This window comes from Brachyistius frenatus, unplaced genomic scaffold, assembly GCF_029030835.1.
Source record: "Brachyistius frenatus isolate BFR_SWC_R1_liver_20210118 unplaced genomic scaffold, ASM2903083v1 Contig_7, whole genome shotgun sequence".
Lineage (NCBI taxonomy): Eukaryota > Metazoa > Chordata > Actinopteri > Embiotocidae > Brachyistius > Brachyistius frenatus.
This window is the reverse complement of record NW_027210606.1, coordinates 2,799,441-2,860,388: the sequence shown is the minus strand read 5'-3', so window position 1 is coordinate 2,860,388 and position 60,948 is coordinate 2,799,441. Positions and strand designations below refer to the sequence as shown.

The 60,948-nt window shown below is 40.5% G+C and overlaps 1 protein-coding gene across 1 annotated transcript; it reads left to right on the top strand.

Moving 5' to 3' along the window:
* Positions 1-5,458: 5,458 nt before the first annotated feature.
* Positions 5,459-43,546, top strand: LOC138615784 (vasorin-like). Its single transcript, XM_069689607.1, has 2 exons — positions 5,459-5,698; positions 38,876-43,546. The coding sequence occupies exon 2, from the start codon at positions 38,897-38,899 to the stop codon at positions 41,021-41,023; it is 2,127 nt and encodes a 708-aa protein (XP_069545708.1). The 5' UTR covers positions 5,459-5,698; positions 38,876-38,896; the 3' UTR covers positions 41,024-43,546.
* Positions 43,547-60,948: the final 17,402 nt, after the last annotated feature.

Here is a 60,948-nt window from a genome sequence, read left to right as displayed (position 1 = left end):
TTTTGCTGTCAAAGTCCTGTGTTTTGTAGGCAGTGCCCACTTCCCCATGAGATAGCCAGTTTAAGTCCTTCTATGGACTTTATCTCTCTTTGTTCTTTGTCACACGACCTCCTCCTTCAACCCTGGTCCAACATGCGTGTAATAGACACTTTGATGTGATATCAGACTGCCACCCAGTCTGCATGTGGCATATTTTGAGTGCTACTAGCATTCATTAAGATACTAACTCACAATAATTTTGCATGCAAAAAAACCATTTCCTTACTGCCATCCTCTTTACTTCTATAGCTCAGCCAGTGACACGTCGAGTCGTCCAGACTGCACACAAGAAACAGGAATGCTCATTTGTTATAAGGGTTTCTGGATCCCTGTAAAAATGACAATGAACACTGAACCCGAAGATGGATAAATTCCCTTTCATTTCAATTGTCAATCCTGAAATCTGAAAATACTGTACATGGAATAAAGATCAGTACAAAATGAGTACTTGTAAAATATACCCATTGCTTTTAAATGTCTTGAAATACAGCTTAGGCAATATTACTGGAGAGCTGCCCTCCATACTGCGCACGTGCGCACACACACACACACACACACACACACACACACACACACACACACACACACACACACACACACACACACACACACACACACACACACACACACACACACACCTCTCGGCCCCTCTCTGGCCTGGTACATGTGTTTCTGCACGTGTGTGTGTGTGTGTGTGTGTGTGTGTGTGTGTGTGTGTGTGTGTGTGTGTGTGTGTGTGTGTGTGTGTGTGTGTGTGTCTGTGATAGGGTACAGGTGGCAATTTCATCATCAGCAAAGAAAAGTTCTATTAATATACCCGAGTCTGGGCCAGAGCACGCGCACACACACACACACACACACACACACACACACACACACACACACACACACACACACACACACACACACACACACACACACACACACACACACACACACACACACACACACACACACACACACACACACACACACACACACACACACAGGAAAGGTGACACATTGATATGGAGAAAGAAAAAGCACAGTGAGGAAGACAAAAAAAATGAGTATCATGAAAATAAAAACCGTTGAAATTCCCACAAAATCAGGAAGAGGCAGTCTCAAAGAGCAGTTACAAGAAACGGGAATACAAAAAAAAGTATGGACGCTGGTCTTTCTTTAGTGTTCCTGGCTCAGGACCAAACCCAGTCTCACTGCCTCCCATGGGGAGAGTAACTCCAGGCCTGAATTCCTTCGTGTTATTTCATGTTTTCCTCTTTGCCGCAACAATTGTTCCCTGAGACACAGTCTGTGCACCAGCCCTCATTAAAGGAACTTTACCAATGTAGGCAATGTTGTAAAACACACTGTACGGGCAGCTATGTGTAGCACACAACCACGTGCAGACTGGCTCTTATACACACACATCAACACACATACAGGCATGCTGCCTACTGTACAGTATGCAACACACACATTAACACTCCCTCTGCTTCATCTGCCTCGTCTTCCTGTCTTATTTACATTCCTCTAAAGCTACAAGTTGAGGAGTTTGGGAGTTGGGGAGGGACTGAAGGACAAAAGCGAGGGTCTTACATGGACAGAAGTCATTTCCGCTGTGTTGGGGAGGTCTGTGAAGGGTCAAGCCTTCCACAGCCCCAGCTGTGTGAATCACATAAACACTGAAACACTCCCACTTTGTACCCGACTACAGCCCTCCTCCGGTGCTCACACAGCAGGAGCCACACTTAGCCTATTACACACCACTTTGTACTGCACTATTACACTGTTTGGGGATAGAAATGTTGTTGTGTGTCTTGTATGTCCATTAACAGTTCAGTTGGACCCTTTATGGATGTAGGAAACATCACAGCACAACCTCACCCAGCTACGAAATGTCTAACCAGCCACGAAGAATATTACAAACACTTCAGATAACCATTCATGTTTCTGTGAATTTGATCCCGGAATACTTTTCTTACAACCTGTTTTACACAGCCAACGAGTGACAGAGAACTACAAATCCATATCTTTTGTGATTTATTTATTCCTTTTGCTTAAACGTTACAATAAGGGTGTTCGTTTTGGCGAATCAATTTCTTCCCATGAGAAAATCCCACTTTAGTGTTTTATTGTAAAACAGCAGATCAAACATAGCTGTGAAGGATCTGAGCTGCTGTGTTTGCTTTCTCGCACTCCTGTCAAAATCTGTTCCTCTTTCTCAGCCTTGCAAGTACACACACACACACACACACACACACACACACACACACACACACACACACACACACACACACACACACACACACACACACACACACACACACACACACACACACACACACACACACACACACACACACACACACACACACACACACACACCTAATACAAAGCAGCTCTTCAATGGGATTGATCCCGCTGTTGAGCTGACCTTGATGAGAGTTGAGGCCACGTACAGTAAATGAAGACTGAAACTGAGGTGATCAGATACAAACATGCCTGTTGTTTTTAAAAATGTATACTTCCTGGTTTTGTTAGTGTGCCACCAGATTTCCCTCAAAGTTCAATGTTAGTTATTGCAAACCTGCTGTTCACCGCACTGTATCACGAAAATAAAAGTCAAAATCACAAAGATACTATTAGCATGTCTTTGGCAAACTGTGAGCACACTCGTTGGGTTTTTGTGGCGTGTGACTCAGAGTTGGAAACAGGATTTCATCTGGACGGTGCTCATGCATGTCCTGGCTTGTCTGACTGACCGTCTCATTTTAGACTCCGGCAGATCACAGACAGCGTGTTTATGTGTGTATGCATCTGTGTTGTAGGATGGTGCTGCTGCACATATACTGTATGTACCATGTATGTATTTAAATGCTGTAATTAAACGTGTGTTTGGTTTTTCATCTGATTTTTAACATCTGTCTAGCCGTGTTTTGTGTGTGAGTGACACTCGTAGATATCCTTCACAGTCAGTGATGCTGTTAAACTAATTTTGCCATGCAGGTGGAGGGCCTGTGAAAATGACGGGAGGTTTCGGGTTTCAGTGTGTTCCTGTACACGCAGCACAGCCCCACACTTGAATTTAGTGTCGCCGTCCACAGCTCATTTACAGCTGAGGTGACGGGCGGAAGTATTTGGTTAGTGGCGCACCTTGCAGCAACTTTCCCAAGACTTTGTATAAATACACATGCTTAAAATGGAAATGCAAACCTGGAGACCGAAGTGTAAATAAAAAGAAATGTGACAGGTGGGTGAACTTTGGTGAAATGGTCGGCGCTGAAACGTTCAAAAGAGAAAAGCACGTGAAAAACGAGAAGGATTTGTGTTGCACTTTCCTCCGTTATCATTACTGATGCTCATTATCTGTGGGATGTATATTTTGTGGATTTGAATGATTTTAGAGCTGCTAACAATGAGTCAGCAGTTTCACTGTTTGAAGCTTCTGAGTTCACTTCAACAGGGAACATTGACTCTGCATGGAGATTGAACCCGTGGCCCTATAGGCCCCCGGCATTAACATCCATCCAGGGTGATCGGATCACAAGTGGTCAGCTAAAAGTACAGGTGTGAACTCACCCAGGACGCGTATAGAGCCGTAGATCACATTAGGAGGTGGTCAATGGTCACATTCTTCTAGCAGTGTGAATGCAAATGCATCCTGGGCCACACTGAAGGACCACCTACTCAACTGACGTCCTCCGAATAAGCAACAGACACCGATAGAAAAAAAATATCCTGTGAAATTCTGCCATGCACAGCTGAACTGCACAGAAAGCACGAGAGATTCAGTTGCAAATTGGTGGCAATAAAACAGGTGTTTAGTGATTAAAAACTCAGGCTGCATGTGATGATTTTTTTCCTCAAAGCCTCCTCTAGGTCTAGTTTTTTTCTTTTAGTTTACCTTGTCTGTAATTTCTGACACATCAAACCCTCAGCTGTGGAAGAGTCACTTCCCCCTCGCACAGTTCATATATCCACCGCAGTGCAGACCCCAACCCTCTCAAACCTGCTGTAACAATTAAGTAATCTGTCCCACGCATACATGATCGGGTCCCATCTGATGGTTCAGGTTGTGAATTACAAACTCACTGAACAGTGTTTGCACATTTACAAACGTGAGCTATGTCATAAATTTGTAATAGACTGCTCATTCAAATGACACAGCAAGCAAGCGAGGTCTCCTTTCGTTAAATGCCTGTTGCTTCATCTCCTCTCTCCTCACGTTTCTGCACATGTTCACAGGTTTTTTTGCACGTCGAGAAAGAGAGAAAGTGAGATTAGATCACAAGTGGTCACTCATGATAATGCCAGATGTGAACTGACGTACTTAGAGCTGTTTACTTGTGACTGGATCACCCAGGACGCATGTTAACGGCAGGTAGTAACAGGGCCGGCACTTTATTAGAACACTGAGGCGGGGATCAATTCAGATGAACAGTTATGGCAGCCTATCATTGTCTTTCCAACAGTTTACTTTGTTGCTGACAGGTGCAGGATTCATACCAATGTTCGTTTACCATAGAATCATTTAGGATCACACAGAACAAGTGAGCACATTTAACCAGTTGCAAAAAAAAAGCATGTATGGGTTCACTGTTAACAGTTAAGAGCTTGTGGACAGACAAATCACACTCGCTGCAGTAGAAACTAACCCAACAGTCTAAACATGACAACTATGTGTTATTTGTTGTAAATGTCCTTTTGTGTTCATTCTAGTTAAGAATGAAGTAAAATCAAGCCTAGTGCTGGCTCTCATATATCAACATCCGTCTCCTTGTATGAACTCTCGTGTTATAAGGTCATTTCCTGTAGTTGATTAGGAATTACACTCTCAGTCCGCCGTTTGCATGGAGGGGGAAAGAGATTTATCACTGGAGTTTGAATGGTAAGTGTTCTCACCCAATACAACTGCTCTGATCAATGCTTTCATATTACAAGAGATAGAGAGAAGAGTAGAAAACCAGAAACCCAACTCCAAATACTGCCAGTTGGAAGGACCGGCAACTGAACATTTGCCATATCATCTATCATAAAATAATATAGGCTAGATAATAATAATAATAAGAACAACAACAATAATGATAATAATGATAATAATAATAATAATAATAATAATAATAATAATAATAATAACAACAACAATAATAATAATAATAATAATAATAATAATGATGCATCAGTGCAGCTTTAAGTTGATTAGCTGCTACTGGAGTTTTAGGGAACAGCTCCAAAAATGCAGATGTTTACACAGAAATGCTTCAGACATCTCTGAAGTGGACCATCTTTCCCGCTGTGGATATTTTTTGCAGGTGCAGCCTGTCTCGGGGACGCGTACGGCCGCGCGCTCCACTGTACCTCCCACTTCCCCCAGATCGTTTAAGTACTCGCCTCCTCCACTTCAATGAGCGCTATTGTTGAAGAAGTCTGTGCGCCCCTGAACGCCGGCGGACCTGTGTCTCCAAGCGGAGCGCTGCGGTGATACACCTTTCCGTTCAAACTCTGTGTGGACGGTAACTGCTGCCTTGCAGGGAAAAAGTTGTTTTTTGTTTTGGTTTTTTTTAAAAACTTTTTTGCAGAGGTTTTGCATCGAGAGACACGCCGAGAAAGTGGATACAAGTTTTGGGTAGAAGCTGCGCGAGTGCATTCCCGCGGACTTTGGATTAATTTTGCCAAGGTAAGCTTCTCGTGCGCTTTTATTTAAATTTCTAAACTTTCAGTGTGGGTTTTTGTGCACACTGAGCCGCACATTAACCCCTTCTATTCATCAGTTGAAATTTAGTTTGACAACCTTTTCCATTAGAGAAACCCTGCTCATGCATGAACTCTATTGGATGCCGTGATACCGATTAGAAGTCCGGAGTTAATCAGTTCTTGTGTACATTTTGACGCTCTTTTAATCGATCCAGCCTCGGTGCCTTTACTCAGCCTGCCTAACATGTGAAAGCCTCCCCTGTGGCCACTGACTTTGTCAGCGTATCCTTACATTCCTCGCCCGGCGCACGGGTCAGTATCTCGGGTCAGGATCTGCCGGCCAGACGCGCGCAGGGAGACGCACGAACAGGGGGAGACACTGAGAGGAGTGTTTCCCTGCGGAGATATGTGGAAACAGGATCAGCTGTTATCTTTGTCGTTTGTTTCAGAGCGTGTTCGTGTCGGATTAGAGGTCGTTATCTGCCCCACCGCGGTTTCTCTCTCACCTCCGGCTGTTTGTTTTTGCCTCAGATGGGAGACTTTAATCGGTGTGATTGGTCGCTGATCCCCAGAGACAAATCGAACTCTCCCCATCGGGACGTACAGCCGGTCTGCCAGTCTAGAGCGACGACCTTATGGTGTTCTGCTGTGATGCTACCCGGGAGAGTGTTTGTACTGTTAATGTAGTGCAATGTGTGAATATGTGCACGTTTTAGTAGCAGTATGCAGTTGTTTACCATACATTGGTTGTGGTTAGTCCATCTTGCTGATTTATAGTTGATTATTCTCATCATACTAGTAACACTAAGAACAACGCAGATTCCAGTGTCTCAGTTGTAAGATTGTGTTTTTTGGGGGGTGGTTCATGTCACTGCATTTTAAATCCTTTTGGGTTTTGGATCGATTATCTGACAAAACAAGCAAGTTGAAGGAATTATTTTTGGTTGTGGCAACATGGATGGACCTTTCTCTCTATTCAGTGATGGAGTGTAACTAAGTACATTTGATCAAGTATTGTGGTTTAGTGCAGTTTTAAGGTTTTAATACTTTACCATGTTATGTAACTTTAAACATGTACTACACTAAATCTGCACTTCGTGGTAATAAGGTGGTTAAATATGTGAGGAAGGGTGTGTTCTTCAGTACAGAGCTGCTGGGATCGATCGATTAGTTTGTGGACAATTTGAATGAAGTCAAATGTCATAACATGTAGGTCATGAATCAAGAAAAATGGCCAAACAGTAGCTGCTTCCGGCTCTTCAGATGTGATATATTCTTGCTTTTGATTGTTGTATATTGTAAATTAACGACTTTTTATTTTGGATTGTTGGTAACACAAAACAAATTATTTTGAAGATGTCACTTTGGGTTTTTAAAAATTCTGATATGCACTTGAGCTATTTTGTAATATTTGCATGAATAAAGAGTTAATCTGAATGATTATCAAGAGAATGATAACTGATGACAATAATTATAGTTTGCACCTCTAGTTGGGATATTTGCACGTGCATGTGTTATCCTTATTAGGAAGTAGAACCCTTAATAAAGACAGGACAGCAGTGAAATCCGGTTATAGTATTATAAGAAAACCAATTCATCTGTAACTCACCTAACTTTTGAAAAAGATGAAAAATCTTTGCCTGGACTCATTATTAAATCTGCACTTCATGGTATACTGGTAAAGCATTCATGTAACATGAATGTCTGTGATGCATGACTGAGTTGTTCATCAAATAAATCTAGACAACGATATCCTCTCTTTACTTCATACTGCTGCTTGCAGCCTTCGCTGTCTGCTCTTTGAGGAGTCTGAGGCAGTAAAACAAACCCAGGGTGGAGTATGAGTATGGGAAAAGCAAAGAAAGGTGGAGACAGAGGGATGGACTGACGAGCATACAGGAGAGAGGGAGAGAAAAGCAAACATTCCTGACTCGGTGTCTCAGCAATTTAATTAAAGGTTTTTGCGAGATGCTGCAGCGAGCACCTCGAGGTGAAGGCTTAACCCCAACAACCAGCACACCCCCCCCCCATCTCCCCCCCCATCCCCGTTTCAAGCTTGGACTAATCCCAAGGGTCAGCTAATAAGTGTTTGGGTCATGCCACCATGACAACTAAATAGGGGGGAACCCAGAGGAAAGCTCCCCAATCAGGGAGTTAATAACCCCATGAAGGAAGTTAAAAGGTACAAGGTGAAGAGGATGGTCATGGATTGGATAATGTGTGTGTGTGTGTGTGTGTGTGTGTGTGTGTGTGTGTGTGTGTGTGTGTGTGTGTGTGTGTGTGTGTGTAGATCAGATTTCAGTTGTTATGAGCCACACCAACTAAAAGCCCCTCCTCTTATGGTGCTTAAGTGTGCCCTGTGGTGCTCTGATGTTACACACCCACCCACCCATACACACCCACCAGTACACACCCACCCACCCATACACACCCACCAGTACACACCCACCCACCCATACACACACACACACACACACACACACACACACACACACACACACACACACACACACACACACACACACACACACACACACCTCTCTCTCAGGTCAGATTTCGGTCACTGTACCACTTGGGTAGATTTTTTTTTTTTATAGGGGAATAACATCAGTGACACAACTGGCCGTTCTTATTTTCTAAAACTTGTAAGCCGACTTCCTCAAGCATGTTGCTGTATATATTTATTCTATTTTTGAGTCCTTACACACTGCCTGCAAAGTTTTCCTTGGCTCTTGGGGACAAAAACGTGTCCTCCTGCTGTTGCCGTCTCGACCGTTTTTGCTGTTTCTGTCATTCCTTTCCTGTTCTGTGCGTTCGATGTGTTTGACATGTGCAAAAGTGACATTTTTACCACTGCAGAGAGGATTGTTTTCAGCCTCACCCTTCTGCTCACTTGCTCTGGGTTCTCTTCGAGCTGTTTTCCATCTTGGTTTTATGCTGCTGGCCCAATATTTTCTCTAAATTTCTCTTTTCATGTGGAACAGAATGTCACACTTAGGGCCTGATTTACTAAACATTTGTGTGTAAAATCACCTGCAAACTCCACAACACCTGCAAAAAAATGTCCAAGCTGATCTACTAATGACGTGCAGTGAGGATTGCGTCTTCCAAATGTGCAATTTAACACATTTTGCGTGTTTGCCTGCATGCATATGTAATATTGGGCGTTTCTACTTGAACATGCAAAATACTGAGAGGGGAAATGCAAATAGAATAGAATATTTACTAAACCTCAAGGTAGAAATAGGAGAATTGATTGCGTGTTTATTTTAGTAGGACTGAAAGGAACGTATTAATCAGGTGCGCAAATCTGGAGAGACAACTGCTCTTATTGTGGTGAGAAGGAGACGCAGAGAAACCAAAGTATACGTAGAGAACGAGGTTTTACACCCATTAAACATTTTGGAGATTACAGAGGGAAAAATTAGTCAGACATATCGTCTGACATGACATGATGACATGAGTTATTGAATGAACTGAATGGAACAACAAGGAGGAGCCATACAATACCAGCAATTAAAAAACTTCTAACGACTCAGCATTGTCCTGCCTCTGGGTCGTTCCAGCGTATCGCTGCTTGGATATCCTGCCCAGTCCTGTTATTCAAGGTGAGCTGTCACAGGTCCTGAATGTGTCCCGCAGAATCCACAGGAAGCTTCATCAGGTTCACGAGCACTCGCGAGACACTGAATGAAACTAATTCACCTGCTCATCACAGAAACATCTGGACCTGCTGATCGGTGTTTGTTAGAGGATCTCATCCACCGTCCCTCCTCTTTTATATGCCGATGTTTTATTATTAAGCCATTTTTTCACCTTTATGTTTTCCCACAATATTGACTTTCTTGCTAATAATCTTCTATGTATTGTTTTGTTCTTGTTATATTAATATGTCTTAATTTCAGTGAGATCAGATTTCCTTTTCCTTTTGCGGTCGCTCTGTTTTCCATTGCTGGAATCACTTTAACACACATAAACCCCTCATTTAAATACAGCGATTTGCACCTGATTTCAATAACGCAATTACTGTTAGTAAATCACCCGCAAAACGGGTGCAAAACAAAATTGATAATTTTAGAAGGAGCACGTAGATTAGTACCCGTTATTTGAGATCTTAGTAATTCAGGCCCTTAGTCTCACTCGAATCCTTGTGATAACCAGCACCATAACCAGATAGAATATATTCTGCAAAGCTCTGGATTCATTTCAGTGGCAACATTTTTTCAATGTACAGTAACAACTTTTTAAAGTGACACGTGTCTTCTATATCTGCACGTATGCAAGTACGGTTAAGGTTGGTTTAGAAAATATTTTGGTTACGGTTTAAAAAAAACCTCCTCCAGACACAACACTCCTGCTTGAAATTTAGCGAAGGTGCATTTCTTCCTGGATTGGCATTAGGTGGGGAAACTTTACCACTATAAGTATTCTCTTTCATTGACCTTCCTTCTTTTTTTTTTTTTTTTTTTTTTTTTTTACCTTCCACGTATGTTTCCCTCCAAATATTGTCCAAATCTTTATTTAATTCCCCCCCAAAATAGCCCCCACCCCGAAATCTTTTTTTTTTTTTTTTTTTTTTAAATAGAAAGCATGTAACAGTGGATAGCAGCGATGTTTCAGTGTTGTTTTTAAACAATTGGAAATTACAAGAAGAATATGTAAAAGCAGGTCCAGTAATGACAATTTGATTGACATGCCTGTGGTCCAGTCACGTTTCTGCAGTAGTTGGGCGGCACGTGGTATCGTCGGGTTTCCAATCAAACCGATCTGAACTAGCAATATGACGATGGTCAAAATCCGAACTCGAGGCCTCATAACAACCGTTCACAAACCAACGGGTGACATCACTGTTGGTTGCCGCTTGATTGCAACCAACTAAACACTCCTCACCTCACCCTCCCTTTCCAAGCGTGTCAGCTGCTTTTCTGCTCATTTGGGAACGTTTAAGGAAGCGGGGATTGTGCAGATGGAGCGAATGTCCAGCATCGAGCCTTTGACTGTCGATAAATCATTCTGCTCTTGTTGGTCACGACGCTGCTCAGAGTTTCTCCCAGTTGATTTGACAAATGCATTTTTCCAAACTATTCAGTGCTGTGAATCAAAACCGTAGAAAGTGTCGAGAGGTACAACTAAGATCACTTTGAATATTGAATCATTTATTAATGGATGCCTATCACAAAGTAGTATATTTGATTTGTTTGTTTACAGTCCACAACAAACAGACAGTACACGTGCAACTGTACAAAACAGAGAAAAGCTGAAAATACCCATATTGGACAATTCGTATTAGAGGTGGATGTGTCAGTTACATAGTATGGCCTGCTGATTACTCCATGAGTTCAAAGATACTGATTGTCCCGGAAATGTATGAAACCCTGTAGTTTAAGTTACTTGCAGTAGGCTCTCCTCTTTATTGCCGTCTGACACGTTTACATCCAAATCTTGCTAAAAGCAAATTTTAACATGGACCTGCTGAATATACTCTTGTTTAAATGATGGCAGTTAAGATATGGCTAAATTTGGTTTCTGTTTTCAGCGACATAAAAAGGCTCACATTACATCTTTACAAGCTTCCTTGACACCAGAGGAATTCTAGACTCAAACAAGCAAACAACAGGCTGAGACTTAACATTCACCAGAGGGGAACCTCTACTTTCCTGGAGCCCCAGCCCTGCCTGCTGCACCCCCTGGGGATGGTTTAGGGGTTGTTACTCCTTTACTAACCCATGAAGCGTGTGTCTAAGTACCATCCCCCCTCCTCCTTGTCCTCACCGTGTGCTATATAAACACGGCGGTTCAGTGGGAAGGTAAAGAGCGTGACACATATAGGCTCCTCATAACATTCCTCTGCGGTACCAGGAGACACCGGGAGAGAAGGATGCCTCCAACGGCTGATCTGTGGTCAGATTACCTGCGGAAAATGTGAAATCTGCCTCTCCCTCAGTTCACGTTACTTAAACAGTCGGTCCAGGAAATCTTGCGATCGTAAAAATGAACACAGATTCAAACAATCTCCGCAGTCATTTGCGGTAGCTTGCAATTTTTCTGAAATTCACGCCATTTCGCCGCAAAAAATGTCGTCAACAGAATCTGTGCTGAAAGTATTACGGCAAAAAGGAACTCTTTTCAGACAAACTCGCTTTATTAACACAAATAACTCCTCATTTACAATCAGCACGGTTCTCCTCCTCTCCTCTCAGCATCAAAACAAACTCTCTGCAACGCAGGAAACCGGAACAAGCGGAAATAAAGTGATAAGGGTTTGTGGGAAATGTGGTTTGCAATGCTGCGTCACTTTTAGGATTTTCTTTTTTTTTTTTTAGCCCTGTGGTTCTCTTAAGTTAAAAAAAGATTAGACTAAACTAAACTAAAATATGTCTGTGATGTGCAGCATGATTAGTATCACAGGAACTGATGATATATTATTGTTTATCATAATGCTTAAAACATTTTTTTTTCTAATTCCCACAATTTGACCACACAAAACTCACTTAAAAACTCCAAACATTGCAATTTTTGAGAAAATCTGTCACAAAATCAAGCATTTTTTATCACAACAAACACAAAAAACTGCTTAATGAAGTGTCAAAGGACAAAAATCTAGATATTAAACAATTTCCCCTTGAAATTTGCCCTTTAATAAAACAGCAAATCTTGTGTTTCTAGAGACATGAAAAAATATTTTGCCCTACTTCTAATCAACTGGCCAAGTATGAAGCGTATTTTCGTTGCTGTGTGACAGCTAAGAGACTCTGCGGTATATAAAGGAAGGCTTTCATATTCAAACTGGGTACCTAATCTGTCTGATGTCTTTAAGATAACACCTCGCTTCCCCCATCCCTCAGCCACACCCCTACCTGAGGGCGAGTGTGTGTTTGCATGGGGGGGGGGGGGGTGGTAGTGTAGTGGTAGATGAGGGAGACCCCACCTTCCAGCCTCCCTTTTTCTGAGCCCCAATCCTTTTCTTCCCCCTGAGGGCACATAGTAGTCTGGCCGTACACACATCTACCCTTTCATCCCCATTCAACAGCCGTCAGTCCCTTGCACACACACACACACACACACACACACGCACGCACGCACACACACACACACACACACACACACACACACACACACACACACACACACACACACACACACACACACACACACACACACACACACACACACACTCAGGTTGCAAGTAGACAGTGGCCTGGGGCCAACAGGGCCTCACAAAGCACTTCAACGGGCTGAGGTCTGGACCTGTGATATTCTGAACAACTCCGAGGCACAACAGGTGAGGAGAGATGGCGTTTGGCAAATGGGAGGGAACTGGCAGTGTTGGTTACCATGGACGCGTGCACAGAAGTAGATGCTTGTGTGTAACACGCTGTATGTGTCAGGACGTGTGAAAGATTATTGAGCCACGGTGGCCTCAGGCCTCAGGCGAAATGTGTTTTAGACCTCTGTGTGTCTGCACTCAGGTGCACATGTGGTTTCATGTGTCCTTTTAGTCTGATTATTGTGCAGCTGCAAGTCTGTTTGCCTGTTTGCACCATTAATGATTTTTCTTTACTTTACTTTTTCTTTACTTTTACTTTTTCTTTACTTTTTAACTACCTTCGGCATTTACATTAAAAAAAAATATATATATATATTTTTTTTAGTGAATATAATGCAGGTAAATGACCAATGAGGTCAAAGCTGTAATTATGAATTTGACATCCAGGTCAGACAAACTGCTAATTTAATTGCATTAAATGACAGTTTGATGATACTTGAACATGCTGCTACTGTAAGAACTGCTTCACATAGAAATGTAGTATCTAAAAGCTGTCAAAACAACAGTAATATGTCACTTAGACTATGAAAAGCAAATATATTCTATACCTAGACGTCTTGACATCTGTTGACCTTCAAATCAATCAGTACTTTGTTGCAGTATTAACTACAATATGATAGGAATATGTGATTTCATGTATTTTTGGCAGAGAAGGTATGATTGGTTTACCAATGACTTTGAGAAAAAAAAAAGAACAGATTTAAAAGATGAAAGTAATTATAGAAAACTGGGGAATTAAGCCCAGCTACTATAACCAGCATCCCAAGAATAATGTAATGCTGAGAAGATAATGGGTGTATTTGAAGAGTGTTGGTCAGAGATGGCTCTCCTGGTTCTACAGCCTCATTTGTCTTTCACAATTTGACTGATACTACACTGATGAGTAGATGTTATCATCACACATCTGTCCAACAAGTCCTCCAACCCATATTACCATATACGTCGTTTGTTCCGACCCTCAATTACGACCGACAGGAGTGTTTCCTAAATCAGTGCCCTGGTTAGGTTTAGACACAAAAAAACACTTTGTTTATGGTTAGGCAACAGTGTTGGTTTAGGTTAATATGATGACCTGAACCATGTTGTGTGTTAAAGTTACTACTTCCTTAAAGTTATGCAATTTATGCCGTCATGGCATCAGTAAAAGTGGCTTTAAAAAGCTGTCCTGACTTGTGGTTGGAGACGTGAAAGTTTCCCTTCACGGAGTCTGCTGGTTGTACAGAATCCTCCAACTTACCCTCCTCAAGTAAAAACTCACAGTATCTACAGTAGACATTACCTGAAGAGGTCACTTAGATTTAAAAAGTAATTCTGAGTCGTAATAAACTCGGGCACAAAAGACCTATAGGGTCGGGTTTTCAGGAGAACAGTCTCCATCTGTCCCAAATATATGGGCTTGTAAGGCCCAGGAGGCTGTTATCACCCATTTATTTCATTAATCCAATGTTCAGACTGGGAAAACTGTACTTCCCAGTAGGCCAGAAGGTTTATCCTTTCCTCTGGTGGCTGAAGTGATTATGATGCAAAGGAGAAAGTCAGGTGACGTAGGGAGGAGCCAGGGGTGGATGGACGGATCAAACGCACGGCTTTCATGCAGGAGATCGCTGTTCCTGTTGTGTATGAAAATCAAACCAACGTTGACTTTCTTCAAGATAAGTTAACGTAGATATTCAACTTGAAATAAGTGACATAAGTTGTGCATACTTTGTGTGACCTAACCCATTGTATTTTTCTAAACGTAACCAAACTGTGACTATTTAACTTGTGTTTACTTTTGATACCATTACAATGCAGGACTGTTAAGCCTGTCACTAGTACTGTCCAAGTGTTATATGTTGTTGATAACGGCCTTCTGAACTACTGGTTGCTTTATTAGACCCTTGCTACCCCATATATTTCAGACAGGGTCTAACAGGGTGAGACTTTGATCGGTAGTTTGTTAAAAATGTAGCACGTTTTATGGTGTGACTGGGTCTTAATGAAAAATGCTTTTTTTCAGTGCTTGATATAAGAACGGGCTCCAGTCAAAAGTTTTACTGTCGAGGATTCAGACAACATACTGTGATATGAGTAGACTAGAGTAGAAGTCAAAGGGAATAAAGGCAGATACAAATATTGAAATGAAAAACACCAGGAAGCTGTGTCTGCAAAGAGAGTATCATCATAAACAGATAAAATGGCCATTCATGTGTGCTAATTAGAGGATTTCTCTCTTTCAAATGTCAGAGGACAAAATTAAACTTAATTACACATTGCAGAGTGTTATATTACCCACTTAATGAGTCAACATGTAATTGAACTCTGAGAGGTAAAAGAAGTAGTGCAACAGTACAAGTATATCAACAAAAGATACTATACAGTCAGCTGAATCACAGCCATGACTGCAGGTTTGACACAAAATTAAGGGGGTCAGCGTTTGTGCACAACAGGACCAGTCACCTCTCTATTGAACAACAGCCTCAAGCGGATTTGAAACAAGTTCCAAAGTTGTTTGTGTGTCTGCTCAGTCTTGTCATATACACCCAAATATGTCGTAACACTGTCTAATATATAACTGACATGGTCCTCAATACAGTCTATTGTGTACAGCTGTTTGGTAGATCAGTGTCATGCATACTAACCAAGCCACACTAATATACTCACAATTATTCAACTTCTAGACTACACAGATTTTAACCAGGAATACAGATATACAACAGGGATCAAAAAGTTCAGACAGTTTCTGTTGCACATTAATGGAGCGCTGCTTGATCAACATCAGCACCTGTGTTACACAGGTTTTTGTGACCAGTGGTCAGTGTGCGTTTGTGATTCCACCATGAGCAGAGAGTGCACATCAAATTTTGTGTCAAACACGGAAAATCGGCCACAGAAATTCTTGAAATGCTTCAGAAAATCTACAGCAAAGAAGCAGTGAGCCCAGCGAGGTGCGTCAGGTCAGGAGCTCTAACAGGTGGGTTTTCTTTGATATTGGTGCGGTTCTGCATCGTAAATTTGTCCCCCAGAGTCAGACTGTCAACACCGAGTTCTACTGTGACGTTCTGAGGAAAAACACTTGGTGCAAATAAACTAAACTGCGGCGCCATGGCACTTGGGTTCTCCAACACGACAAAGCGCCCGCTCACAGCGTGCGAGTTTCTCGCCTGCAGCAACACAAACTAATCACCGGATTTGTTCCTGTGCGACTACATTTTGCTCTCAAAAACTTGACACATAATTTGTTGTGCGCTCTGTGCTCAAGTTTCATGTCCATGGTGAAATTGCCAGTGGTCACAAAAACACAGGTAACCCAGGTACTGATGTCGATCAAGCGACATAACTTGGAGTACTTACTCACGAACGTTATTGCTTCCCCGCTGCTCCATGCACATCACTGTGCCACGTTCCACTGTACACGAGCACACATTCATGTCTTGCATAAGCAGTTTTTCCTCTCCAACTCTCACACACACACATTCACACACGTATGCACACACAATCGTGTAGTCCTCCTTGGGGGCCTCGCTGCAGCTGGCAGGGGATTAAGAGGTCAGGAAGTCAAAGGGTGAACTAGTCAACCTGCAGATCGGGAAGAGAAACTGACAAAGCAGAAGAAAGAGAGCTGCACAGAGACTGTTGAATCAGCCTCAACATCACAATCCTGATGATCTAAATAAGAAGAAATCGACCCTACTGGACAAGCACCACACGGTCGGTGTACAACATTCTAGTTCACCATGTTTCCATTTGGCCAGAAGCCCACCGTCTGATGATGCTCGGACCACCAAAGAAAGACAAACAGATTAAACCAGCAAGACAGGACTTGTGCAAGATTTTCAACTGTTGCTTGCTTATTTATTGTAACGAGAGCAGGTTCTGCTTTCAATAGACTCAAAATTACAGATCTGCCAAGGTCTGTGGCCTTTTGAAAGCAGAGGTGTCTTGAGATTAGCTTGAGATAACTAACCTTTTTTTTAAATTTATTTTTATCAGATAATGATGAAAATGCAGCTCTGATGAACTTGTCATGGTGTCTGCTGGGATAAACAATGAGCAATAAATCATCAAAAGATCAAAGGGACAGAGTAAATTATCCGTATAATACAAAAGTATCAAAATAAAACTACTGTGAATGTGAATGTTTCTGCAAATTAAACAGTTTGTCTCATGCTGTAATAAAAAGGAAAACAAAACATGGTGTATTTGATTGTGAGTGACACTGCAGTTTGTTTTGTTGTTAAACAGGAATTCAAATATGAAAATGGGCAGAAAGCTGAGAGTATTTATACCAAGCAAACATTGTTCCCAAAAAAACCTTCTTTCAGCTTTGACACAATAAAGTTGTTGCTTTGAGTCAACGAGGTGTTGATTGTTCCTCTTCATTCTCACATGGCGTGTTAGCAGTGTGAAGAATTCCAGTCAACAAAATCTGATATTTTTATGATTAAAACAAACAACTTTTTAATGTGTTCCTGTCCCCAGCAGACGACTGAATTTTTGGGTTAAAAGTGCAAAAGATAGTTACTAACTGACAAATTGTGAAAGTTTTTCTGGTGAAAAATGGTCATCAAACTTTATTTGAAACGATTCCCTCCGGCTGTCTTAGTGTCTGAGTGCCGTCTCATCCGACCCAGATGAATCATTGGCATTTGACTCGGCACTTTACACATCGTTGTCCCGCTGAACCCAGCGTAACAAACTGTGGCTGTGGGCGAGCCTGTGGTATTTTTAATTTGGACATCTTGTTCACATATGAGAACCAAATGCCACTTCAAAGAGATGGAAAGGGGATCAAAAGTTGGGCTGCAGCAGCTTCAATGCACCCTGGCAGAAAGAGGAGCGATTGTACAAGTGTGTGTGTGTGTGTGTGTGTGTGTGTGTGTGTGTGTGTGTGTGTGTGTGTGTGTGTGTGTGTGTGTGTGTGTGTGTGTGTGTGTGTGTGTGTAGAAAGGCAGCAAACACAGACAGCATGCATAAAAGTCAATAATCAAGCAAAGGAAAATCAAGAAAGAAGGTTGGATTTATTAAGTTTCAGGTTTCACTAACTAAAAGTTGACCTAAGACACCTGCTAGGCTCTCTTTTAAAGTTCTAGAGAGAAGACAGCGTGTATTTATTTGTGTCTGTCATAATGTACCGGTACATTAGCTGTGGCTAAAGCAAGACACTCCATAAACACAGACAGACCGATGCAAGTCCAAAACAAGCAGTCAGCAGGTCAGCCGACTGCTGAAACGTTACTCCTACGTATCTCCGACGAGGCCAAGACACACCAGACCGCTCTCACTACAACACATGGGACGTATTAGACAAATTGATGTAGAATGGACTGATGGAGCGATTTCACAGGCAGAGTAAACTCACTATATCTGTGTTGAGTCTTGATTGGGTTGTTAGTCGGGTCAGAGACTTCTGGCCTTCACTATTGAACTATTTTCAATGGAAATCAGCCAATTCGATACAACGTGGTGTTAGATTGTATCAGTGGCAGGGACGCTCCGCCTGTTATTGATTGTTACATTGTAGGAGGGTTAAGGTTGTGGTTATGGAGAGCTGACCCGTCCAGCTGATCCAATCTACCACCAACAGTTGCCAAAGCCTGTTCGACCAATGTTAGATCACTTTAGATGCAAATTTGCATATCCCTAATTTCACAACATAGCTACAATAAACATAAATACAATATATTTTTTTAAGATGTTTATGATTATGAAAAAGTCAAGCTAAAATTGCTAGTCTCAAACTAGCTTTATGATTAGCAAAAAATGTTTGCTCTGTCTGCAGTACGGACCTGCCTGAAAGTTTCACTGAGAAATATTTGTGACTCGATAAGACAGATGAGTTCTGTGCAAAAAAACACAAAGTCGTTTTTCTTTTAGTTCTTAAAGGGATCTAAGTTACCAGCTCTTGTGAGATCGCTGTTAAGTTTGCAACACTGCAGAAGGCTGGGATTCAAATGTTAAAGTGATTGAAGTGATCGGTGTATGAAAGTATGTGACTTCATGTTTTTCCTACTGAACTCCTCCCACCTCAAATCAGTGGCTCTTCTCACTGATACAGAGACAAAGCTATTTTTTTTTTCAATACAAAAATTGTCACGTAAAACAACTGAAACTATTCTAACATTGACCAAAAATGTTCATATCGGACGCCTTCACTCCTTTAAATTGAGTTTAGTCTGTCAGCTGGAAATGATAACACATCAGGATTGGCATGCTGGCCAGCTGAGTAAGCAAACAACAGTGCGCATGAAGTAAAAACTGCAAGTTGACTCAGAAATATTGAAACAAACACAGTATTTTTATCATTGGCAGCTTGAAGAACAGCTGAATCTATAGAGGCTAGTTCTTTGTTCCAACCGCACGCACACACACTGGTTTCAGTAACTCCATGTTCTTATTAAACAATCAGAAAAGCAACATTTCCATATGCAGTGCTGAGTGGAAACCACATGAACTCAGGCCACAACAACTTGAGCCGACACTGAGATTTACTTTGGATGTTATCTCCGGGTCTAAAAACCAATACCAGTGCAATATCACTTAGAGCCACTAGGGGCTGGCTTAAGAAAACCTAGTTCCCTCAGACTACAATTCAAAAAGAGTCAAGTTCTGATTAAACACAAAGTCCATACATTTTTTCCACAAGTCATTCTGGTGTCATTATTTTTAATTCACTCCCTCTGATCATTGTTCTGGCGGTTGTTCGGAAAATAATCCCATCATTAATTAGATATTAGTCCATAAAGAGAGATATGTTCGGGGGTGTTTTCAATCACATCCACTCCTCATTCCTACCCAGCTTGTGCAAATATGTCACTTTTGGCTCCAAAAAACTAAGATGGCGATGTCCAAAATGCCAGACAGTTCACAAACAAGTCGTTGGGTTTCAGTCTGGTTGCAGCCAAAAAATACATAAAATTAGCTTGTACTACAACAAATATGAGCTCTTTTGCATTATAAAATGAAGTGTAACATTAGCCAAACTAAAAATGAACAGTTTCATTAATCTCATTTACACAGCAGGGATATTAACCCACATTTTGTAACTAAAATTAGCCAACGTAAGCTGGCGACAGACAATGTGTCAGACTCAAGTCTTCAGAAACACAAACCAACGGGTGACGTCACGGTGGGTTGTCACTACAATTGAATTTATGTAATCTTGATTTAAAATAAGACAAGTTGGACCAAACATTTGCTAAATGTATCCAGTGAACTTGAACTCATTTTGTAATCGCAGCAGTGAGATGAAAGGATTTCTAGGAAGACAGTTCAGGTATGAAGCGATGGGGTTGGGCTCCTTTTGCTCAAATGAGATACAGTGTCTTTACTCATTACTGTGTTATAAAACAAAATTCAGGTTTTGAGGTATGATTGAAGTTCTCTTCTGAGGTTGGGCTTTGACTAATCTATGAGAAAAACAAGTTTGTGCCTCAAGGAAAGCGTGTTTAATTAATACACACATCTTCATTTCTCCACATGCAGGTATGCATACGGTTATGGGTGCTAACTCACAGCTGCCCAAGCTAATGTGAGGAAAATCAGCCAAACCTGCGCATGCACAGAAACTCACCCCGTGTTTGGTTGTCCTGTTTGTTGTTGAGCGGAGCCTCAGTTCGTCCCTCGACTAGTTACAACACTCACATATCTTCCCATGAAAATTTAAAAGACAGATACTATCTACAAAGGAATCTAAAACAAGCATGCATCGCTTTCACTGCCCCATTTCAACTTCTATGAAACTGATTTCAGATACTTCAAAGGTTCAAACTGTTTATGTAAGGTTTATAAAACTATTTGGCAACATTTTGGTGGCTATTATAAATGTCTGACCCCCGCTGCAATCCGTTTCTTTGTAGTTTAACGAACATTCATAAGTAAAAATAACTAGCACATTTACCATAAGCAACCAAGTCATTTTATATTCTGAACAGGGAAGTGTTATTTATGCTATAAGTGTCAAATCAAATCAGTTCACTTGTGGCTTCTGTGGGAGTGTGTGTGTGTTGGAATGCATGTCTGTATTCACATTTTTCTCCCCATTCCCTCTCCAAACATCCCCACAAGCCTCGAGGCGTTTTTCTTTTCTTTTCAGAGTCGTGTGTCAGCGCCTGGTCTGCAGTGGAGCGTGTCGTCGCCCCTTCCTTCACATTTCCCCTCCTCGGATTCCAGTTCCACCACACAGTTTGCAGCGAGACTCGCGATTTAACTGCCAACATGTGGACTGACATGTTTGTGATCAAAAAGAAGCATTCGATCAGGCTTTTAAAACTTAAGTTCTGAAGTGCATGGACGTTTTGACATCTTGTTCGGCATCCTCCAATAGCTCCAATGTTGCCTGCTATTTCACAGCAATGTCATGTGACTGGCTGCAGTGTTCATAGTTTTAGCTTGGACTAACGACTTTACAGTATATTGACTGTTTCTTTACTTGAACTTTTGGATTTTGTGATCCAAATGTCCAGTTAAATACTACCAAGTCTGTTTCTGTCCTGTTGGTGTTCCACGCACAAAACACTCCAGTCTTGGTTTGGCTAAACTATGTGACTACAAGAAATGCTCTTTGAACAGTTGCTTTATCAGAAATACAAACTGCATCCAAAACATTTTTTCATAAATAAGGAGGAATGTCCGATTCAAGTTTTGTGCCGCCGACCTCTGAGTCATTTAATATTTTTTATTTGCCAATAGCGAGTCCGATTCCAATACTTGAGTTTTCCTCCATAATCCAGGTGCACAGTGCACACTTCAAGTTCATAAAAACTATGACATTCAAACCAATACATGCTTGAAAACTGAATACATCTATAATGCATTAAGCAAAAAAAAAAAAATCCTCTGAGCCTTCCTTTTTTTTTTTTTTTAAACTAAATACGTAAACAACAACATTTTTTAAATTTTGTTTTATCACAATTCCATGTAGTGCAGCGCTGGTTTAAAGTTTTTGTATTATTATTTTTTTTACTAATTAACCATGTATGTACTTTTTAAGTAGCTCTTATCATTTCCACTTATTACTACATCTAGTCAGAACATACAGATGATGAACGTTACTTTCACAATTCTACTTTGAGGTGGTTAAATAGCGTAACTTTAACATTCACAACAAATACAAATCTCAATTCCATTTTATCACAGTTACCTTTGTGAACTGAGTGTATTTCATTGTGTTTACTTCTTAGGTGCTTTAGCACATTAGTAGTATTTAACGCAGCTCTGTTACTAACGCCTTGCAAACTGCTTGCATTGTAGACATTACAAGTGGCAGCTCACGGTAGCAGCCCAACCCGCGTGTGGAGAAATGGGTGATGTGTGCATTAATGAAACACTCTTTCCTTCAGGCACAAACTTATTTTTCTCATATATCAGTTCACAGACATGTCAGAGCACACTTCTGCCTCCTGCCACAAACTGTACTCTCTGTTTATGACACTAGTGTGACAGTTGACATAAAAACAAAGGATTGGGGCTGAACATAGCTTACGATAGCCGATACTATTTAGTTAAAAATGCTTTGATCAGCCCAGATCCAGATCTTTGAGATCGTCTCTGGACATCAAATAATTCAGCCAAACAAACTCTTAATGTTTAACAAGAATAGTTTTCCACCCAGCGGTTGCTCCTTCGTACTGCCTTCCAAAAATGACATGCTCATAAAAAGTGACTATCTTGTTTTGCGCATCTGCTTCACACTAACAGCCTCTTTGCACTTTGTATCGTTCGCAGCTGAACATTCATCCCATTCCATCTAAAAAAGAAAACAAACAGAAGGAGCAAGAAATAGTGCTAACATGACCTTTGACCTCAGAGGGCAACTTGAGTAGTTTTTCCTGCCATGTGACAGTTACAGAGTAACAGTGAATTATGGCGATTGGGAGTTTGAAGATGGCTTCTTTTTTTTCAAGTAGAGGGTTTGTGAGTTTAATATCAGTCACTGCTGATAGTGGAGAGAGTGCAAACAGAGTGAGAGAGCCTGGTCTCTGGTGTGATTAATGGTCTGTTGGGGAGATAAGCACTGATGTATGTATGTGTGTTTCTGTGTGATGTCATCAGTGGTCTGAAATCAGTATTCGGTTAAATATCAGCTGTGGTCTCGGAACGAATTCGGAGCTTTAGGAATTCTTTGTCAGTAACGATTTGCTATTGTGAAAGAGTTTTCTTCACCAAAGTAGAAAGTGCTGCACAAACTTTTCATGACTGCAGTGTGAAACCTTTTTTCTTTCTTTTTTGTTCTGGCAACACGCTCAGCTGATACAGGACAAACTTTGTCCAAAGTAAAATTAGTTCCATGTCTCCCCTCTTGAAGACACAAAGGGTTTCTCAGCAGCGTCGACCTCCCAGGACACATTTTACGTGTCTGTAGCTGCTTTCCCACTGTGAAAATAATGACAGGGAATAGGTCTGGTCTTTTAAATTTGACGGAGCAGACGGCCCGACGTGGCTCTGAACGGCACCACAGAGAGTTCAAAATCCGCTTTTTTTTTTTCTTCTTGTTCCTGCGTAAAATGCAGCCTTTGTTTCTGGGTCATGAACCAGACAAGGTCAGTGGCTTTAACCGAGCCAAACAAACACACAGTACACACAGTTCAGTTTGCACTAATTGATTCCCCTTTCAGCAGTGACAAGAATGAGTGTGTGTGCATGTGTGTGTGTGTGTGTGTGTGTTTACTTTAAAGGATCTGTCAGGGCTTAAAGTAAATAGATAAGTGACAAAGTAAACACCCATCCCACGCACATGCCAAAACAACATCCTTCTTCAGGGATTCAGTTGGACACAAACATTTACTATTTGTGCCTCATTTCAGGGAATTGTTCTGTTTTCCCTGTTTTCAGAGGCTGAACTCATTTCCCAATTATAATTCAATTACAATTGTGTGTGTGTGTGTGTGTGTGTGTGTGTGTGTGTGTGTGTGTGTGTGTGTGTGTGTGTGTGTGTGTGTGTGTGTGTGTGTGTGTGTGTGTGTGTCCCTACTGGCAGGTCCTATAGAAGTCTCTCAGCAGTAAATCCGTCCACACTCCCTGACCTAACACTGGGTTAATGAGGTGATCCAGCTGCAGGGGACGGTTGGCAGAGGTCTTTGGGCCTGCTCAGTTTGTGTGTGTGTGTGTGTGTGTGTGTGTTTGTGTGTGTGTGCGTGTGCGTGTAAGGCATTAAGTCGGTGTAGGAAATGCAGCCTTCATTAAAGTGTAAAGTCATGTTTGCATGGGACAGATCTGATCTGGAGATGTGTGATTGTGAATAACAACGCTGCTTGTTGCTGATTTTTCCGGTGCGAGTCTGCCGTGCTCACAAATGTCCAGCGCAAATTACTTAGTAGGTTTTGGTGAAGGCTGAAGTCGCATGATAATACCAGGCTCTGCTAACAGCGCTGCAGCATGCAGTTTGTAGCTGTGGTGAAGTCTGAAATAACTTCAGAGCGCATTTATAGACACATTTAATGTTCTGCTTTGCTCTGCAGGAAAATTATAAACTGTGATACAAATTCACAGTGAACACATTTGTATTGAGGTGAGCTAAAAACATCCACAAAGCATGCATATCATCATAACCTTTAACTGCAGATACACATATTTATCCAAAGTGTGACAACAACAACAACAAAAGGCAGCCACAGCAGCTGAGTATGACAGTTCAGGAAGTCATTCAGTAAATGAAATCTGGTACCTGATCTGATATGTACTGTATGTGTATTGTCACATCAAAATGTGGAATAGATACGTTGTTCCGTAGCACAAAATGTGTTAGTTTCACAATAGCAGCTCAGACATCGTAAGATGCCTACATTTTTCTTGGTGTACTATTTTCTATTGACGCGCGTCCAGGTCACGTGACTGTCCAACAAAGCCTGATGGCGTCTCAGACAAATGCACAAGCTGCATTAGGTTTAGGAACCGAACCTAATGGTTTGGGTTCAAATAAGTGCGTTAATAATGTAAGTAACATAACGTACGCAAGTTACGTTACATTACGTACGTTATTGAAATTAAGAGCATTAGATAAGTTTACTCATTGCTTTCTACCATTAGCGATAAATCAGAGGGGTTGGGGGATCAAAGAGAGAATAAATGATCCATATAATACAAAGTATCCAAATAAAACTACTGTGGAAGTGAGTGTGGAGTGAAAGAAGGCAGATAAAGTGTGTATTTTATTGTGAGTAGCGTTACAGTTTGGATTGTTAAACAGGAATTCAGATATTAAACTGAGCGGAAAGCTGAGAGTAATTACAACAAGTAAACATTGTAAATTTCTGTCAGCTTTAAAGCTGATTATTCAATGTTCCCTCGGCTTTTTTTGTAAAGGGAAGACATCTGGTCCAAAAAAATTGACCTCACTTAAATTCTTGTTGCTTATTGAGTTCAGATTTCCTCCCTGTTACATGACTTCCCTCTTTGACAACCAAATCTCAAACATAGAAGGTTTCACAATTTTCATTTTGAAACTAAAAACAAAAAGAAAAAAGAATCGCTCAGAACCGGGCCTGCTGTTCGTTAAAGAACAGATAAGCTGTGATAGTGCTGTATCTGTCTAGACTTGTACAAACCTGGAGGGGAAGCGTGTACCACCGCCACTCATCCCCCACAGTCCAGCCCAACCTGTACCCTGCCACAGGCCAGAGTCTGGTGACTGACAGCTGGGCTTAACAAGCACGAAGAGGCCCCTGTTGGGTAAGAGTCCCACAGGTGATCATCAGTCACTAATCAGGCCTGGAGGAGGAGGAATGGATGGTGGCAGGAAATTAAAGGATAAAGAACAGTGACGAGGGAAGTGTATCTGACATTAAATCTGAGAATGATGGAAAGCTGTGGCTAGAAAAGAAAGTGCAGGGAAGGTTATTGCATTGAAAACAGTGCCAATTAAAACCTCAGTGAACCATCGCTGCTACATTTATTGCTGCTGTGGCTTCTGTCAGTGTCTCAGCTCGAGAGGAGATGCCGTTCCCAGATGTGAACAGTTCATTAAGATAAGCGACAAGTGATGGCAGGCCAAGAACTGACAGATCTGAGGCGGTTGAATGAGAGACTAATAATAGTCTTCACTGCTTCCAGGTGACAAGCCAGTGTATCAAAAAATCAACCCAAGCTAACGCGGAGGAGTAGTTTAATATATACTTAGAATTTGAGAATAACAATTAAGAAATGGGTACAACTTGTAGGGCGAAGTAGCCTTAGGTTATATGCCTGACTGTGTACTAACTGCAACAATTTCAGAAAATAAATGGATCTGTATTTTGCTGTGAGGACTTTGAAATGTACACACCACCTTAAAGCATATGGAGGATTTGTAACTTCCCTGGGAGAGTTTAACAAATTTGTACAATCAATAAGGAGAATACGAAGTGAAAAAAAAAAAAAAAGACATTCGATGTGTTTGACAGGGTTGTGTCTGTTGCCGGTTGCGTGCTGGCACACCTGTGTGAGGCCGACTGCAGGTGACATGCTAATTCACAACTGTTGACAGACAGGACAGGCTGGGAGCCACTGAAGCGTGAAGACGCATACGCACAAATGCCGACGCGCAGCCTTCACATTCATGACTGTGTTGCTGCTGTAGTTGTGGAGCCTTAACGCTGGCATTTGTACTTGTATTACCTCGGTGGAAAAACCAGTGTCACCAAAAGTCATCCTGAATGGAGGGATGTGGCCAACTGTACCACAAAAAAACACCAGCAGTTGGTTAATTCCTCTCGTTGGGGAAACAGAAGTTTGTCTGTGGTTCAATTCTCTGTGTTTACATACTTTGATCTATCTGTTAAATATTGACTGAATTTCATTTGGACAAAATCATTTCCTGGTTTGAGTGTGTGCTGACATGATCCTTTAATATACATTCATAGTACAAAACATGAAAACCAATGTGCCACCACCACATTTTGTTATGCTTCAAAAAACTGTCCTTTGGATTTTAATTTTGCAGATATATAGTCTCTTTAAAAATACCTTACAGAAAGTCTTCTTCCTTCTCGGAAGAAGGTCGATTAAACATTAATGTGCATGAAGCAGAGTGAAGCCATAAACTAACTGCAAGTATTCCAAATCACAATGTTACAAAAAAAGCACATGAAATGCGATCTTTGCAATGTGGATCCAAACCACATTTGGAGTTTTGAAATGCGATTCCAATCGGATTTCTAAAAATGCGTCTCAGTCCAGACGCTCTGCTGGTTCAGACGGACTTCTTGCGTCACTCGCTACGTGACACGCAGTGACGTTATTTTAAGAAAGACAGAGTAAGCAGAATCTATGCTACCACTAGCAGAACAAGAACAACAGTCTGTGGACAGAAGCTAAAATAAACTGTCTGCCGTCACTTCTGTTCCTGCAGCTTCTGTGTTGGAAAGCCGCCTCACCGGCGTATAGCTGCGAGTACATCGTTACCACAGCAACTCATGCAGATGGGTCTGGAGACACCAAATCAGATCTACTTACTTGCAAATAATTGTGTGTACAGTCTGTCCTTAAGATCTGATTTGAGATTCAAAATCCAACTTGCCTGCAGTCTGAACATTGCCTTTGACATTTGCAGGGTTCAACATTCATTCTATATGAATCTGTTCTCGTTCTGTCTGTTCTGAATCTCGAGAAATTAAGGATTTTACCATTTGCAGCTGTTGGTTAAACAGTTTGAGGAGCGGTCAAAGTGTCCAAACCACAATAAGGATTCAGCTTTGAGAACAAATTCCCCCTTAACAAACCAACAACTAACACCAGCACCAAAAGTTGACAGTTGTATACATTTGTATAACTATGATTGAACGGTGTGAGTCAGCTGGAAGGCAAACAGCTGAGGAGTGAACCCCTGAAGGTGTAGCATGAATGAAGCAGCTCATTGAAGCTGGACTCTGCCTGTGCTTCATTTGTGTACAACAAAAACTACATCTTATAGGTACTGTGATTAGGTCTGTCAAAGGTATTACATAATCACCTGTTTGCAATTATTTAAGCTGACCACAATACTTTTGTGTAACTGTAAGAATTGTTTTCTATCATTTGTAAAAAAAAAATAAAAAATGAAAAAAACAATACTGGATAAAACCAAAAGATTCTAGTTCCTTTACTATTCCCATGATGTTTTCCACTGTTCAATGTTTGACTGGTGCTCTTATAATGACTTCATCTATTTGCGTTTCCTTCATCAGCTCTGATTTAGTGGCAAATGAGTAGAAAATTAGCGCCACCAAATGTTTATCTCGAGGCGTTTATTTTCTAATATTTGAGCAACTGCATTTCAATGAGCATCTATTGACATAATGGCTTTAACAACAAAGACAAACAACCCTGTACTGCAGTGAGCACATTTTAATTTAAAAGATAAAAAAAGAAGAACCCAATAACTTGAAAGAAGCAATTCATTGGATGTGCACCAAAACGTAGCAGTCAAAGGTGCAATTTATATGTTCCAAGGTTCAATACCAATAAATGTCTCTCCTTCTTCATGAGGTGTATATTAAACTATGATGAGGCTTATAAGTATCCTTTACCTTACCTTTCTGTAATGGAACTGAGACTATGTAGTAATTTAACACAACAAACACCATGTTTGCTTGAACTTTCAGCTTCACCTCGTAAACACAATCTTCCCGTACAACATTGCCGAGGGCCGTGTCTCATTTCGGTGTGCCAGCCACCAGCGCCCAAACAGCAAAATGGAATGCAGCAATTATCAGTGATGGTAGTTACATAAATCAAATGGCTTAGAGTGTAATCAAAATATTTCAGCTTTAAAAATGCAAAAACGTCTGATTGTTAACAACAAATCGCCCAAAGAGTTTAATACCTTGACCCTAAAACTAGGCCTCATAACAATCAAACAGTACTTTAAAGAAGCGAAGACAAGCCAAAATATCTTCACTTTCTGTATGCAAGAGTGTACAAATACAAATACACAATTAGCACACCTAGATGCCACTGTGCATTTTCATCATAGCAGCAGAAGCATAGCAGGCATCTCTGCCATACCTGAGTGCGACATGAACGCACCGGGGCATTGCTGGCACCGATACAGAGGCCAAAACACTAAGCTGGAGAGGTCACTGTCAGATGATGATGGATTAGAATCCAGTTTGTTTGACGACATGACGTATAATTATCTCTGCACCAACACCAAAGCCAATGGGGAGTAGCCAGGTTCATTGTCATTGTGTTCTAGCATGCTAACAGTCATACTGCTTTTATCAGTAGAGTCTCTGTAGACTCTTTTTTTTTTTTTTTTTTTAACAGCATACCATGAGTCACCTGTTGTAACCTTGAAGCAGACACTGGATCCCTGTCCTTACCCTGACCTTTGACCTCTGACCTCCACATGGAGGTTAAAGATCTAAAATACTTCTACTGTAGACAAAGGGTTGTCCGTTCATAACTCTCAGCGGGTTTACAGCTACTCCAGTTGACGCACCAAGAGCAGAGAGAGAGCGGGATAGAGTAACAGAAGTCGACTGAAACAGTTGGAAAAGAGGCAGAGGGTAAGGAGGGCTGGTGGAAAGAAAAAAACAGCGGGTAAGAAAATACCTGATGCAGATCAGATCAGTATCAGACAGCTGATGAAAGCTTGAAGAAGGAGGGTTACTGAAGTCTCAAATAAGAGGAGGAGCTGTCACACATGGTGTTATTAATTTGTTCCAGATTTGACTAGTCATGGTCCACTTATGTGTTTGGGTGTGTGAGTGCACAGTTGTGAGAATATATTTTGGCAAAATCAATTTCAATATTAAAAACATATTAAGGCACAGAGATGAGAAAGAGATGAGGTCAAGCATGCAGCTGGAGTGAGACAGAGACAGAAGGGGAAACTGTCATTTTTAGTCTCATACTTAGCATGTGTTTGCTATTTCATTTCACACAGTCCATTGTTTTTAGCGTGACATATTTATACTCTGCTTTTGCGAGTCAGGAGGCGACTGGGCTTTGTCCGCTTCACTGCAGACATGCGGTTGGCTCACCGTCATGCAGAGTGAAGACCACTCCAGGCCCCGAGCTTCTCGTATCTTTATGTTGTTTTATTACGAGAATTTCACGTGATTTTTGTTTTAGTTTTAGCTGTTTTTAATTTTCGAGGACAGTATCTTTGACTGTCTGAGTCACATTATGTTATGTCATTTGTAGGTAGGCACTGCGTAAATTTAGTCACATGACTTAATCCTCAACGATTAATCCACCACAACAAAAGTACTTTGTAAACAAATGTGATTCACTCAGTTATTTAACTGAGATCATCCTCCGATCACTTGCATGTAAACACATATTCCAATGGTGTTTTGTAATGTACATTGTCAAATTCTAAACAATAATAAAGCTGGGAGGTAAAACTTTTGTTGGCATTGTTTGAACTCAGTCGGTTGTGTCACCACTTTGGTCTGGTCTGAAATATCGTTAACAACTATTAAATAGATTCCAGTGAATTTTTTTTACACATGGAAATATTGAATGCTTGTCTCTTCAGTGGTCAACTGATTTTTGATAATGGAGTCACCAATAGGACAAGTTCTCACTTGTCCTATTTCACAAGTTGTAATCCGTCAACATTTACGTGACGGATCAACAGATGTTCAGAGTTCCCAGACGATGCACCCAAATGATTTTGGAGAACTTTTTCTTCATTACCACGATAAGTAAGACTAGATATTGTTCGCAAATTTTCAATACTGGTACAGATACTGTGACTTTGATATTAGTTTCGGAACAATACTTTTTTCAAAACCAATTTTACATCTATTTTGAGAAAAAGAAAATGACGCGACATATTGCCGTGAAAATCTTTAGTTTTCATGCAGTTTAGTGGGGGAGAGTTTAACCCAGCTTGTTTTTTGTAGCTACAATTAGCAGTTGTCCCCTAAACACCCCACATGCAACTTATCACTACATGCAACAATTTACCAATGTTGCCTAAACGCCTCACAGGCTAGTAGATGCTAGTTTGCCGGCATCACACAGAGAAGCTCAAACTTAAAGCAGCACATGCAGGGGTGTGTCCAAAACTCTGTTTGAAAAGAGTGAAATAAGGCACTCTAATGTGAAGTTTGAACATACTTTGTTAATATGGGAGGGCTGGCCAAGAAGATGGCACAGTAAATACTTTCCCTCTGATACTGAGGAGATTTACTCGTTCCTAGTGAACAGAGCAAAAGTTATGCGCTTAAAAACAAAAATGTGTTTGTGCGGATGGAGTGTAAACTAAAAAAAAGAATTGGTACTGAATGAAAAGGTTTTTCTTTATACTAAATAGTGGCAAAACAATTCAGTCAGTGCCAAAAAAGTAGTGTGAGGTTGACATTTGTTGTTCAAACTGAATTATCTGAACAACTATTGGATGGATGGACATGAAATTTGTCAGATATTTCATCCTTTCGTCGCCTTTCATCGAGCACTCCATCAGGTCAACATTTCTACCTTTTTTTGAGCGAGCTCAGGGTTTAAGCGTCATTATATCCTTACACATTCTTGTCTGTGCATGTGCGGCGTATGCATTCCTGTGCAACACCAGAACAGCACACATACGTAAAGGGTTTACTTTATTTGCTTACACAATAGTTTGGGGGACTAAGAGTTTTACAAAGATTGAAACAGATTTTACTGCTAAGCCTTTCAGGCATTAGGTAACAGGATATTTTACGTTGGGGAGTTGGTACCACTAACTCATGTCCCCCTTGATTTCAAAATGAGAATGAAGTAATCTCCCAGCAGACCAACACTAACACAATTTATGATGCCCACTCTGCTTCTTTGTACCTTCCTCCCTGACTCCCCCTCTTTCACCTTTGCCACAGCCCCTCCAACTCCTCCCTCACTCTTTTCCTTTAAAGTGGTCATCCTGAAAAGATTTGTTTCGTAAATTTTGGAGGCAATTCACGCTATTGCTTTTGGTGAATTGACGAAACACATATCCTTTTTTAAAACGTATTTAATTTTCTATTGACATCAGTGTCTGCTATATTGCTTACTTACTTACTAGAGTTTTGCACTTTTATTTTAACCCAGAAAAGAAAAGCACACCACTATCTGCCCATGTAAGCATACGTAGCAGACATCAAATGTGGGACAAAAATGAAGGAAGAAACACTGTTAATTCAGTCTGTAAAGAGAATTGACACTTTATTTATTTTTTTTTTTACTATTTTACATCTGTAACCTGGTGAACACTTTTGTCCACAGTATCATGAGTATAAACAGTTTTTGTTGGAGCTTCAGGGGAAAAGTTGCTTTGTGTCTGTATCTTTACAACTGATCCCAAAACTCACAAATTTCCATTGCTTTTGTCGCTCCTTTAATGCGCCCTGAGGGTGTGATTTTGTCCTCAATATTTTCAGCTTCCCTCAGACATTTTTCTGCTCTTCATAAAGCATCTCCACTGGTGTGGCGTGTAAATAAATGAGGAATAGAAGGACTTTGCCATGACAATATTAGCTGTGCTGCTTTGCAGGATTAAAGAGACAAAACTATACAAGTATATGACAGTTGATGACATTTTTATGCTGTGGTTTATGGAGTGCCGTTCTGAAGCCTTGAGTTCGTCATCTTGCTATTTTGGAGCCAGAAGTGACCATATTTATACGAGCTGGAGAGGAGCGAGTGGTGAATCTGACTTGATCTGATTGGGAACTCAAGGACACTACGCCCCGCCCACCTATAGTAGAAACCTGACTGCCTGTCAATCAAACAAACACCCTAAAAAATACAGCCTTTTGAGGCCTAATATCTAATTAATGATGGAATTATTTTCAGATTGACCACCAGGGAACTAAAAAGGAGGAACTTTAGCAGACGACACCATTATGACTTGTAAAGAGACATGTATTGACTTTGTATGTCGTGAGAGATGTTGAATGGGAGTCTGTTGGCCTCAAATAGATTCTCATGCATACATAGGCTAGCATACAATACGTGATACATGGTTTCACATGGCATCCTCCACCTGAACTTGAGAGGAAATCCAACACTGTCACATCTGGGTTTTGTCGTGCACTTTAGGTTTAGGGGAGTCAGCTTTTTGTTTACAGCAGATTGTAGATTAATGGAGGCAGTCGTCAGCAATCAGCTATTAAAGTACCACATTTCTGTCTCTCTGTCTTTCTCTAGTGTCCTCTCCTGTATCGCCCCTCATTAGTCTCCCTCTCTCTTCTCGCTCACTACCTTCCTCTTATCACAGGGGAGGACAAAGGTTTACGTGGGCCTCTCCTTCTGTTTCACTGTCAGAGATGGCTGCACTGTATTGTGGGTAACAGAATCCAGCTGTGTTGTAGACTCTGGTTTTGTGTGTGTGTGTGTGTGTGTGTGTGTGTGTGTGTGTGTGTGTGTGTGTGTGTGTGTGTGTGTGTGTGTGTGTGTGTGTGTGTGTGTGTGTGTGTGTGTGTGTGTGTGTGTGTCTGAACATGTGCAGGATTGTGTGTGTGAGCATACGATTATCCGTGTGTGTGTGTGTTCATGGCTGTGTGTTGTGTTGCTGTGCATTTTAACAGTGTGTGTTGACCTGTTTCATGTCATTTTGACAGTGACGTTATGTCTTTCATCATTCGGCCTTATCACCTACAAATAGCTGAGTATACAATGTGTGCCGTGAAGTCTGACTGTGACGGCAAGAAAACTCACGTTTAATTATGAATCCATGAAAGAGCAAAGAGAACTAGTTTTGCAATTCCAAGTCATGTGATTGCACACAAAGTAAATACAGTTAATGCTCCCTGAGTTTTGACTGCTGTGGTTAATATAGTACATGACAGATTCTTGGCTTAATGATGTGGGCACCCGGTCAACATGAAAACAACAGAAGAGGGCCAAGGTGCCAAAAAAAGAGGGAGATGTACTTAAAATGGGCATGCACAAACCGAGCTGTTGGTGTTCCTCATTTCCCTCCCACTTATGCTGTCGCTCCTTTGAAAAGCAGAGCCAGTTTCAGAATAGAAGAGGAGGAGAAGCAGGCTGATTGAAGTTAAGAATAAATGTGCTGTCCTGCAAGTTCTTTGGAAATATTGTGTTTAAACCATTTCAGGTCTGTTATTGTTTTGTTTTTTTACACCAAAGCACTTTAGACTTTCAACTTTTTGTACATGGCTGAACTGAATGGCAGGCAAAACTAAAACATGAATGTCACAAGCACATCATAAAAAATGTATTAATTCTGCTACATACGCCAGGACTACTGGTAGTATTTATACCAATAATGGTTATTATCAGTTATTGTAATGTAAAAGGTCTTTGTTAAGATGATGACAAGACAAGCCAAGAGCTATAATCCACTGCTGTGATATTAATAGGTTTTAATAGGTGACTTAAAAATACAACAAAAGTCATGCAACACCAAATCAGGAAAAAAGATGAGAGAAATTGACAACAGTCTCAAGTTCACAGCATAAATTTGCATCAGCCCCTTGATATTTATGTTGAAGCACCCGAGGGCAGCTGTACATTCTCAACCCACTTCTGTTGCAAGTAACTCTCTCTCTTTATTCTGTTTTAAGGCAGTAAAAAATGATATTCACCTTCTCATCTAATTGCTCTGGTGTGGAGGTTTTCAGGACGCTGCAGACTGACGACTTGTGAGTCGTTGCAAGTGTCAAATCATCTCGTTGTGAATCTTTGGTCTGAACTAGCCTTGATAGAACAAAAAAAACTGCCATTTTTGCTACCATGTGTTTAAAAAGCCATTCATGCAGTACGTATTCAGTTAGTTTGGAATCGTTTACAATGTGGTAAAAAAATGTGTTTGGCTTTAATACATGTCATTTAAAAACAGGCAATTGACAAAGACAGTAAATTAAAACAGAATTTAAAAAGACAGTTTGTGAATTCTGCAAAAAGATGCTATTGATTTAATATTTGAATTCATCTGAGTTTATAATAAGGTCAACGGGAACAGCTCAAATTGTAGAAAAATGTGAACAAAAAAAAAGCTACGGTGAAACCACACAAACAACAGCCAGAGTTAGATACTTTCTGACTTTGGAAGGGTAATTCCCTGTGGAAAGGTGTGATATGAAAACACAGTTATTCTGTTTCTTAAACAGGGATGCTTCAGCAGGGCAGATGGTTGATTTCACATTGGCTTAGATTCTTATCCTCTTTGATGGAACGGGTTTCTTACCATCCCACCCAGCAGTGGGTTCACCTGAATTAAACTTGCACAGAGGAGGTAAATGACACATCCTGTCAGAGGGGTTTACTTACAGTGCATGTCCTGACACTGATCTTTTGGCAACTGCAAAGCCACAAGACTAGATGCACACTGTTTGCTTGGGATTTAAAGTTACAGACATATTTTATGAAAGAATATATCTTAAAGAGTGTGATAAATACAGTGGAGCCTGTTATGTTAATCTTAATATGGACAACTGTAAGATTTGTCAATGTAAAAGCCTACAGTATCTGCATGGTTTGTTTCTTTCTCTTTCTTTCTTGAATTTTAAACCCTATTATTCTTCCATTTATGTCCTAGTCATTCCTCTCCTTTGCTGTCATCAAACTATTCTTTTCGCCGGTGTGCCTGTAGTATCACCTCGAAAGGGCCGACAAGCAGCTTTACTGTAGTGACTGTAGACAAAGAAAGATCTGGATTCAGACGCAGAGCGTGTCTTTAAACCAAGACATGTCCCTAAAACAAAGGCGGTCACATGTCCTGTCATACCAATAATACCTTGTCATCAGTAGAGCATGCTGTCACATTGTAGACATTTTCATTGTGTGCATACTGTATGTGTGTGTGTGTGTGTGTGTGTGTGTGTGTGCATTGTTGTTTGAGTTTGTACTTTTATGTGTTGGAATAATGCAGATAATCACAGGTCTTTTTGTCCTTCTGATGTGACAGAGTAGTTTGGTGACTTTAGCAACGTGATGCCACACATTTTTTACGTTAGCTGCTTTGCTGTCTCCACTGATGTCTTCACACAGAACAAAAGTCACCAAGTTCCACTGACATTAGCACATAATTGAAATAGAACATGCAGGAGGAACTTTTCCTGTTCCCACCTCCACTCGTAGATAATGATGATTGGTCGTAAACCAAATTCTTGAGCGCACTCACAAAACTGCAATTAGAGATCAAAACTAACTGTATCAAATGTTCACGACGTAACAAGAACATGAACTGGACTTTCAGTTGTGAAAACACCCTTTATCTCTTATTACTTTTTCCACATGCAGTTACTAGTGACACTATGCCCCACTTATAACACACTCTTTGTTTTGGCTCACAACTGTATAGCAGTTGAAGAATTAAAAGAAAATTTCAGTGGCTATTGATCAAGAATATGTCTGTATTTGACACGTTTTGGCCCGAGCACATAGACATTGCACCAACATGACTCAAACGGAAACAAAATTGATTTATAAGTCAATTTTTTTTGTCAAAAACTCACCCTGTCTGATTTACAACAAGACGAGACTGATGGAGAGGTGTGCTCTGCTCACACACAACTCGTTGTATTTCATGTCACCTATTTATACCAGTGTGTTGTGGTCACCTTCTATAAAACACAAGAAAAACCTTAGAAACATGCTGTGACAGGTCTCTGGCTTAATGTTGGAGAGACTAGCAGGTTGGAGATTTGAGGTTTCTCCAGTGTGCCACTGAAACCCAACTACTACTGCTTTTTTTTAGCAGCTAAATTTTGGTTCTTAAGACCAACAACATTTTTTAAATTTTTTTTATCTTGTATTGGTCGAAAAAAATCAGTGCTCTCTCTTCCCTTACTTTTCGTCTTGTTTCTTCATAAAGACAGATTTTGAGGGAATATTTCTAATGCTTGTCGCACTGACAGGCTCTGACCTTACGTTGGATTGTGGGGGTAGGGAGGGGAAATAAATGGAGGCGACAGAAAAAAGATAAAAAAATCTTAGGCTTCCCCTCAACTTCCACCTCAGGAGTCCTGGGAAGGACAGGAGTGCAAGAGTTTACTAATACAAACCAGGTCAAGAGCAGAGATGAGAGGAGAGGGAAGAAGAGTAGTGGAGACTAATACACATGATGACAAAGGATATACTGCTACACTATGTATTCACTTAAAATAACAACTGAATCATCTGAACAATTCATGAGGAATTTGTTAATTTGTTATTCCACAAAGAAATCACAGCTTCCAAGTATTTTTGAATGCTGCCATTTTGTATTTTTATTGCTCTAAATTGAATTTCAGAGTCTCCTTAGTTTCCTTTGGTTTAATCTTTCCACCTTCAGTTTAACTCCCCTTGACTGCTGCCAGGTTCAAACTCGTGTCTCAGTGTTTTTGCCTCTAAGACACCCTTACACAACACAAACCCATCCAAAATCAGTCCGATGATATAATTATTTTTGGGCTCCAATTGGTCTGGAGTCTTCAGTCACAGTTTCCATACTTAATCCAGGCGCACCACTGAATATTCTGTGCTGACTACACAGCCTTGTTTGCACTAATGTCTGTGAAATTTGCATGAACTCAACCCATTCCTGCCTGAATGGCTGAATAATAGTAATATAATAATAGTAAAGTAATAGCTTATCCAGAACAAAGTGATTTCCATAGTGGCTATGCAGGCAATGAAACCTTCACTCTCCATGTGAATAGGAGTTTGCAGAAAGAGATATGTTCCTTCTTCAGACTCCAGTCAAATTTCAATCACATATGTGATACTTATACTGATAATTACCCTGTGTTTCTGCGCATAATTTTAGGAGGTATAGATATATGGGGCTTATGAAGAGAGAAAACAATCAAGTAGAGTGAAGTGAATTCCAACATTATAACATTATGGAGGGCTTGCTCCTGATGTCGCCCAAGGCAGTAAATCTAACAACTTTTTTTTTTTTTTTTTTTTTTACCCTATTTTTTGGGGGTAGCTGCATTAATAGAACATATCTTTCTTCTTTCCAAAAGGGAAGAAGCTAAAAAAAGGAGGAGAGGTAGGGAAAGTTTATATCTTTGATCCACTTATTCTTTAACAGAGCTGTGTTTGGACAATGTAGCTTCTATTCGCTGTGCTGCATTATGGTGGCAATTCAGAAGAAGGCAGATTTTACATTTCATTTTGTTTTAGCCCTCACATATTCACATTTATGGTTTGCATGAGTGTTAGAAACTGGATTTTAAAGTTGCACCCTACTACTTTCTCCTGCCATGTCTAACACATGCATTTTCTATATATAGAACATATATACATATAAGCACTCTGTCAAATGTCCCTCCCCCACCCCCCTCCCATTTTCCTGCAGTCCTGTATGTGGCATCCATATTTTTTAGTGAATGTGTGTCTGTGTCTTCGCACCCCATTTGCCTTGGATATGTTTGTGTGTAGTAGTCTTGTGGTTGAGGGTGTCCTCCTGCATTACTGCAGACTGGGTTTCATGAGCTAAGGACCGTGTCATAAACACAGGGAAGCGGCTGAATGGACTTCTTACTTACCCAGGAAGGGTCACCCTGGGTGGGCTGTGTTAACTTCTCGCTTGGCCTATGGGCTCTGATCCCTGGGGTGTCTGCTCATTAAGGATATGAGCGAAAATCCACTATGAGTAGTCAGTGTTATAGTTTGTACATGTATGCCTTTCTGTGTATTGAAGGAAGGGTTTGTTGATTTAGCAAAGGTTTACGTGTATTGTAGGCTCCTGTAAATCTGTGTCCCTGTGCTTGTGTGCTTGAATGTGATTATATAGACATGTTTAAAGAAAAGATAAAGAAAACATCCTCTGGCATTTGTATTTGAGCAAACAGAATTAAGGTTGTGGAGGTATAAGGTTGAGAAAAAAATAAACTTTCATTTACAGTATTTTATAGAGTAATTATTTCTATCAATAGTTGATAGTCTATTTTATGTTTGAATTTGTATTTTATGATAAATTCAAACAGCAAATGGTGATTAACAACAACCATATTCTCTTTCTTTTTTGTCTTTCAGAGCTGCAAGACTGTCATCACCATGTTACATTACTTGCTGCTCTTCTTCCTCTCTACTGGTCTGGCGTTATCGTCTGACTGCCCAGCCGACTGTTCCTGCCAGGTGCAGGAGTCGATATTCTGCATTCATCGGCACTCCAGCGCTGTGCCCCGTGTCCCCACCACCACCCAGAATCTCTACATCTTCCAGAATGGCATTGTCACTCTCACCCAAGATGACTTCAAAGGCCTAGTGGAGTTGGAGTTGCTAGATCTAAGCCAGAATGAGCTGACAGAGATTCCAGATGATGTATTTGAGATGCTGTCAAAACTAAAGAACTTGGACCTCTCTTCTAACCGCATCACCCACATTTCCAAACACAGCTTTTCTGGATTGGTCCAGCTGGAGAGGCTGTATCTCCATGCAAACCACATTAAGAGCATTCATTTGGAAGCTTTTGAAGGTTTGGAGATGCTACTGGAACTCAAGCTGCAAGAAAACCAGCTCACGTCTCTGCCATCCCTTCATTTCCCCAACCTTCTCCTTCTAGACCTTAGCTACAACAACATCCCAACCCTTAGAGCCTCAGACCTCGAGACTCCCCACCTAGAGGCCCTTAAAGTGGCCTCTTTAGGGCTTATCTCTGTGGATGAGGATCTCATAGCCTCCCTCAAGAACCTTCATGAACTGGACATCTCGATAAACCAGTTAGATGAGGTTCCCCTGGCCCTAAAGCAGGACTCCTTAAAGGGGCTGATCAAGTTGAGCCTGGCTGCCAACCCATTGGGTGAGCTGAGGGTGGAGGACTTCCAGAAACTGTCTGGACTTCAGGAACTGGATCTCAGTGGACTTTATCTGCAGGGATTTCCCCAGAGCTTTTTCCAAAACTTCCCCAGGTTGATTCACCTGACTGCAGCTGAGAATCCATTCAACTGCTTGTGTCCGTTAGTGTGGTTCCCTGTCTGGCTAAAAGAGAAGGGGGTAATTCTTGGGAGGCCTGAGGAAACCAGATGTCACTTTCCTCTTGTTAACGCTGGGAAGATGCTTTCAGCGCTGGAGCATAACGATTTTGGATGTCCACAAACCACGACAGTGATGACTAGCTCCCCTATTGGAAGTACTCCCGTTCCCCAGATGCCAACCACATCTCCAGAAACCACCCATACCAATGCTATTCCTCCTCCTCCACCACCCAGTGATGAAGCCATCCCTTCCAAAACAGGTAGCTACCCCCTTCCACCAGAACCTCCAGTCTCCCCTAGCTCCACCAGTGGGGAATACGAACAGCACATCTGCCCACCAAACATCTGTCTCAATGGGGGTACTTGTAATTTTGATCCACTCAGCCAACTCAGCTGTATGTGTCCCTCTGGAACATCTGGCCTCTACTGTGAAAATGTGGATGAGGTTCCTGAGCCACCAAAGCCTTCAGTTACAGAGGTTTCTGTCATTGCCCCCCCGATGCCCGACAAACTTGATGCCATCAGCTCACGGCAGGTGACATCCACGTCAATCCTTCTTGACCTGCATCGCTTCATCGAGACACGGCCAAATATCCGTGGCATCAGGTTGACCTACCGTAACCTCTCAGGGCCTGACCGCCGCCCAATGATACTTAGTGTACCAGCATCCTACCCTGAGTACACTTTGCGCGGTTTGAGACCCAACTGTACCTACTCAGTCTGTGCCAGTCCCTTGGGTGAGAGAATCAACTCGAGGGTCAATAGCTCCGTGGAAATAGGGTCATGTACCGAGGCTCGCACGGAAGGGGTTCCATTGACGTCCATAGACCCCTGGGAGGAGCCTGAAATATCGATGACTTACACTCTCATCTCTGCTTTGTCTGCCCTGGCACTGGTGCTGGGGTTGGCTGTGGTGGCTGGGACGATCATCTGTCTGCGGAAGAGGAGGCAGGCCAATGCAGGAATGGAGGTGGAGCTGGGCCCAGCTGATCCTGATCCCATGGAACTGGAGGGAATAAAGGCCTGCCTGGAGAATGGGGGAAATGGGACACTACCCCTCAAGCAGCCTGAGATTGAGCGTTGTAACACTCCCCAGCCGCCTCCATTCTTGCAACAAAATGGGGTTTTTGACTATGAAGCGCCTTTAATGCAAGGACGCTGCCCATCAAATAACAATTTAGCATCCCTAAAGCCGTCTTATTTCTAACATTCGGGAAGATCTTGGAAAGAGTGCCCATTGGACTTGGACGGTCCTGCTATTGCTCACTTCGTGGTTATAATAAAAGTTTCATTCCAATTTCAGATATCCACAATGTGAGAAGTGGCACTTACTATGCTTTGTTGTTCAGAAGATGACACTACAGAATGGATTTCAGAGACACTGAATGGTGGATTTAAGATAATAGCACATTGGAAATGTGCTAAACTACTGTGGGACAATGAACAGGATGTGGTTTAAAGTCATTGAGCCGAGTTTGATGTGGTGAAACCTAACCCAAGTGATTAAATGAAGTGCAATCGACTAGAGAGGTCCTAGTAACAGACTAAAAACGGAAGTGCCTTTTCGCATTGACACAACTGTAACTGACAGCTCATTTAAAAAATAATTCTTTGTTTATATAAAAGAAACAGTATGAATGAGCTGAAATCCTGTTGCTGGATTTGGGAGATATGGAATGGAGAAAGTGCCTCAGCGTTTGGGCTACAGAACTGGAGGACATGACAGTGGTTTTAATGGACACAGCGATGCAGATGTAGACTTGCCTGAACCACACATCCTGGTACAAAACGAGTTTCAACTAACTCCAACGACTCCACGAGGATTATATAAAAGAACTTGCACTGAAAAGAAATATACATTTTCCTTTCCAATGTCCCTCTCAGACTGCCACAAGACTGATGGCCATAAGGAAAAGCAATAAGAAAAAATACCTTGCAAAAATTAGTAAAAAGTTGATGACCATTAAAGCGGTCTAAACATAGTTTTATTGTTAACATTAGCTACTCTTAAACAAAACTTCCAAGTTTCTTCACATGGGGATTTGGATTCTTCACTCAACAGATCTTCCATAACAATCTCACATCCCAAAGCTTTTAGCTTTCAGGGGGATACATTTGCTGTGAAAGATAGATGAGAATGGACTTTGCCTGCATTGTTCTGTTTTGTCGACAGGCTGTTTTGTCAAGTTGATGTCATGATATTCTGTTTTTGTCATGTGTTTTTGTATTTTTATCATGTTTTTTGCTGTTCATGTTTATTCAGTATTGCCATTGTTGTGAGTGGGAAAATGAGTAGTCCCTGCTTGAAAAAGCCTTCATTCATCATCATAGATTTGGTTAATTTGCTATTTGCATCTTAGGTTACATGTAGCTTTCCTGAGTAAATATTAGCGCTAGTTCTTGGAAAACCAAATCGAAGACACTACAGTAGTCAGATATTTACTAAACTCTATTAATGAAAAGATTTAAACTCATGTTTACATCAAGTACAGAATGATTTGTTTGCCACCATATTCCTGAGGAACTCACCAAGTGAATGTAACCGTTAAGTGTCAGACAATATACTCTCTCCCAGCTCTGCTGAAACTCCATAAAGACCTGGTCAAGACAAGCCTCAGACTGTTTTTGAACACCAAAGCTCCCAAAACTGTGTTCAAAGGCCTTTTGCCTCAGAGCCCACTCCTACAAAGCAGCACACGCATGCCAAGAAATGAAAGTAAGTTCCAAAAGATTTAAGGCAATTCAGTGAGTTTAAGCCACGAGTTTCGTGCTTCTGACCATATCGTCTCAGAGATATCGTCTAGACAGTGTCCCCCTGTAGCGTTTTGTTCTCTCATAACCTCTTGTTGGTAGTCTGCCTCTCCACTTTAACCATCCAGTGTGCTTTTGGTCAACAAAGATGATGGGTTTGTGTGCTTAGAGACTATTTGGCTTGTTTACTGCCAAACAGACTGAAATGTTTAGGCTAAATGCAATGTTCGGATCTCTTGTTCTTTATTTGTGACAGGTTTTAGTGTTTGTTTTTAAGCCTTTTCCCTGAAAAAAATACCATGAAAAAGAAATTCATATCACTTAGTATAATCGGTTTACAGAGACATGCCTCAGCAACATTGGTACAGAGCCATACTGACATCTTGTAGTGTCATATTACATGCTGATGTGTATTTCAAGAACAAAAGGGCCTTTATTTAGTCTCACAGCGCATTGTATCATATTACATTATGAACTAAAAATGAAGAAACAGGAAATTGCATTTAGTTTAGTTAAGACCTGACCCCATTTTTGGCTATCCAACGACCGAAAGTGCATATACCTGCATATCTCTGCCAGAATTTTGTTTTTGCTTTTTGCTTTCATTTCTACACCTCATTGAGTCCATGCACTATACTCCAGCACTGTCCAAAATCCACTTAACACTCTCTGGCCTCCATACTTTCTGTCAATATTCCAGTATAAACACAGACACAGATGCTCATATATCTTCTTTCCCCTTAACATATCAACTGGAAGACTCTTTATATTACTTTGGACAGTGAGAGGGGCAGGACATGTTTGAAATATTTTCAACATGCTTGTTACAGTACCTTCCCTGTTTCTTTAGGGAAATGTATTTTTTTTTCTTATTGTTGTATGTTTTTGTCAGCTAGTGTGTCAATAGTGTTTCTGTGTACATTTTTGCCAAAAAAGCAATGCTGAGAGAAAGAACAGTATTAAAATGTCCTGATGATAATACGGCTGTGGTTTTCTGTTTTATCAAAATGGCTGAAGCTTCAAGTCACTTTTATATGCTTTTCTTTAATGGTGCAGTAATGTTCATGTTAATGTGCTCAATAGCGAGAACTTCAACAGTTTGTGGATTTGAGGAATTTATTTGAGACTGTAAGTTGGTTTGAGGGTGTTGTCATAGAGAAGTGTTAAACAACTGAGGAAGGATTTCCATTAACAACAGAAGCTTAATACACACAGCGCGTATCTCCTCATTACCTCATTACACACACAGACACACATTTGCACTAACCTCAACCACAACACGATCACTGTGTGACGTTATGTTGGTTTGTGGATGGAGGTCATATTCAGTGTTTTCCGCTAATAGCCAAGAACAGATGCCAGTGGAAAAAATTACACAGTAACACACACGTTTCAAATCACAGACATTACATGGCTCTGCTGCTTTTTGCTAATGGCTGTTTCTTTTCCACGCAGAATTTAAATTTGTATTATCTTACCCACAGCCCAATAAAAACAGTAAACAAAAAGTCCAAACTTACTGGAATAACGCAGGGGCAGAAAAGTATGATTTATTTTCTTTAATAACCAAGTGAATGTTTATATTCAGGTAAAATGGTAAAATGATAACCCTGGTTCACGGTTGTGTCACTAATCAGAATCCATCCAAGCAAACCGAGACAACATTGATTTCACTGTTCAGGTATGTCTGCTCTGATATGAAAACAGAGTCATGAACATTTCTAATGGACCCGCCTTGAAAGAATATCTTAAATCTTAAATTTAATGGGCCTTTTTACAGCAAGTGTTTTGAAACACACATGAATTATCATTTACGTGTATCATCGAGCCATGATAGTGATCCAGCATGTAAAATCACCAGGCGCCTGGAGTGACTCAGCTGATTGGTGTTTGAGCTTTACAAATGAGTGAGAGGAACCTTTTTCTACTCTGTATTATTTCCAATCCTTGTGAGCTTATTTGCAAGTTTGTATTTGGACACAATTTAAAAAGAGAAGAACTTATTCTAAGAAGCCACACATATGACTTCATTTGAGTAGTCATCTTGAAATGCTTGCTTTGTGTCATCAATGAAACACATCTCCCTACTGAAGTCTGCATTTATCAAAGTTTTCCAGTTGAACACATTTAAGAACAGTAGGAAGTCTGAAATACAAATTGTATATTCATGGGAAGGATTATACCCTTTCAGTATATCAAAATTAAAGGCATTTAAATTAGGGGTATTTATTCAAAGACCTGGAGAAGTGACAGAAGCCACTGTGGCTCAGAGGGCCGGTTTCTCAGATTATCATCCTGAATTCCACAGAAAAAACATTAAGGGGGTAAACATTTGTGTTTGGCTGTTGCGTGTTGGCTAAAACAAGAGCCACTGTTGAAGGGTGCGGCATCACTTGGCATATTATAACTATGTCAGTAAGGAAAGACAGATTTCTGTGTACATAACATTCAATACAAACCTAATACATGTCATAAGAGTACAGAATGATTTAAGAGGGAACTAATGAGCCATGTGAAGCATGTTTAGGAATGTCTGGGACATTTTTTGTTGATTGATTGGATCAGCAAATGTCTGTGAATTTCCCCTCCATTTCCTGGCAACGTTAAAATGAAAGATGGATCAATCTCTCATGAAAGCTTCAAAGAGACACACAGTAACATTGCAAAGCAAGGATGACATTCAGTTTTATGCTGTCTGAACCTGTCAAAAACATGGATACAGGCAAGGTGTTGTGGTAAACTGGGAAAGCATACGAGGGTGGCTCAATAAGTTCTGAGACTGTGATTGTTGTGTGAACGATGCGTAGCACCGTGATGTCCACGGAGGAGGACGAAGGTATAACCTTAATGAGTAAGTGTTACAAATTTCAGTCGCCTGATCAAAATCAGCACCTTAGTTATAAATGCTTTTGTGAGCAATGATCCAAGTGCATCTGCAATGTTTTACACACCTGGAATTTGAGCAGAGAGCACACATCAAAGTTTGTGACAAATAATTTGGGAACAGAAACGGGTAGCACTGAGCCAGATTTGGCGAGTTGCGTGCCTGGCTCCTTTTCCGATTTTGGACTATGACGTTTTGCCCTTTGGAAATACGAATGTCACTCAAAACACCTCGCTTGGCTCACTGCTTCCTTGCTGTAGGCACCCTGAAGCATTTTAAGGGTATCCTTTGCCGTTTTCCAGAGATTAACATTACATTTGATGCGCACCCTGTGGTCATATCCACAGACAAATCACAGACGTGCTTGACCAGCGCTTCCAAAAATGTGTGTAATTCAGATACTGATGTTGATCAAGCCATGAAATCTGGAGCACTTACTCATGAGGTTTATGCCTTCCTCCTGCTTGGTGCACGTTGCTGCTGCGCGTCGTTCACGCACAACAGGAGCAGTCTCGGAACCTTTTGATCTAATCTGCTTTCCAGTAACAGACCCAACATATCAGATCAGTAGTAGCTGCAGCAGCTGCACACTGGGAGATAAACCTTCTGACTGGCTGGCAGTTTGCTTCTTTCCACTACCCGGTAAGTAGGAACCATGGTAAAGATGGGAAACTTATCCTGACTTCAAATGGAACTCTCGAGCTTCCGGTTGTGACATTGGAAGCGTGAACAGCGGCGTATGCTTGGCGTTCAAGTGGTTAAGTTGTGAAAACACTGCTGCTCGGCAACGGCGATATGGAAAGCCACAGACGCCAACAATTGAGCAAGCTAGCAGGCAGGTAACGTAATGCAAGAGAAGAAAAGGCATCGTGACAGAGGGAGAAGATGAGGCTCCGCAACGTAAACGTAACGTAAACATTTTCCTCAGACTTGATATTCAATTGCAAAGACAAACTGTACTCCTAAAATTAGAATATTTTATCCTGCCATACATTGAAAAATATATATATATATATATATATATATATATATATATATATATATATATATATATATATATATATATATATATATATATATATATATATATATATATATATATATATATATATATATATATATATATATATACATTGAAAAAAAAAATGAATGAACCGCAACTCGTGAACTCAAAACTTTCAGAAATTCCATGATGCAAGAGGGCAGCATTCATGTGGACTTTTCGCGTCATAAACACAATCGCCGCTGTAAAGGCCTAAATTAAAACAAACCCCAATTTCACAGTCCATCACCCTCATTAGCCCTGAAATGTGCTTCTTGTTAAGAGACCTATGTCCACATGGACTGCTGCAGATTGCTAAGTGAAAAGAGAAAGAAGCAGAGAGAAAACGCTGGCAGGGGAGGGGGAAGAGGCTTGATTCATTTGAACAATCTGTTTGTCATGAAAGCAGTCAAGACTTGCTGGGGGTGGATGGACGGAGTGAGCGGAGAAAAGGGCGAATGGGGTGAAATCCAACTGCAGACAGATTTTTGGACTTGATAATGGTTTAAACTGACCCAAGCCTCATATTTCCCTAACTCAGTGTGTGTGTGTGTGTGTGTGTGTGTGTGTGTGTGTGTGTGTGTGTGTGTGTGTGCATAAACACTATACTGGACCTAACTTAACCCATTACAGCCATCAAGTCTGTTGCTACGGATTTGTGCTGGAATATATATTTCAGTAAATGCTGACATACATGTGGGATATATAAGTGTCATATATAAGTGTCAGCGAGAGAGAGAGAGAGAGAGAGAGAGAGAGATAGATAGAGAGAGAGAGAGAGAGAGAGAGAGAGAGAGAGAGAGAGAGAGAGAGAGAGAGAGAATATTTCCGGATATTTGCTCCTGCACACTAAAAGCATGGTTTATGTCTCTTGGACCCAGATCTATTATGAAGAGAAAATGTTGGCACACAACAGCTTGAATGACTCACTTAAAAGGCATTCACATATATACTTCATACTATTTATTGCATTAACCCTTTTGGCGCTAATTCATAACGCTTGTCCTGTCCTTTTCTGGAATGCATTATTAATCTTTAAAGGGAAATATTTAACTGAAGTTTTAAGTCCCTGGGCTTAAAGCTTGTATCCAGGCCTCCTAGACGAATGCCAACAGTTTGCTGAGTGTATTCTCTACACTACCAATGTAATCATATTTCTTTCCGTTTAGATTTTTTCTTGCTTGGACTAATTTATAATTGACCAATCTGTACGGGCAGCCGGGAAACAAAAAGACACAAATAGTACCCATCATCAATTTCCATTCTGTTGTGTGAGGCAGCAAACAACTGAAAACTGATATTTCCTTGATTTGAGCTGCATTGACCATGTGTTTGATAAAAGAGGCATCTATGAATTAAAAACTGCAGTTTGATGTCTTTGAGTTTGAGACTAAACCTTTAGATTCAAAATTTTGACTTAAATATAACTCACAAATTTGAAGTTGTGAAACTTGACTAAAACTGCCAAGATGTGTCATTGTCCTACTGTTCAAAATATCCATCAGCTCACCAAATCATAGATGAAAAAGGTCCCCAACGAGTGCATTGAATACTCCTGTTCAAGTGACATTTAATAAGACTGCAGTGCTATTTAGGGAATTAGTGAGCCTTTATAAATAAGAGTTTCTGTCAGACTGTATTTGCTAACATTGCTTTCAACTGCTAATTACAGCTTAAGTTGGAGTGTTGTTAATGTTGTAGTATTTTTTCAGGAATCTAAATATTGGACAAGAGGGAATTTCGACCCGGCAGATGAAAAGTTTTGGGTTTGCTAAAGGTGTTAGAATATTCATTTTTTCTACGAGGAACATTAATACAAAATGTCATGGCAATCCATAAAATGGTTGTTGAGATATTTAACAAATATAAGCAAACGTAAGCATTGTGGTCGTATCAGAGAAAAAGTCATTGGTTTGCCAAAGTCATCCTAGTTCTCAACCCTGTTCTCATTTCAGACCGTCAAATCCTGCTGATTTGTCACTGACCGCTGGTGTCTCCAACAAACGCACAACGTACCTTAGGTCTAGGCACCAAAAACCATGTGGTTAAGTTTAGATCATGGTTTTGGTTGAAATAAGTAACTTTACGTAGGTAACATTACCTATGTCACATATGTTACTTTACATATCTTACTTAAGTATTTTAATCACGTTGAAATCTGCCTTTACCTCTGTTTTCTCATGGGCTTAAACACCAGTCTCCCGGTTAAAGTCTTGTGTTTATTTCATTCACCTGCCCCAAATTTCCACCCTATGACGACCTCTCTCTTCGACCCAGGTTGTCACGGTAGTTTTATGCTGCTGTAGCGAAAAAATTTCCCCTCGGGGATTAATAAAGTAAATACCTACCTACCTACCTACCTAGTGACACCAAAGGACACATACTGTGTATCACTCTGACACCAACAGCTTTGACATAACAATAGTATTTGATAACCTTGCATGTATTGGAATTCATCCTCTTGGGACGATGAACATCTGAACAAAAATAAGAACTATTCATCTACTAGATAATGAAATATATTTATCTGAATATCAGTTTTGCAGGAAAAACGTTAAATACTGTCTGATATAATGTACAGCAATTAGACTTTATAGCCTGGGAACTTGGCTTATTTTTTTTGCTCATTTGTCTTAGCACGCAGACGTCATTAAAACACACAAGGTAAAGGGCTGCCTTGAAAAACATTTGAAACAACCTGTTGTCTTATTTCCAATTGAATGAAACGTACTCTTCAACATTAAAGAGGAGCAGACTTACGGTCACATCAGTGTTTACATCAGCACTTTTAGACTAAATTCATCACTTAAAGAGACACAACACAGGCTAAGTGTGCAGTCCTTGCCAAAATGGGTTCCCACACTATGTTGGTTGAGAGCTCATGTTCGTTCCTCTCGAGAAAAATTTAGTGGATAATGCTGTGGATGTCTCTTTCCCTCACTGAAATGCAATACAAGGTTTAATTGAATTAGCTTTAATTGCCATTCATCTGCTCGTAGAACCCAAAGGTCTCCTCTTACCCAGGGCCCTTAATGATTTCCATGTTCTCTGAGGCAGAAGTTAACATTTAAGTCTTTAACACAGCATTTGCACTGGATCACCCGAGGTTTGGCAACTATTTGGAGACGTTAGTTAAGAACAAGTATGCGGGATGGAGGTCTTGCTGCAATTAATGGATGAAATGAAATTGCTTGAAGAAGCAGGCAGGAATGAGAAGAGAGGAGGAGGAAGGAAACTGGATGTTTTTGTGGTTAAATCTTACATTTCTAGTCAAATCAAACTATTAGAACTTGTTTGTTGTCAAAGTGCATCAGTTTCCAAAAGCTTGCTTGAAGAACAAGAAGAAGAAGATGAAGAGCAGCAAAAGAACACATGAAACCAGAAACGGAGACGACCAAACTGAAAGCCGGTGCAGTCAGCAGACGTAACTCGCAGGTATATGAGGGGAGCAGTTGTGTTCATGGGGCCTTGGAGCAGCAGCAGCTCAGGGTTTTACTGGGTTCTAGTATTTTTGTGGCACAACAATAGTCCCTCAGGGCCAGGCAGGGTCATGTTGTGATAGGAGATGACATGACTGCACAGAGCAGGGATTACCAGGGGCTTGCACTTTTTTAGGCCTTCACTGCAAAGCATAACAAGCAAGACTAATACTACACCGTGGTGAGGGATACGTGCCTCTAAACCATATGCTCGCAAACATGCATATAATGTGCAAAGAGGCATAAATCATGCATGAGCATGGGAAAGGCCCATTCATGCATGCAGGCATCTAAAACACATGCAAAGAGCAATTACAGTGCTGATAGAGCCTGTAAACACGTAGGATGTTAAATGTAGGATTTCTTTCTCACAACACATTCATTTTGTCATGGGAAAACCATGTAACTAAATTTTGGGTTGATTTGAATGTATGATAATTACATTTGTCATGGGACTTTGTTTGACCACAGAAATGTGGTCAAACAAAGTCCTTTCAAGCAATTGAAGGGAAACTGGAGCTGGACCCTATCATTTTGGGTCTAAGTGACTAAAGAGGAAACCAATTTTTGACACAGAAATTTACAGTATTGAGTGAGAGTGCATCAGCTGGTAGCCGCAAAACGTGCTGTAATATAATACTTTGGGGCAACTGTCAATGTACGTCCACTAAAAGTGCTTGTTTTTGCCACAGACAATCTCAATTTCTTGAAAGAATTGTTGGACATTATGAAAGGATCCCTAACCTGAAACAGAAATCTTGCCCTTGAAGCTTGCAAGAGGTTTCAGGAAATAGCAGGATGAAAAGAAGTGGAAAAATTAGTGAAAGTTGAAGAGAGGAGTGATGGGAGGAGTTTGTTGTGTTGGAGTACTGGATAACTCCCTGAGTCATCACTTCAAAAATCAGTCTCAGATGTCTCAGATGTGAAATGAGTTTGCTCTCCAGCCATTGCTACCAAAACCTTAATTTCAACAGACTCAACTGCATCGACTCTGATGACAACAAAGAGGAAGACAAAGAGGAAGAGGATGGGAGACAGTATCAGCCGAAGAGGGGAAGAAATCCTTTACCAAATCACTTTTTCTCCTGCAGAAGAAACTGGATGTAGCTAAAGTTACTGTTTTGAGAGAGAGTTGAGCGAGACTTCTGTGTCGGGTTCGGGATCCTTTCCATAATGTTGTCAGGCAATTACATTAAGAATCTGAGCCTGTCAGTAATAAGCAAGCGCGTTAAGTGGACGAACATTGAGGGGATGCAGTTAATCAAAGTATTACATCGCACCCCATTTGGCATCTGGCAGCTGAAGCACTCTCACTCAGTACTGGACAAATTTCAGAAATGGTTGTCCTCATGAGTCAATTAGATCCAAAATGATGGGGAAAAAAAGGTCCAGGTTGAACAAAGGCAACGTTTCCCTTTAAAATGAACTAAAATTGAGATGAAGTCCAACAACACTTTCATGAATTAAAAAGTCACAATCACAGGTTATCTCACACAACTGACACAGACAGATGAAGGTGAACTAAAGAGCATGACTCAATATCTCCTTCATGTTGTGTCACATTTGGTATATTGGTGTTATTGGTAAATGTTAATATTAGAAAATTCCACCAAACACTGGATTACATTCACTGGCAATATTTTTCATGTCTGCAGAATCGTACCTACAGTTTGGTTAAGATTAGGGAATAATCATCGTTATGTTATATAAAGTATATTTAAGATGTGGTTATGTTTAGAAAACAAATAACACTTCACAAAAAATTGTGGTTGAGATTGTGGTGACAGTTAACAAAAAGATATGAGCTGGAGGTACATGGCAGGATACATTTTTACTCTCTGCCTTGGTACCATATGTAAAGGGAATACTTTACAGTGTATTGCATATCTGTGGTTGTCCTGGACGTTAGCAATGAAATGAATCATCAAGCACATAATTTGTAGGATACTGGGCTGCTTCCTAGCTCCCAAACTCTGAGAATTTTCTATTGCAAGTTTTTTTTTTCTTGAAATCTGAGTCCAAGCTAATTACACGTTCTCCCAAGATAGCAAGCTACACATTTATAGAGCCACCTTTCGACAAGTGTTGTCAACGACTGTTTGTTTGATTTGTTCATTTCTGTAACTCACGACGCAGTATCCAAGCTGTTGCAATCAAATCTACTGTCTAAACCTCCCTGCACAAAGCTCCTCCCGAAACACTTCCCTGCTGCAGGGCTTGTTCCCCTCGACCTTTCACCTCTTAACAGGTGACCTCTGACCCTTTGGCAGGAATAGGCCATAAACAGCATGTTTATGCCCACTTAATGAAGTAATGGTGTGTTTGGAGTCTGCGGCTATTTTCAGGAACACATCTCATCTTCTTGTCAACTTGAATTACTTGTTTTCTCTCTCTCTCCCTCCCCTTGTTTCTCTCTTTGAGTTCATCTGCCACTCGTTATTCCACTCTGTTTCTTTTGAATTTATGACTTTCTTTATATCTTTCTCATCCTCTATCTTCCAGACTCCAAACTACATACGTTTCATCCATGTTTTAGTTGCTTTTTTTCTCATTGATGTCTGTCTCCCCCCCCTTCCTCATTTTATCTCCTCCACCCTGTTCCTAAGAAATAACAGGCGTTGATGAACTGATACGAACTGAGTCACTGAATTGTCCCCCGTGTAACAAAGAGCCTGTTTTATTGGTGTTTGCGAGGCCAGACGTGAAGCAGGTTTTAACACGACCTGGCAGGAAGGAAAATGGGAAGAGGAGGAGGAGGTGATGTATTTGGGCAACTTTAGACATGTTGATTTCTCATATGTCTTGTTATTTGTTAGTTTTCAGGAGTACACTACTCTAATTGTGGGACCACGATGTTCTCTAACAATATACAAGTGATTCTTGTGTTTTTTTCTTCAGACTTTAAAGTTGGATGCACCAACAAGAATGAACCTTTACACTGGACTGAGCCATTCTGTTTTAACAAAATTACGATTCTAATTAATGGTATAACTTCTTTACATTTTAAACCCTTATTGGCATTTTTTCCCCCCCTGAAATCTCAAACTTTAGTTTCAACTTCATTCAGGCTTTTTTTGTTGTTGTAAATGTAGGAAAAGAGAGAGGGGGGGGAAATGTATTAATTCCATTCAAAAAGCCAGTCATTATTTCATATTTCCCTCTTGGTTTCACGATTCCTGCTGATCCACACAAATCTTCTGCCAGCTGAAGCCACGTGACCCTTTTGTCTTCTTTTAGCTTAGCATTTGTTTTCCTGTCATTCAAAACCGAGGGAAACAAAACATTAACTGACAAAAGAAAAGATTGCCTCCTAAATTTCCAGCTTTGGGATCTAAGACCTGGGACAAAGTTTATCTCAATAAACACGTGATTCAAATTTACATGTAACTGTTTAAAGTCTTTAAAAAAAAGGGTTTATTTTTTGTTTTAGCCTGCAAATTATCCACAACAATTAGTTCAACACTGGGAAATATGCTTCTGCTTTTGGGGGCAGTTGGCCACAATTTGGCCAATCAAAGTGAGAGCACCTCTCCATTTAAGAGGCTCATGGAGCAGATGTGTTAGTTTTAATTACTTGTCTCCTTGGTAAATTAAACACATTCTTTGTGGTTCAATTTGGATTACTGGATTGTGAGGTAGGAGCACAATTGCGCCCTGATGTATTGGATTTAATTAATTTGTTTTTTACTACAGAATAATTGAGTTATAAAATGATGGGCCATTATTTGTTGCTTTTGTGAAGGGTCTGAACAGTCCAGGACTCGTGACAGGGAAGATATAATGATCTCTCTTTTCTCTTACATTGTGTTTACTTGACTGAGTTTAACATGTGCCGTGTTCAGTTCCCAGTCCAAGTGGTAGGTCTTCATTTCAAATCCTTTATTTTATATTCTTTTACCTGTGTTTTCATGGATCGAGATCGAGTGCAGTGGCATTATACATTTTTATCTTTTTTAAGCCTCTAGTCATGCAAGTGGCGGGTGCAGCAGTCTTATCATTTAAGGTTAGCTGGGGCACTGGTAACAGTCTGGTTGTTTTTTCTGTTGAAGGGAAAAAGGGGTGTATGTTGTGTGTAGTTTTGGTTTTTCACCTGTGCAATCAGCTGATTGGTGTGCTTAACCAATGCTGCAAGATGCTTTAACTTTTTATGAAATGAATGTTAGTGATGCTGATAAATAATGTAATAAATCAGACTGTTATGGCTTTTTGATGCACACTTACTAAATGGCAGAGTTAGATTAGGCTATAGACAGCAGCCAGTTAACTTGACTGAGACAAGGTGGAAATTGTTAGTCTGTCCAAAATCCACCTACCAGCACCATAAAAGCTCCCCTATTACCTGTGTTACTGTTCACAAGAAGGAGAAGGAGGAGGAACACAAAGGTTAAAGTAAAGTTAGCTTTATGTTTAGAAAGGCCGGTTTACAAGAAAGACAACCCAACAAAAACATAGGATGCACCATGGAGCAGAATCCAAAAAGCCAATGACAAAAAGTGCAGATAAAAAAAACTGAACTCGGGTCGAATCCAAAATGTTCGCCCACTATCCAACACGACCATCTGGCAACTGGGCAGCGAGCTGGAATTGGCGGACAAGAGAATTCCATGAACTGGTGTCAGGTTGTTTTGCGTACTTCAAACTTTCCAGTGGCTTTTCAGACACGCTCTCACCATAATCCTTATTTGTTTTTACCTCAGAGGACTGGTTTTTTTGAGTGTGGTTTTATGCGACCAAACTCTGGGCTTGTCTTCTGTGTTCACTGTTTCCTACAGAAAGGCTGTGTTTTAGTGGCCGATGGTTGGTGGAGGTATGGAGGAAAAAGGGAGCTGAATGAATGACATTTTGCACGTCAGTGGAATACAGGATTAGTATATGAATCACTGCTCAGTGTGCCATACTGTCTGCAGACTGTTTTGAACTTTACTTTTAGAAAGAGAAGGAAATGTCAGGTTTTGTATCGGGTGGAGTCTGTCATGTCTGTATTGGAAAGCACAATTCGCTTTTTATCCCCGTTTTTACATTTTACATCTGCATGTCAGTCATCAGTCACTGGCTACTTTAACTTAATTTCCTCTCACGTAGATGGATCCGCCAGAGCCTCCAAACAAAGGAGTGACCTCCACTCCAAGATATTACATTTTCCTCCTCAAACAAAAGATATTGTGTCCCTCCCTACTGCAGCGACTGAGCGTGATGAAATGTTTACTCTTGTTCCACTCTGTGCAGAAGAGATTCGGTTAGCAGGTGCAGTCCGACGAGGGCACGGTGATTTCACCGCGGAGACCAGACAGACGAGGTCAGCTATGCTCCCATTGTGAGAGAGACGCACACAAAGGCCGACTGCACACATGGTGAACTTTGCTTCCTCTATCCTTCACTGTATGGCCCCATATGAGCATCAAGCAACACCCATGAAATGACTTGATGTATTACAGATACAGATGTGTTTCCGTCTGCTGCATGGGTTCAAATGTTATTAAGTGTTGATTTTATTCACTGCTGGGTGTGAATATTATTCTGCCACACAGAGCGCTGGGACGGCCAGCTGATCAAATAAGAAATCATAAAAGAAGTAGAGCAGTTGGAAGAACGCTCATAGAAACATTGTTGTAGTGTTTGTTTTTACAATATAAGAATTCACGGATATTATCTGTTTATTTTAACTTAAATGCTGAAAACTGAGCTGCAATGTCACACAATTTGAGAAAGCAAAAAAGGTTTTTGAAACTTTAACCAGACACTGGTCAAGAAATCTTTAAATGTATCTGCTTGGTTTTTGATTAATAAAGACAAATAAAGACATCAACCACCAATCACATTTACTTCTAATGACATCCTGAGTTTCCACTGGGATAAGTATTCATTCAGAGGCTGCACTTGAATCACTCATGTATAAAGATTTCTAGACCACCGTCACATGTTGTCGGAGCAGACAGAGCTTCGTCCGTGTTGGTCTGCGCACCGGTATCATCAGATATGAACCCAAAATATTCCCAAACAAAACGTTTTCCACCTACAGCCATATACCTTAATACCTTAACACCTTAACACAACTGGCAATGACTTTAAAAAGATGTGAATACACAGTTTTTTTTCAGAATAATCAGCTGACACATCGATTTAAACATTTATTGAATAACTTTGACAAATATTCATCACTGCCAGTATGAATAGTTTTGATGTGAAATATTGTTTAATTTATTCATCAGACCCCCGCTGTGTAAAGGGCTTTAAAATGTAGGCCTACTCTTATTGATTTTGTTACAATGCTAAATGGACCTCTGACCCCCAAAAAACAGAATAAATATATTAACCTTCAATGGAAAGATAAAAGGACTGAATATGTGAGGAGCTCAACAGACATCAGGAGCAACTCAGGGTTCAGTTTATTGCCCAACGACACTTCGGCAGGACTGGAGGAGGCAGGGATTAAACCAACTATTCAATATGATCTGGCCACATCAGCCAAATAAGTTCAATGACCTTTCACTGTGATTTGCAGCAGCTCCAAAATATAAAAAAAGCAAATCCACAATGTCAACAATCCATTGAGCTATGAATGCCAAACTTATATTAATTATATGTCAAAGAATAACAACTATTTGAACTCTGAATGCTTTCAGCCAAACCAAACACACTCACGCACGCACACACACACACACACACACACACACACACACACACACACACACACACACACACACACACACACACACACACACACACACACACACACACACACACACACACACACACACACACACACACACACACACACACTTCATGGACAACTGACAAACTAATCAGTTTCCCTCTCTAACACACCGGGAGATTATGATTGTGCTTGTGTGGGATCAGCCGTGAACTGCTGTGTGAAGACTAAAAAGCTTGCAGGTGGGAGATTGAATATTAAAACTCAGCAGCAGGTCGTGTGCAGCCAGCTGAGAGAGGATATGAGAGAGTATCACACTGAGAAAAAAACACTACGATGTGTTGGGAGGTTGTCTGGGAGAAACCAGCAAAACAATGTTGAAACAGGACTCAAAACAGCATAACAGATGTATGTTTGAGAGGAGAGCAGTGTGAGTACATCATGGATAGATAAACGTAGAATGTATTTGTACAAATATTCAGACATGCATCTATTTAAATTGTATTTTTGCTTTATAAGATAAACTTCCTTCCTTTGTAACTTTCTGTGAAACTCCACAGTAGTTGAAATATTTCCGCATTCAGTTTTGCCTCATCTAAGGTCATGTGGGGTTTTGTATTTGTTTGACTTTGCACAAATTTCCTGTCATCTTCCTGTCACTCTCATATAAACACAGTTAAATGCCAACAAGAAAAAACTGCGTAATTCACCTCTGACAGACAGTGGAAGAAACCAAAGCAGTCAAACGGGAAAGACAAAAGTGTGCTCCAACAAACAAAGATGCTAAAACTAGAGCTGTGATGACAAACTAATCTTGACGCCCCTGGCAAAAGCTCTGTGGAGATCTCTTGCTTCTGCTGTGGGAGTCAACATGTTGGGCAAAGGCTTTATCACAAGCGATCAAGAAGACACGCAACACACTATACACATCTGTGATGCTTTTCAATCCAAAACAGCATCAGTGTAAACAGTTCCTTCCCACATTTTGGTGCCACAGAGTCTCCAAGCTTCGTTGCAGTTCACAAGTACTATACATTCAGCATTCAGCATTATCTTATTTTTCAAATCAACAGATTTGTGATCCATAATGTTAAAAAATATAAATCAAATTCATGAATCATTTTGATCAAATTTAGTTTACTGTGTATTTGTTGAGTCTTGAATTTGATGGATTGATTCTCACATGAACACCACTCTAAATGTATGATTTTAGCAGGAAGATATTAGTAGCATCATCTGTTTGGCTTATTGGATTATTATTTAAGTAGTTTATAAAACACAGTTTATGTCCCTTAATGAGTTTTTATATCTCAAACCAGTACACCAGCAGACCTTTGAGCCACATTAGCAAACTGAAATTGTTAAAAGGAAAGAAGATTTCAAATACAAACAGTAAATAACAGCCTATATGAATTATTTTTGGACTAATTTATATAATTAAGAAATTGTATTGCTCAAGAGATTTCTTTTTAAATCAGATGCTGGGATGTCTTGACTTTTTGTAACTGGAGCCTACATTTCCCATAATTCTACTCACCTAACAAACATAGGAACTTATGTTTGTGATGCAGGATTGCAGTATAAAGGGGAGAGTCTCAAACCCAATTTAAGATAACCCAAGTTATTTTTCAAGCTGTTAATTGCTCCCCCAGACAAGTAGACTGAACTTCATGTGTAAACTGGAGTGCCCCTTTAAGCTAGAAAATTAGATTTCCAACAGTGTGTTGTGTCTGTCAGCACTCTCCTGGGTGTCTTCACCATCAACCGTCCAGTTCTCAAAAAAACAAGTTCCACCAGTATCCATTGTTCACGGTAGCTCGCTATGTTTTAATCATCTACTGTTGCATAATAGTTAAAAGGTGTTTTATGTAAATTGTTTTGCTTATGTTTGGAAATTAAATGAATAGATGGATTACAGATTTAGAGGAACATGAGCCACTATTGCACAAGGCGAGCAAATTAAAACTGCCGCTTCAACTGCAATTCCCATGAAGCAATCTCCTGCTGCTGAGTGCTCTGTTGAATGTTGGTAAATATGAATCATAAAACCAGCTCACTCACTTCTATTCTAGTCATACTACCGGATGCCGTCTTGCTGTGTGTCTTGGATCCATTACTCTTTCTTTTGTAATGCCTCCCTGGCAACTATTTCTGCTAACTGCTACAAAGAATATTACTTTCTTCAGAGGAAGTAAAAGAGAATCCCAAAACCATAACTAACTATTAAACTGTACCACATTACTGTCCAGGAAAATCAGACTTTGACTGGTAAATGTATTTCAATGGGATGTAAAAACAAAAAAAAAAAAACAACCACAGGTCAGTGATGGTGTGAAATTATTCCGACTTAAGCACTCAGAAAAACTGACATAAACAATCAGCAATAGACCAGTGAGCATGAAAATCACATTATTGTAGTATGGCCCAGTTTCATATCAAATGTGTGATAGCAAGTGACGTAATTTATGGAATGCAACTTAACTCACACGAGTAACATTACTTAAGGAACAAACTTATTTTGAACCAAACCATGATCATTCCCATTGCAGTATGGGTAATACTGCATGTGTAACATACCCAATCCATTATCTTCTCCTAAACAGAACCACATAGTTTTGGTACCTTAACCTAAAGCACCTTGTTCATATGTCTGACTTTGTTGGACAGTCACATGGACACAGGCCAAAGGAAAAAAATGGGCCAAGAATGAGTTATTGTGAAACTAATATGTTTTGTGCTGTGGACCAATGTTATATTGGACCGGAGTGAGTAGGAACTTATGATATGTATCCAGATATGTTATCTGAATAACAGCAACAGTCAGACAGTCTACTAAACATGATCATAGTTTGTGGGTCTGAAACGAGAAGCCAATGTGGAAGAGTCTGTAAAGTGCAATACCCCTTAAGGACACTAAAGGCAGGTTCCAAAAAATCCCAGGCTCAAATACACTAAAAAGCATAATCTTCTCTAATGAAAATCAGTCATTAAGGTGTCATTAGTTAAATGTATTCCCTCTGATCAGTGTTCTGGTGGTCCTTCTGAAAAGAATTCCATAATTAATTAGATATTAAGCCTCAAAGAGACGTTTACTTGGGGGCTTGTGTAACTGACATACCTGTGGTGCAGTCAGCTTTCGGTATAGGTGGACGGGCACCTACCCCGCCCCACCCTTTTGTTCACGATGACCAAAATGGCAGACGTAAAATGTCAGTTTACAAACCAATGGACAACATCAAGGTGGGTTGGCACTTGGCATTGGCAGAAGTTCTTGTTATCTTGATTGTACTTGCAATGATACTGGATTTCAATTTGCAGAATAAGAAAGTAGAACCGGTAGGCTGCATCTGAAGACAAGGGAAGGCTGCTGTATGAGTTCAACTTTTCTGATCTGTCAGCCTTCTGATTAATTTGCTATAAACACTCCAAAAATGTTGACCTTCCTTCATCAGGAAAGACAAAAATATATTTTTCTAAACAGATTGTCGGTTAGTTTCTAGGTACACTGACACCACTGCATTCACAACATGTATTGCTGGTCAATAACATTGGAGTAAGTCAGTAAAAGTACTTTTACAATGTGTAGGCTGCAAACGGAAAGAGACGTTGTTACAAGATTGTAGATAGTCTTTGTCCAATCCTGAAATGGTGTATCATTAATATTGATGGTAAAAGTAAAACATTTTTACTGTTGTAATAATAATGATAAAAAAGGAAATCTACAATTTTATAACATTTGGGCAAACTCTATGTTCTGAGAGAAACCAGTAAATACATTAAAAAGAAGCAGAACGGCAGTAGCAATGCACTTCGTCATTAGATTATATGTCATCATAATATTATGACATAGTTACAGTATTTAGCCTAGCTTATTAACTCTCCACTCTGTAATGAAATGAACAAAGGTTGTTTGCAACATGTGTTCTACAGCAGCTTCTTGCTCCACCAGTGTTGGTTTAAATCCGCCAGTGGGATGAATTTCCTGTCTGCGTAATGTTTCTGTAGCTAAAACTCAGATCTGCTTTTCTCATTCAGCGTCTTTGTCTTCTGCTCTCCGAGGTTCGAGCGGAGTGAGTGCTGACTGATGGCCGGAATTAAGAACGTGCAAACACTCTGGCAAACCTCCCTGCTGTACCTCATAACGTTTAATCAAAACCATGCCCGGCACTTGCCCCTGACTTTTCCACCGCAGCTCTTCCAGTATTCTCAAACAGAAATTAAAGCAGTCCCCCCCCCCCCCCTTTTTTTTTTTTTTTCTCCTTGTTGATCTTTTTTTCATACAGTGGAAAGTTTACACAAAGGAGAGCCTTATCCCTGGAGCCTG

What these genes read in the sequence shown, in the direction of transcription:
- LOC138615784 (XM_069689607.1), top strand. Translation starts at nt 38,897, where the DNA reads ATGTTACATTACTTGCTGCTCTTCTTCCTCTCTACTGGTCTGGCGTTA.